This window comes from Eschrichtius robustus, chromosome 2, assembly GCF_028021215.1.
Source record: "Eschrichtius robustus isolate mEscRob2 chromosome 2, mEscRob2.pri, whole genome shotgun sequence".
Classification (NCBI taxonomy): Eukaryota; Metazoa; Chordata; class Mammalia; order Artiodactyla; family Eschrichtiidae; genus Eschrichtius; species Eschrichtius robustus.
This window is the reverse complement of record NC_090825.1, coordinates 110,086,483-110,158,052: the sequence shown is the minus strand read 5'-3', so window position 1 is coordinate 110,158,052 and position 71,570 is coordinate 110,086,483. Positions and strand designations below refer to the sequence as shown.

At 45.4% G+C, this 71,570-nt stretch overlaps 2 protein-coding genes across 3 annotated transcripts in view; both read right to left on the bottom strand.

Annotated features, from left to right (window-relative positions):
• LOC137759522 (organic cation/carnitine transporter 2) overlaps positions 1 to 12,278 on the bottom strand; it is a 25,681-nt gene extending 13,403 nt beyond the window's left edge. The window contains exons 1-2 of the mRNA XM_068535847.1: positions 11,846 to 12,278; positions 4,910 to 5,013 (exon numbers count right to left, since the gene is read on the bottom strand). Coding sequence (XP_068391948.1) covers positions 4,910 to 5,013; positions 11,846 to 12,238 — 497 coding nt within the window. The 5' untranslated portion in view covers positions 12,239 to 12,278. The remainder of the gene's footprint in view (positions 1 to 4,909; positions 5,014 to 11,845) is intronic.
• Positions 12,279 to 27,568: 15,290 nt separating this feature from the next.
• On the bottom strand, positions 27,569 to 70,304 carry SLC22A4 (solute carrier family 22 member 4). Of its 2 annotated transcripts, none has more exons than XM_068535845.1 (10): positions 69,681 to 70,304; positions 54,664 to 54,767; positions 53,136 to 53,290; positions 45,740 to 45,911; positions 41,747 to 41,873; positions 38,093 to 38,187; positions 35,517 to 35,731; positions 34,428 to 34,610; positions 32,163 to 32,298; positions 27,569 to 29,506 (listed from the first exon to the last, which is right to left on the bottom strand). In XM_068535845.1, exons 1-10 carry the CDS (start codon positions 70,071 to 70,073, stop codon positions 29,431 to 29,433), a joined length of 1,656 nt encoding a protein of 551 aa, XP_068391946.1. In that variant the 5' UTR covers positions 70,074 to 70,304; the 3' UTR covers positions 27,569 to 29,430. The 2 variants fall into 2 exon arrangements, with proteins under 2 accessions (XP_068391946.1, XP_068391947.1); XM_068535846.1 differs by having other exon boundaries at positions 45,740 to 45,842.
• Between the last annotated feature and the right edge of the window lie 1,266 nt (positions 70,305 to 71,570).

Genomic DNA, 71,570 nt, shown 5'->3' with positions numbered 1-71,570 from the left:
TAGTACAGTGGGGGAGGCCAATATTAATCAGATGATGTCATCTTTTATTTACCAATTTCTGATAGGAACAAGGAACCAGGGTAATGTAAACCGGGGACCCTGAGGAGGCCGCCTGCGTGGTCAAGAAAGGCCACAGCACGGGGGTGGGGCCGGGAATTCTTCACTGTGACTGTGAGGAGAGCACGCGCAACTGTGGCTAGAGGGGCATGGTGAACACGACGGGCAGCTGTTCAGTAGAGGGTGGCAGGAGCCAGACTGCACAAGACCTTCAGCCACGGTAAAGAGTTTGGTGCTTCTTCCCATTACAACAGGGTTTTGTTGTTTTTGATGATATTGGCATCTAGTAGATAGAGGCCAGAGATGTTCTAAACATCCGAAAATGCCCAGGATAGTCCCCCGTAACAAAGCAGTCTCTGGCTCAAAATGTCAACAGTGCTGAGGTTGAGCAACCCTGACCTAAAAGGAGGCTCCCCTGCGTTGTTCTGTAACGACAGTGCCCTGCACGTCAACCAAGGGGAGGGCCCTTCCTACCCTGCTTTCCCTTCCCAAGGGCTCCCTGGATAGTAGGGAAACAGAAGACTCAGGGAGCCCTTACACTGCAATAGTCCTTGGCAATCCAGGGTTGGAGCCAGAAACACTCACTTTTTTTTTAAGAAATATTTGTCTATTTTTATTCTTTGACATTTATGCATAAATTGTACATTTGTAAAATACAGAAAAGCACAGAGAAGAAAACAAAAATCAGCTGCATTCTCTGATAGCCACTAACATTTTTTTCTCTATTTTTTTAAATTGAAGTATAGTTGATTTACAATGTTGTGCTAATTTCTGCTGTATAGCAAAGTGAGTCAGTTATACACATACAGACATTCTTTTTTTATATTCTTTTCCATTATGGTTTATCCCAGGAGATTGGATATAGTTCCCTGTGCTATATAGTAGGACCTTGTTGTTTATCCATTCTGTATGTAATAGTTTGCATCTACTAACCCCAAACTCCCAGTCCATCTCTCTCCCTCCCCTCCTCCCCCTTGGCAACCACAAGTCTGTTCTCTATGTCTGTGAGTCTGTTTCTTAGATAGGTTCATTTGTGCCATATTTTAGATTCCACATATAAGTGATATCATACGGTTTTTGTCTTTCTCTTTCTGACTTAATTCACTTAGTATGATAATCTCTAGTTATACCCATGTTGCTGCAAATGGCATTATTTCGTTCTTTTTTATGGCTGAGTAGTATTCCATTGTATATATGTGCCACATCTTCTTTATCCATTCATCTGTCAATGGATATTTAGGCTGTTATGTCTTGGCTACTGTGAATAGTACTGCTATGAACATAGGGGTGCATGTATCTTTTTGAATTATAGTTTTGTCCAAGTATATACCCAGGAGTGGGATTGCTGGATCATATAGTAACTCTATTTTTAGTTTTCTCAGGAACATCCATACTGTTTTCCATAGTGGCTGCACCAACTTACATTCCCACCAACAGCGTAGGAGGGTCCCCTTTTCTCCACACCCTCTCCAGCACTTGTTATTTGTAGACTTTTTAAGATGGCCATTCTGACCAGTGTGAGGTGGTACCTCGTTGTAGTTTTAATTTGCAAGAAATGCTCACTTTTAAAGTCTGTCAACAAAAGGTAAAACACACACATGCCTACAAAAATAGGAAATATCAGCTACTTCTTCCCAGAGTTGTGCCTCCCTTCTATTTCTGCACATAGAGGTAACTCAGTGACGTCAGATAAAATGCTTTGACAGCCCAGGATTATTTTAATTGCTTTTGACTTTTTGGCTTATTCATATTCCAGCAAGGAGTCCTATATAAAAAGTTGATATTCTAGACAACACTGGAGGGCATGAATCCACTGCCATTAGGTAATCTGTTTGGCTTAGGTTTTTGAATTGGCTCACTTAGGAGTAAACTGTCCATCCCACAGAGCCCTGGGCCTTCCAAGGGGGTGCAGACAAGCTTGAGGGGTGGTGTAGGGAGCTGAAGGCAGATGCTGCAGCCAGAACAGCCACATTTTTAGCTATTTCATTTACTGAACTTAAACGATCCTACTTAAAAGATGAAGTCTGCTGGCAAAAAAATTTTTAAAGGTTTAAGAAACCCTGTACTAGCCCTTCTGAAGACTAAGGTGGTCCTCAACACACACACCAACTTTGTTTCTACTGCTTCCTCAGGAGCAGATCTTTGGGAACTTAAACACTTTCCTCAGGTAATCGCGGTGTTACATGGCTCTGAGGCTGGCCCACAAAGATCCACCTACCCCATGACACAGCTGACCAGAAAAATGCACTGAGTTTCAACTCTGTAACTGGGGTACCTCCTCCTAGTCTTTCACATCAAGGTAATTCCTCTGAGTCTCAGCTGCCACCCAACCCTGTGAGAGGGGAATTCCCACTACCCCTCTGGGAGGGCCTCTAAGCTCCGTCCAGGGCACGCCCTCCTCTCACTCTATACTGTTCCCAGGCCATCTCATCCACTTGCGGGGCTTTGATGAGGGTTCTATCAACTGACAATTCCCGAACGTGTTTCTCCAGCCCAAACCTCTCATGCAGCACCCTATCCATACATCCAACTCCCTACTCCATTCCTCCTATGAGACCCCTAAGTCTCATAGTTAGCCCAAATTCAGTATGTTCAAATTGAACTCAACATCTTCTCCTACAAACATGGTCCCCTTCCAGAGTGCTTTGTCTTAGAGAAGGGTATCATCATTTATGCAGCTGTGCGGGCCAGAAGTCTCCCTCCCCTCACTTCCCGTGTCCAACTCATAGCCAAGTCCTGTTGGTTTTACCTCCTACCACTCCTCCCCATGTCTACCGCCCTCAGCCTAGTCCAAGCCACCTTCATTTCCTGCATAAATGATTGTGATAACCTCTTAATTGGTCTTTCCACAATCCTCCTTGCTTCCTTTCAATCCTTTCTCCACAAAGCTATTGAACAATTTTGTAAAAATGCAAATCTGATGATGTCACACTCTCAAAAGCTCCCCGCTGCTCTGTGACGAAAGCCCAGACTCCTAACTGTCATCTGCTAAGCCCGGCCTGCTCTTCTGCTTGGGCCGCAGCCTGCCTCGCTGCTTTGTCTCTATACCACTCTCCACCCCCCCCACCCTCCGCCAACACTTTCTTCCAGTTCCTAAAGTGTGCTATGCCTCTTCTTGAGTCTAGGCTTAAGTACTCTTGGCTCTCTTGCCCAGAACACTCTTTCCTCTCTTCACCCCTTTAGCTAGCTAATTTCTACTCATCTTTCAACCCCCAGCACATGCTTCAATGCTTCACCGTCTCGGGTCTCCTCTGTCAGACCCCCTCTGAGCACCCTGTACTTCTCTCTCCTCTGTATCACTTACCACCACAAAGGATAACAAGTACTTCCCTCAATTCTTTGTTTAATACATTCTGCCTTGCTAGAAGGCAAGTTCTAGAAGAGCAGGCACCTAGAACAGTAGTCCACACGAGACAGAGGATCAGGACTCTGGGCCCAAATCCTAGCTCTGCCACTTGCCAGCTGTGTGACTCTGGGCAAGTCATTTAATTCCTCTGGGCTTCATTTTTCCCATCTATAAACTGAGAATAATAATGTTTCCTACATCATAGGGTTATGAAGATTAAATTATTTGTTGTTGTTTTTTACTTTTTTTACTTGTACAGTGCTCATAAGAGTGAACGGCACATATTAGATGCTCTGTGTTTATTAAATAAATGTAAGTAATCAGCTGATGCTTGCTGCTAAGTTAAGGGTCTGGGGAAGCAAAGGCCTTTCCTCTAAAGGGGTAAGTGTCTTGGGCTCATCTACAATCATCAGTCAGTGGTCACAGCCTACTTAACTCTTTAATGCTCATTGGTGACTGTAGGAATTTGTCCCTTTTAAAAATCCCTAGATGACACTCTGGAAAAGACAAATCTAGTGAGAAATGCACATATTTCTTATGAGGAAACACTTCTCAGGTAACGACATTAATCCATAGATGCAAACATGCCAAAACATCACTCTGCATGTGTGCCGCAGGATAAAATGGCTGTATTCTTAAGGCAGGATGATATTCTCACCCTGAACTTCTCTATTAGAGACTCCCCCTGCTGGGAGGATGCTGGGACTCCTCTCCACTGGGTGACCCAGTGTGGCCAAGGACCTTGCTGAAGGTTGCTCTTCTTGCCATGGGCTTCACTCACAGACCCTGAAGCTCTGGGGTAACAAGACACAATATAATAAACCCCTCTGAGAACACCATGGAAACTATGGAACTGTTTTCCCCAGAAAAATGCTCACATACAATCTCTAAAATTTTGTATGTGATTTCCAGAGGAGATGAACTCCCTAAGCCATGGACTTTGAGTTAAGAGCCTTGGAATTATACAAATAACTTGCTTATGGGTCAAAACAGCACACTTCCTGATTGCTGAGAAATGACATAACCACAAGCCTGTTAGATAAAGGGAACCAGCCCTGTGGACATAAGAGTTCTGCCCATCACACTGCCATTGGCTAGTGAGACCTCTCACCTTGAGTAAAGAGCAATGGTTTTGGGAACACAGAGGCAGCCATCTATGGAATGCCCTAAGATCTACAACACAGCTGACATGCATGTGTGTGGTGTCTCCCTCTCCTAAGCTTGAAGATGCCAAAGAGTTACGCTCACTTAGGGAAGGCCAGCCAGGCAGTGCAGAAGTAAACTGTGGCATATTTCCTGGTCAACTGGATCATGTATACACTCGGCTGAGGTTGTTTCGCTCAGCAAGCATTAGTGAGAGGAGGATGCTGGCTCTCTTTACTTGTATGGAGTCTATACTATAGATGTGCCTTCACCTTTTTAAAACACACAGCCCTGGGCTGAGAGAACACTACCTTGCTCTGTGCTGAGGTGCCCTGCAGCTGCAGGAGTAGACACCCACCTTACCTGTCTGAGAGCTGCCCCGAAATGAAGGAGCCCACCAGCACACCCCCGAAAAACAAGGAGACCGTGAGCGGGGCCTTCCAGTCGTCCTCACACACCAGGTTCCACTGAAAGAGGAGCAAAGGGATGTATCACTCACTTCCTTTTAAAAATGTTTTAAATGTAAGGCTTCTTGGAAAATGAAATCAGAACACCCTGCATCCCTGCATGCTCTGTTTACATTACTGCAAGGGTGTGTGAGCTCACTGAGGCAGGCGATGGCTCATCGGGCAGCAAGGCAAAGAGCAGGTTTCCCCTCACAGGGAGACTGACCATCCTGTTTTTCACAGCTCTTAGCCTCATTGTTTTGCTACCAATTTGAGATGGGGAGACAGGCTGGGAGCAAGTACTCTGCCCATGTGCCAACCCAGGAGGAGGCGAGGCCTTTCACAGTCGCTTCTAAGGATCTGGGCTGAGACTGGGGCTGTGGGTGGGGCAGGGCACCCTTTCAGTGGGGTCAGGTCATTGGCAGGGGTGGCATAGCAGTGGTTCTGGAGCAGGGCTCTGTAGCTGTAAAGGTCAAGGCTTCCAGTGAGGGACTGAGGCCAGAGGGCCTGGTATGCACCATTTGGATCTGTTCCTTCAGCTCTGCTCAGGCCCCAACTCCGGGCCAGTGACCCCTGGGTCCTTCTGCTGACATTTAGAGCTGGGATCTCTGATGCTGTGCCAACACTAGGCCCAATTACAGCCAAGAGCTCTGAGCTGGGAGTCAAGAAGCTGGGTTTTAGCTTCTACTCTACTGTTAACTAGTTACCCAACCTCAGACAAGATTTTTCTCCTCATTGTGCCTTAATTTCCCCATGTGAGAAACAGTGAATGGCGGGGGGGAACAGGCTACAGTGCTTGAGGTTCCCAGTACCCAGTGTAGAGTTCCATCTCTAGTTAGCACGGAAAGAAGTCTGTGGGCATGGGGAAGCACGTGAACACTCAGACATTAGGTTGCTCCAGCCTAACAAGGGCCAAAAGAAGGAAGAAAAACCAAAATAGGAAGCTTGGTGGTTCCCAGAAAAATGTTTCCCAGAACAGAGAGATGGTGCTCAGTAGTAACCAAGAAGGCTACCTTCTAGGGAATTTAGACCCTTGCTTGCCTGGTGCCAGGCTGCAGGCCTGCCCTCCATGGAGCCTGCTGGCTCCCAGGATGTGTGCGGCTTCCAAGAATAAAGCATCTCTTCTAGGCCAGGGTCAGAGGGAAAAGCAAGTCTGCTTTTTGGCCCTGCTGGGCAGTGTGTGCACAGTGCCTCCAGGCACCTCAGAGGGGGCCGGAGGGCAGCCCTTAGGGTGGACACAAAGAACCCCTGCAGCTGATGATAAGAGCCTCATAGCTGGCTCTCCACTCTGGAACAAGCCTGCACGTTGGATGGACTGAGAATGGGGTGGTGATCCCCACTCCAGGGAAGAGTTGGGGGTTACCAACTCCTAAATCTAGAAGAAGCCCAGACTAGCAGAAGACAAGCAAGGAGCACCAAGGCCCAATCACTCAGGCTATGGCAGCCTTCCCACTTCTGCAGCCTCAGCCATGTCAGCACCCAGATACCATCTCCCTTCTAGGAGGGTGAGTGCTCCTAGGGCAGCCCCCATCCAGACAGGGCTGCTGAAGTCAGGATGGGAGTAGCAGGGGAGTCAGAGCTGAGGGACTTGGTGATGGGGTGCTAGCCTCTGGGGGTGTTAGGCAGAGCTTCAGGACCAGACTATGCCTATTGCTGCTCTTGAATATGATGTGATCTATTCCCACCTAGCATGCGCTACTTTTGTAGCGACGAGATAAAAAAAATGAATAGAGTCAGTAGCTGCTTCTCAATAGGTCTCTCGTGAGGGTTGGGGACTGATATGGCTGAGCTAGACTAGAAACCCACAGGGGCTCCTGCAACAAATTCTGGGGTGGAACCCCACCCCCTCCCCATGTCAGGTCTCCCAATATAGGCTTCTAGGGACTTCTGGACTGGCAAGGCCAGGTGCTACCTGGAACCAGGTCAGACTATGCTCTGCAGGAGACAAGGTGACTGTAGTGTTCATCTTGGAATAGGTCCCCAGAGCATCTCTCCGGCTCCTGCAGCCTCACCGCCACCACTTGGTCCAGCCTGTCCCTACTCTGGGCAAGCGTGCAACTACTTGAGGTAACTGGGCTCTCTATCCACTACTGACATTTCTCAGCAATTCTCACAGCCTGGTTTTGGGCCCTTCAAAAGCATGCATGGGTTAACACTTCTTTCCTCCTGGCCACAAGGGGCCTGCGAGTAGGGTCAGGAAAGGTAATAGGTCTCAAAATATGAACAGAAGGGCAGGCACGGGCTAGGTCCCACCCAGCCAACCCATCCACTTACCTGTCAACCACCAGATGGACTGCAGTGGGCTCTTGGACTTGGCCTGACTCCTCCTTAAGCGGGCGGGCGGGTGATGAGAAGCCCATAGAGTCCAGGCTATGTACCCCGGGCTTGTTGTGTTTATAGAGGAATGTAGTATTTCTATACTGAGCTCCTGGCTTGGCAGCTGCGACTAATGCAGCTACAGACTAGCTCACTGATGATGCCACTTGGTACGAAGGATGGGCTGTACTGGCTGATGATAACAGGTATCAACCTTAGAACTAAATGTGTAGGTTTAAGATTTAGGTCATGAGTCTAGTATCATTACCCCTCAGCTGGGTTAGCTATGAAACCAGGCGCAAACTGAAAACATCTGGGAGTAACCCTTGCAAGGAGCCTAGACTTGCCACCCTTCCTGGTCAGAAATGTGCCTTTCTAGTGTTGTTGTCTTCATGGATATATATGTGTATGTGTGTATATCTATAACTATATCTATATCTCAGAGCTTTTCCAACTATATACTTTAGTTATGTACAGTTTGTTTTATGTCATTTATACCTCAACAAAGCGGTTAAAATTTTTAAGAAGAAAGAGAAATTGTGTCTCTTGTACGCAGTATGTAATTGGTGCTACTTCTCAGTTATGGCAAGTAGAGAGATGATGTAGTTCCCTGGGACTATATGTCCTTACCTGTGAGTTGGCTGGAAGAAAAAAGAGATAGGGCCTGTGCCCACAGGGCAGAAGCTCTTCCCAGAGATGTACCTAGGCTGACCGCATCAACGGTCAAACACACTGGTAAGCGCTACCTGTTACTGAATGCCATGTATTCCACACACATTTCATCCTGCCTCCTGCTGCAATTAACGGTGAATCCTTGCCCCAAGGCTGTCAGGGCAAGGAGAAGAAGAAGAAAAAGAATTTGCTACCATATCCTCTACAAAGCCTGGCAGTGCCCTGCAGAGGAGAGGCTCAGTAGCTGTTTGGTACCTAGGTGAGTGAGTGAATAGATGAATAAAAGGACAGTTAACCTTCCGAACCATATTATCCCTTGGGTTTAGTCCTTGGGCTTGGCTGCCCAAAGCCCAGATGAACCCTGAGCTTCATTCTCTAGAACAGATTATTTTCCTTTCTCCGTCACACCTTCTCTGTGACAACTGTCAGAACTTTGACCCAGGATGTCGGTTCTCAGCTAGCTAGAGAGACTATCAATCTGACCACCCATGGCCAGATGGGTCTGTTGTGACTGCACACGCACAGGGCCCTTCAGGGACCCAGCAAGTGGCTTGCCATGAGCTGCAAAGGCAGGGAAAAGGGTCTGCGCTTTCCTAGAGTGAGGGAAGTCAGCAAAGGCATAGCAGTGAGGCACAGTCTCCAGGTCTTTTTGGTCTCCCCACCCCAGAGTCAGCCCGGGGCCTGCCTCCCAGGTCGATGTGGCTTTTTCTTCAGGTGGACGTGGAGATAACAGTGGGGGCTCTCCTATTTTCCAAGACTACACGCGCATAAGGCTGATGGAAAAGCTGGTCCAGAAAAAGAGGTTCTCCAGGACAACAGGGAGTGAGTAAGAGTGTTGCGAAGGGCCAGGGCGGGGGGCTTCTGGGAAGCAGAGATTGGCCAGGAGCAAGGGGACGCAGAGGACTGCTGGGTTTTGGCTGAAGAGACCCCACCTCATGGGTGCCAGAAGAGTTAGAAGTTTCTAAAGAAAGCTTTCTGGCCATAGGCTGTGCTATGGAGACACCAAAAAGCAGGTGTCTCAGACCCAGGCAGCCTGAGAAATCACCCAGGTTCCCCGAGAAGGAGGCAGTCCTGGGCCAAGAAACACTCAGGTATTGGAGCAGCACTGCACAGTGGGGTGGCTGATTCCCCAGCACTCCAGGGGTGACTGAAGGGCTAGAGAAGGGGCTAGCCTAGAAGCACATGGACCACCAAACTATTCCTGAAACATGGAAGAACCACCTTTCTCACCTCATAAATAGTGTCCCCTTCTTTCTGCCAGTCCCAACGCCTTGTTGCAGATCCACGCAGGGGCAAGCCCCAGTTTGTGGAGTGGGGGATTACATTTACTTTAAAATACTCCATTCAATGCCTTTCAACCACCCCTAAGTTTCCCTTCTATAAGTTAAACTTGTCCTTTTCTTCTTCAGTTCTCACACTTTAGAGAAGATTTCAAAATTATTCATTAATCCATTCAATAAAAATTTTCCTGAGTACCCAATCTGTATCCAGCATCAATGTTAGGACTTGCAGGAGATACAGAGATGTAAGTCTACCACAAAGTTTAGTACTACATGTGCACACGTTAACCCCAACAAAGAAAAAAAATCAAACAGGAGACCTGAGGTTTTCATTTTCTGCTGAAAAACATGAATAGGAATTCAATACCAGTGTACTTACAAACACCTCTATGATTTGGGGCAGAGGACGGTCTTGGAGACATTTAGCAGGCACAGGACTAGCTGCAACGGTCAGCAGGCCAGGTCCAGGTTGAAAGAAAATGGGCCTTAGAAAAATGGAGCTCTCAGAATGTTAATGCAACAGCTTTCAACAGTGACTGTTCACCAGAAGAGAACAAGCGGCCTTGAACTTAAAGTCTGGCATTCCAACATCCTCAAACAAAGGGCTAAGTAATGTATTAATCTTGCCTCCCTGCAAAGACTGACAACCTGAAAGTAGGTGAAAGGGCACATAGCTCTTACAAAACTGTTAAGACAGCTAAAGAAATAGGCTAAATATATAAAAGGAAAGGCTGACATTGGCAGCAACATAGCTCAAGGACCCTTCTGGAACAGTCGGCCTTTGGGAGCTCATCAGTGCCATCACCACTCTCAGCGAAGGCAAGATGGGGGCAGCAAAGAAAGAGCAAATGACTAGAGTAAGTTGGGGACCACAGGGGTTAGGGAAAAATCCTAAGAAATGGCATGAGCTACTTCTGACTTCACTGCCTTTTCCTTCCACAGGCACCCAGAAGCAGAATTTGCAGGGACTTCTGAGTCATGGAGTGTGGCTTCCCCTCCGTGTTCTCTGCCTGCAGTCTGAGGGACAGACTCTACTTTCACAATGCTCACTGGCTTCCAGGAGGGTGACAGGCTCACTTGCGAGGCTAGGACCAAGGATTTGTGATGACTGGAAGTTTTAATACTCCATGCACTCTTCAGCCACAAATCACAGTCAGCTACCTCCATTCAGTACTTCTTTTCTCAAGTAACAATGCCTGAGGACACTGCTCAGAGATCCCAGTGGGGCTCTTCTCTTACTCCTACTACATACATGTGGAGTAAGGAGGCACAGATGTTGGGGACATCAAATGTCCAAACATACAAAAAACAACACACACACACACGTCTGTTGGGGCAGCACTCAAGACTCCCTTGAAGGGTGACAACCCCCAGAAGCAACACACAGGGTCTCCAGAACCCTTGTAAGCCCCTTTGAGGCTCAAGAGGGGTTTGATGCCATACCAGGACCTGTGCACCCTTCCCTTCAGCCTCTTCTCTGTGAACTCTGCCCTCCTGCCAGGTTGTTTCTTGCTGTTCCAGACTTTGCATCTGCTGAGCTATATACCCCAGACTCACTGAGAAGACTCCTCCTCCAAGAAGCCTTCCCTAATCCTTGAACCCCTGATCCTGACACTCAGTGAACCTGGGCACCCTGGAGCCTATCAAGGAGTGCTCTTTTCAATGTCCTGCTTGCTCAGTTCTGCTGAGACTACAGGGAGTTAGAGTGCCAGTGTCGGAGTATGATGCAAAGCACATCCACATGCATCAATAAACATCACATCATACATCCAGCTTTAATGACTGCAAGGTCACCAGGGGACAGGCAAGGCCACCCAAAAGGAAAATCCAAGGGGCTGGGGCATGAGAAAGGTTTTCTCCCTGCTTCCTATGAACTAAGATTGTATGGTTTAACTAAATCTGGCTAATGACATTTCCTTAGAATACCCTAAAACATTCCAGGTCAACAAGTCACCCTGAATGGATCTTCAGACGCATGAATCCTAAAAGGCTAATAACTAACTCTGAGCAAAAGGTAAGCAATTCTTTATGGGGAACGACCAGACAGTCATTTGGGGGTGAAGGTGGGTGGGGAAGGAGTAACTGGAAAAAGGAGCAAGAGACAGTTTTATAGCCATGCTTCCTTTAACTTAAAAAGTTTGAGAAAGTAGAGGGGCATTTCCCCTCTCTCTGAATAGATGACAAAAGGCTGGAGGAAAAATGGTGACAGCTCCTTGGCCCAAGTTCTAGCTCTGGTCCTCAGCACTCCCACCCCCATCTAAAGTCTATGACTACTCAGAATCTTAGAGTATCTACAAGGAGTTGCCAGGGCCTTCTTGGCTTCCTCTCCAAGATAGCTAACAGGATGGGCAGCCAGCCTGACACCCGTGCTGCGATGTCCATGATCTCTCTGTAAGTCACCACGAGAAGTTCTCCGGAGCCACCTGGCTGGACGATGACCATCGCCAGTGTGTAGTGAGTGAGTCGTGGAGAGGGAGTGACAGCATCCAGCGCGCACCTTGGCGGGTGGAGTGCACGACCTTAAAGACTGTTAAGGTCCTGCCTACTCTCCGGTCCCAGGCCCCGAACGCGGATCTGGTACCCACCTCGGTCACGATGGTGGACAGGTAGATGTCCTGGTTGAACTCCCAGCCATCCAGGCAGCCCTCTTGCTCCAGCTGCTCCAGGTCCACGTCGCGCCCCGGCTCCAGCCCGAGCGCCGAGAAGTTGACGATCGTCGCGAGCCGGTAGCGGCGGCAGCTGTGAGGCACCTCGCGGCCGTCCTGCAGCTGCAGCGGGAGGCTGTGGTTGCGCCACACGCTGCTCAGGTTCGCGGTGTCCGGCACCCGACAGTGGTGCTCCGGGGTCGCCGTCAGAAACACGGACGACAGGCCGTTGAAGCCGTTGGGGATGATGCTAGCGCTGAGTAGGAAGAAGATGAGGCGCTGGAAAGGGCCCCACTCGCCCAGGAAGGCGGTCACCTCGTCGTAGTCCCGCATGCCGCCCTCAGTTGCCCGCGCGGCGCGCGGCCGGGAGTCGGAGGACGCGGCGGCGGCGCGCGGGGGCGGGGCGCGGCGTGCGCGTGCGCGGCGGGTCCCCACTGCGCGACCGAGCGAGAGTCGGACCAGGGAATGGCCTGCCGACTGAACGGGCTCGCAAGCTCCTGCCGCCGCCGCTGCAGCCCCGCCGAAGCGACCAGCCTTACATAGTGCGCAAGGCCGGGGCGGGCTCTGGGCCTGAGCCTCCCAGCCCGCCCAGGCCGCTGGTGGTGCGGCGCGGACGGGGGCGGAGCTGGGCCGCGCGTGACGGCGGTGGGCGGGCCCGGGCCGCCGCTGGCACCTGGGGCTGGGGCCCGGTCTCTGCTCCCGGGTGGAGTTGGCCTTGGCGGGCCTCGGTGGGTCCGTCCTTGAGTTTACATCCGAAGGAGCCCTGGCTGGGCTGAGGAAGGCCGGGAGACTCGTGACCTCGGCGGCGTCTGAGGCCAAGCTCGCTGGCCCAGCGCGGAGCCCGGGCGAGCCGGAAGCTAGGCTCAGGTATTAAAAATACTGCACCTCGGGCTTCCCTGGTGGTGCAGTGGTTGAGAATCCGCCTGCCAATGCAGGGGACACGGGTTTGAGCCCTGGTCTGGGAAGATCCCACATGCCGCGGAGCGACTACGCCCGTGAGCCACAACTACTGAGCCTGCGTGTCTGGAGCCTGTGCTCCGCAACAAGAGAAGCCACGACAGTGAGAGGCCCGCCCACCGCGATGAAGAGTGGCCCCCGCTTGCCGCAACTGGAGAAAGCCCTCGCACAGAAACGAAGACCCAACACAGCCAAAAATAAATAAATTAATTAATTAAAAAAAAAATACTGCACCGCTCCCCCCGCCCCCCCTTACCGAGGCCAAAAGGGGCACTGTGACTGGCCCAAGGTCTCGTTGCTAGTTTACTGCCCTTGACACCGCCCATTTTTGTAAGAGTGACCAGGATTATCTTGAAACCGGAACCGTTAACTACCCCAATGGAGAGCCTGGGAGCAAGGACTTCATTATATTCCAAATGCCCTTTTCATATTTTGGTCTGTAACAAGCCCTTTTGTTGTCCTTTAACTTCAAACAAATGTAGAATTTTAACTTCGAGATTATTGACGATCCCAGCCTAGGATTAAATGTTCCCCTCAGGTTAGTTATTTCTGCACAGAGTTAAGAGTTGAAGGGTAATTCAAAAAAGCAACTAGGTGATTCTAAAGCTTCACTGTCCAACAGCATAAGTAGCTACATTTGTAATTTAAAATTTTCTAGTAGTCATATTAATAAAGTTACCAGATTTAGCAGATAAAAGTATAGGACACCCATTTAAAATTTGAATTTCTGATAAACAACGAATTTTTTTTTTTTTTTTTTGGCCTTGCCATGTGGCTTCCGGGGGTCTCAGTTCTCCCACCAGGGATTGAACCCCGCCCACGCCAGTGAAAGCCGGGAATCCTAACCATCAGGCCACCCAGAACTCCCAAACAACAAATAATTTTATACTAATAAAATATGCGCAGGGACATATGAAATTCAGATGTATTGTGCAGGGCAACCTTACATAATAAAGTCAAAAGAAATGGGTGAAATTAATTTTAATATATTTAATCCAATATATCCATAACATTATTTCATAATGTAATCAATATAGAATTTATTGAAATATTTTACATTCTTATATAAATAAGATCTTACATTTTTAAAATTTTCATACTAAATCTTAAGAATCCAGTGTGCATTTTATAACACATTTGTCTTTGGGTTAGCCGCACTTTAAGAGCTCAGTAGCCACATGTAGCTTGTGGGCTATCTTACTGCACAACACTGTTCTAAGGCCTTTAAGAACTAGGATTGCTAAATTTAACATTGGAGCATTTTCCTTTTTATAATAATAGTGGCTTAGTGATCGAAAGAGAACTAAGTGTACACTTTTAAATGTAATCTGTTGGATAAACTATTTAATGGTGATTGTATTCTACACTGAAAATAAAAATAGAGAGGGGGAAGCTAACCTTGCCAGCATGTTTTACACAAAGAAGTAAACATTTCCATAAAGCACAGTAGATTTCTTTTTTTATAAATTTATTTATTTTATTTTATTTTTATTTTTGGCTGTGTTGGGTCTTCATTGCTGCCCGCGGGCTTTCTCTAGTTGCGGCGAGCGGGGGCTAGTCTTTGTTGCGGTGCGCGGGCTTCTCATTGCAGTGGCTTCTCTTGTTGTGGAGCCTGGGCTCTAGGCACGCGGGCTACAGTAGTTGTGACGCACAGGCTTAGTTGCTCCGCGGCATGTGGGATCTTCCTGGACCAGGGTTCGAACCCGTGTCTCCTGTACTGGCAGGCGGATTCTTAACCATTGCGCCACCCGGGAAGTCCCACAGTAGATGTTTTTTCAAAATTAGGCTAAATTCTTAACACAGGTCTTAGTCATTTCCCTTATACTTACTATCCAATATTCTTGCCTCCTGAAGACGACGCCTGGCTAGGATTAAATGTACTTAATCCTTTCTAACATCTTATCTCAAGTAACAGTCCTTTACTAGAACTAACAGAAAAGGAAAACCGAGCTTCTTGAACATAAACTTTTTTTTCTTGTATCAACTCTCAAAATTGTTTTAATATTTCAAAATAAACGAAAGCTTCTATGAGAAAAATGCTGACCTGTGTCCAGGCCAAACAAAGTGAAAAAGTCTTATTTTAAGAAATATCAGTTGGGCATCAGAAAACAGTCCTGAAAGAGTTTGGAAACAATTCACCAGGCTACCAAAGAAGCTGCAGATCCTGAAAAGAAAACAAACCATTTCTCATAAATGGCTTGTCCACATGCACAAAGCCAGGACCAACTCAGGGCCTTCCAATTCTTGGTGGGGCAGGGATTACTCTCTGAATGTCATTATTATTTGAATTGCATCTTTTATTTATTTATTTTTTAAAAATTATTTATTTATTTTCGGCTGTGTTGGGTGTTCGTTGCTGCGTGTGGGCTTTCTCTAGTTGTGGCGAGTGGGGGCTACTCTTACTTGCGGTGTGCGAGCTTCTCATTGAGGTGGCTTCTCTTGTTGTGGAGCATGGGCTCTCGGCACGCAGGCTTCAGTAGTTGCAGCACTTGGGCTCAGTAGTTGTGGCTCGCAGGCTCTAGAGCGCAGGCTCAGTAGTTGTGGCACATGGGCTTAGTTGCTCCGCGGCATGTGGGATCTTCCCGGACCAGGGATCGAACCCGTGTCCCCTGCATTGGCAGGTGGATTCTTAACCACTGCGCCACCAGGAAAGCCCTGAATTGCATCTTTTAAAAGAGAGATTGAACTCAGAATCTGAGAGAATCAGTTACCTGAGGCCCTTTAACCCTCAAAATTCTGAATTGGGATGTTCCTATTTTATAAATAAGAGAAAATAAGACTGATTTATATGGTAGATAGCAGATTCAGGGTTAGAACCCTAGATTAAAGGAATTAAAATGTTAGCAGATGTGGTAGTTGGTCTCCAAGCTAGCACCCAATGATCCTTGAGTCCTGGTATTATGTAACAAAAATCAAAATGGAGTCAGTATTGCTAAGAAAGCTTTATAAAATGGAGGCAGAGGCCATTAAAGAAGTGTGATTTATGGACATCTCAGTTTGGATGGAATCTGACGTTTTGACCTGATGCAGTCATCCAGAACACCTACCAGAAACTCAAGCTAATTACTGTGACCCTTACCCTAAATTAACTTGTGGTAGTCTATCTACTTATTAGACTCCTACCCGAAAACAACTCATGATTCCTTAAGGACAATTATTTTCTGACTTGCATCAGAGTCAATTATAATTCTTGCCAGGCAACTTTTAACAACCTCCATGGCTTTTTGTCTGTATAAGCCCCTGACTCTTTCTCTTCCATGGAACACTCCTTCAGGGTTACCCTAATCTGTGTCTCCCGAACTGCAATTCTTTTTTTTTTAATTTATTTTTATTTTTTAAATATATTTTTTTATGTGGACCATTTTTAAAAAGTCTTTATTGAATTTGTTACAATATTGCTTCTGTTTTCTGTTTTGGTTTTTTGGATGTGGGATCTTAGCTCCCTGACCAGGGGTTGAACCTGCACCCCCTGCATTGGAAGGTGAAGTCTTAACCACTGGACCACCAGGGAATTCCCCAAATTGCAATTCTTAAGACCCCAAGTAAACTCTTATTTACAGCCTCCTGCATTTTTTTTTTTTTTGGTTGACAGTATTCATATCCTTGTGTAGGCTCCTCCCACTTCGTACCAGGATTGGTCTGTGTGACCAACAGCATATAGCACAAGTGATGTTTCTTCACTTCAGTGATTACATTTTAAAGTGACTTCCCTCTTAGATGTTTTCCCTCCCTCTCTCTCTCTCTATCTCTTTCTTTGGGAGAAGCAATCTGCCTGCCATGTTGTAAGCAGCCCTTTGAGTGTCCCAGGTGATGGCAAAGAATGAAGACTCCTGCCAACAGCCAAGGAGGAACTGAGGCGCTTTGACCTGATGTGAGTGAGCTTGTGAGCGACAACTTCAGCATTAGTTGAGTCTTTAGGTGACTGCAGCCCTAGCCAATAGCTTGACTGCAAACTCATGAGAAACCATGAGCCAGAACTACCCAGCAAGGTAGCTCCCAGATCCCTGAACTTTATCAATTGTGAGAGATAAATGTTCGTTGTCTTAAGCTGCTAAATTTTGGGGTACTTTGTTATGCAGCAATATATAATGCACAGATTATTGAACAATTTGTTGAATTAAAATACAGAAGAATAAACATCTATAACTCCTTGATTTGTTTTACCTTCTATTCAACAGAATTTTAAATTTATTTCCCTGACACGAGACAGCATAGTGTATGAGACAGCATAGTGTAGCATAACCTCTGTATAAAGATCAGTATTCAATTGCTGACTCCTTCAAGTCCTAGCTTGGCAAGTTTTTATTTATTTATTTATTTATTTATTTATTTATTTATTTATTTATTTATTTAATATATTTTTTGGCCGTGTCGGGTCTTAGTTGCGGCACGCGGGATCTTCATTGAGGCAGGTGGGATCTTTCGTTGCGGTGCGCGTGCTCTTCCTTGCAGCGCACGGGCTTCTCTCTAGTTGTGGCGTGTGGGTTTTCTCTCTCTAGTTGTGGCACACGGGCTCCAGGGTGCGTGGGCTCTGTAGTTGTGGCACGCGGGCTCCAGAGTGCGTGGGCTCTGTAATTTGCGGCATGTGGGCTCTCTCATTGAGGCACGCGAGTTCAGCAGTTGTGGTGCGTGGGCTTAGTGGCCCCACGGCATATGGGATCTTAGTTCCCTGACCAGGGATTGAACCCGCGTACCCTGCATTGTAAGGCGGATTCTTTACCACTGGACCACCAGGGAAGTCCCTTGGCAAGTTTTTAAAGCTTTCCAAGCCTCAGATTCCCAGATGATAGTGCTTAGCTCAGTGCCTAGGACACATTAAGTGTGAAATAAATATTAGCCATAATTAATAGTTTTATTTTGATTACTGACTCTAAAGAAGCACCTTTGGATGTGTCTGTAGGTTGTGTGGGATGAAGTAGTCAGCACTTACTTGCCTGAGGAAGAGGACGACTCCAAAGAAAGAACTCCTTTGAGAAAAAAAAGAGTAGAGGGTCCAGGCTTAGTCCAGTACTAGAGCTTCTGCATCAGAATGGAGGAGGATTCAGAGGGTCTGTCCAGCCTCTGCTGTTGACCCCACAGGTCGTGTATGGATTTTATAGAAAGGGGACCTTGAGTAAAATCTGAAATAGCTATTTTTGCCAAGATCTCTATGAGACATTGCTTGCGTTGGCCTCATAACATCAGAGTGTGACCCAAGAGTGAAGGAACAGGAATCTATCCACCTCATCAGACAACATCCCAAGTAGCATGTCATTACCTATGCATATCAGCATTTTGGTTACAGTAGAGCAGCTGCAGCTGAGCTTGGCATAGCAGGACTTCAGGTGTCAGTGGGTATGCAGCACTTTTGTGCTGTTCTCCAGGGGTCCACTACAGATACATCTCAGAAAAAAAAAAAAAAAAAGATAAAAGTCTTTGTTCATGAGCCCACCTGTGGTTGGAGGTTTGACTTTGAAGGGGATTGGAGTTGCACAAACAGAAGGGCCAGAGAAATCACATTTGTACTGTTAATTATGATTTTACATTTTAATGCTAGTCTATTTTGGCTTGGACAGATAGGTAACTAATCATGAAGAGAATGGGCCTTGAAATATTCTGCAGACTAGAAAATTATATAATCAAATACTTTGAACAATTTTTTAAGGACTTAGATGTCCAGACTTTTCCTTTGAATGAGTATAATTTCCAATGTGAAAACCCACAATTTGGCTTCAAGAGACACATGCGAGTTTTAAAATCCCATATAAATAATTACTCATTGCCACAAACTTGAGTGGAGGTAGGAATGTAAACTTGTTCCCTTCAGGTATACCTACGTAAAGTGAGATGTGAAATAGGCTGCTTCCATTTTAAAGGCTGGTTATCACATTCTAGAATAGATGGAAAAGACATTGGTGACAGTTAATGTTAGAAATACAAGTTTTCCCCAAAGGCTTTTATGTATGTATGTGACATAGAAGGAAAATGGGTTCATTAATGTTATTTACTTCTTCGTTCATTCAGCAAATATTTGAATAGGTTGTTATGTGCCCAACCCTGTTCTGGGAATTGAGAAAAGAAACAAGATTTCTGTTCTCATGGAGTTCACATTTTAGTTGTGGGATGGTGCTACTGACAATAAACTTGTGAAAATAAATAAGAATTTCAAATAGTGGTTAAGTGACGAGTATAGATAAAAGAGCATGATGGTGTAAAGCGTGACAGTCAGTGGGTGGCTACTTTAGACTGATTGGTGAGTGAATATTTTTCTGAGAAGGTGATATCTGAGTTGAGACACAAGGGTGAGAAGGAAACTATCATGTGAGGAATTGGGAAGACAGTGTTCCAAGCAGAGGAGCAGCAAGTGCAAAGACTGTGAAGTGAGGGCATGCGCTTGGGGTGTTGGAGCAACAGAGGGAAGACCAGCGTGACTGGAACACAGTGATCAAAGTGAGTAGTGGTGGGACTTAAGGTCAGACATGCTGGCAAGAGGCCAGATCATCTAGTGCCTTGTAGACAGTGGCAAGGAGTTTGAATTTCATACTTGGTGCAATGAGAAACCATCAGAGTATTTTTAAGCAGAGAAAGGATAAGGTGTGATTTCTATCATAAAAAGAGTACTCTGCCTGCTATATAGAGAGTTGACTGTAGAGGACAAGCATGAAAACAGGTCAACTGGTTAGGAAGCTATTGCAGCATCCCAGGCAAGAGCATTGGATGGCCTGAAGTAGGGTGGTATCTGTGGAAGAGATACATGGATGAATTCAGAATACATTTTGCAAGCAAAAGGTAACATGACTTATTACTGGATATGGGCATGAGAGAAGAAATTAAGGATGACTCCTGGATTTTTGGTGCCAGTTGGTGCCAGTTTTTGCAACTTGGTGCCAGTTTTTGGAATGAGGAAATTGGGTGGGATAGGGGGTTTAGGAAATTAACAGTTTTGCTTTATTTTTTATCGTGGTAAAATACACATAACATAAAATTTATCATCCTAACTCTTTTTAAGTGTATGGTTCAGTGGCATTAAGTACATTCACATTGTTTTACAAACATCACCATTATCCATTTCTAGAACTCTTTTCATCTTGCAAAACTGAAACTCTGTGTTCATTAAACAATAACTGCCCACTCCCCACTCCCCCCAGCCCCTATCAACCACCCTTGTACTTTCTGTCTCTATGAATTTGACCATTCTATGTACCTCATATAAATGGAATCATACAGTATTTGTTCTTTTGTGACTGCTTATTTCAGTAAGCATAATGTCCTCAAGGTTCATCTGTGCTGTGGCATATGAAAGAATTTTCTTCCTTTAAGGCTGAATAATATTCCACTGTATGTATGAGTAATATTCCCAGTTTGTTTTTCCATTCATCTGTCAATGGACACTTGGGTTGCTTCCATCTTTTGGCTATTGTGAATAATGTGAACATAGGTGTATAAATATCTCTTCAAGTCCATGCTTTCAAGTCTTTGAGTATATACACAGAAATGGAATTTCTGAATTATATGGTAATTCTATTTTTAATTTTGGGGGGAACTGCCATGCTGTTTTCCATAGGGACTGCACCATTTTACATTTCCACCAACAGTGCACAAAGGTCCCAATTTTTCCACATCCTCCCTGACACTTGTTATTTTCTCTTTTTTTTATAGTAGCTATCCTAATAAGGTGTGAGGCGATATCTCATTGTGATTTTGATTTGTATTTCCCTGATGATTAGTGCTGTTGAGCACCATTTCATGTGCTTATCAGTCATTTGTATATTTTCTTTGAAGAAATGTCTGTTCAAGTCCTTTGCCCATTTTAATTGGGTTTTTCATTTTTTTGTTGTTGTGTTGTAGGAGTTCTTTTTATGTTCTGGATATTAACCCCTTATAAGATATATGGTTTCCCTTAAACAAGACAAAAAGACAACCCTCAGAATGGGAGAAAATATTTGCAAATGAAGCTACTGACCAAGGGTTAATCTCCAAAGTATACAAACAGCTCATGCAGCTCAATATCAAAAAAACAAACAACCCAATCCAAAAATGGGCAGAAGACCTAAATAGACATTTATCCAAAGAAGATATGCAGATTGCCAACAAACATATGAAAAGATGCTCAACATCACTAACCATTAGAGAAATGCAAATCAAAACTACAATGAGGTATCACCTTACACTGGTCAGAATAGCCATCATCAAAAAATTTACAAACAATAAATGCTGGATAGGGTGTGGAGAAAAAGGAACCCTGTTGCACTGTTGGTGGGAATGTAAATTGTTACAGCCACTATGGAGAACGGTATGGAGGTTCCTTAAAAAACTAAAAATAGAACTACCACATGACCCAGAAATCCCACTACTGGGCATATACCCCAAGAAAACCATAATTCAAAAAGAGGGACTTCCCTGGTGGCGCAGTGGTTGGGAGTCCGCCTGCCAGTGCAGGGGACGCGGGTTCAGGCCCTGGTCCGGGAGGATCCCACATGCCGCGGAAGAACTAGGCCCATGTGCCACAACTACTGAGCCTACGCTCTAGAGCCCGTGAGCCACAACTACTGAGCCTGAGTGCCGCAACTGCTGAGGCCCGTGCGCCTGGAGCCCGTGCTGTGCAACAAGAGAAGCCACCCAATGAGAAGCCCGGGAACTGCAGCGAAGAGTAGCCCCCGCTCGCCGCAACTAGAGAGAGGCCCGCACGCAGCAACGAAGACCCAAGGCAGCCAAAACTAAAAATAAATTAATTAATTAAAAAAACAAAAAAAAGAGTCATGTACCACAATGTTCATTGCAGCACTATTTACAACAGGCAGGACATGGAAGCAACCTAAGTGTCCATCGACAGATGAATGGATAAAGAAGATGTGGCACATATATACAACGGAATATTACTCAGCCATAAAAAGAAACGAAATTGAGTTTTTGTAGTGAGGTGGATGGACCTAGAGTCTGTCATACAGAGTGAATTAAGTCAGAAAGAGAAAAACAAATACCATATGCTAACACATATATGGAATCTGAAAAAAAAAGGTTCTGACGAACCTAGGGGCAGGACAGGAATAAAGACGCAGATGTAGAGAATGGACTTGAGGACTCAGCGTAAGCTGAGACGAAGTGAGAGAGTGGCATTGACAAATATACAATACCAAATGTAAAATAGATAGCTAGTGGGAAGCAGCCGCATAGCACAGGGAGATCAGCCAGGTGCTTTGTGACAACCTAGAGGGGTGGGATAGGGAGGGTGAGAGGGAGATGCAAGAGCGAGGGGATATGGGTATATATGTATATGTATAGCTGATAACACTTTGTTATACAGCAGCAACTAACACAAGAATGTAAAGCAATTATACTCCAATAAAGATATTAAAAAATATAAATATATATGGTTTCCAAATATTTTCTCCCATTCCACGGGTTGCCTTTTTTTTACTCTGTTGATCAGATCCTTTTATGTACAGAAGTTTTAAGTTCTTATGTAGTTCAGTTTTATCTATTTTTTTGTTGTTGTTGCCTGTGCAAACGAGTTTTATTTTAAATATAAAAATAAACTGATATTTAAATATATTAATATTTTAAACCTAAATTTAAGTATAAGTTTGGAGACAGTTGGACATATGAGTCTGAAGATCATAGCAGAGGTCAGAATGAGATATAAATTAGAGAGTTATCCACATATAGATGGTATTTGTAGCCACTGGTCTGGATGAGATCAACCAAGAGAGAAGATGCATAGGAACACATAGGTCTCCTTATGGGATACAGTCATACTGGAGTAAGATTCCATAGGAAAATATCAGAAGGTTTTGACTGAGTTAAATTTGGATAATATAAGTTATCGAATACCTTAATCTTCTGAGCTAGATGTCAGGTTAGAAATTAGAAATTCCTGGGAAAGTATCACCCTCTCTGCTATTGTATTATTACAATAATAATACTAACAATAGCCCAAGACATCATTTAGTCCTCACAACAGCTGTATAAGATATTCTTATTGTCCTCACTTTACAGATGAGGAAACCGAAGTAAGTAATTTACCCAGTGATTATACTAAGTATGTGGCAGGGCCAAATTAAAATTCTGGTTGGTCTGCCTCAAGCCTACACTATTAATTATTAATCTCATTGTTCTGAAAAATGAAATCTAGCCCTCGGCCCTTACCAACTGACTACATTCAGTCTCCTTAGGTTTCATATCACCATGGTCACGTCTTTCTTGGCGGTGAATGGCCCAAGAAAGATGGTACTGATCCTACCACATTAGGTAGGCTGATCTGCAGTTTCTTCTTTTGAACACTCTGGATCTTAACACTGTGCCAGGTTCTCATACACCAAAAAAACGGAAAGAAGGTTGATGGACATGGCATACTAGAATCAACAGAAGTTGTCATGTTTTGGGGACTTCCCTGGTGGTGCAGTGGTTAAGAATCCGCCTACCAGTGAAGGGGACACAGGTTCGATCCCTGGTCTGGGAAGATCCCACATGCCACAGAGCAACTAAGCCCGTGCGCCACAACTACTGAGCCCGCGTGCTGCAACTACTAAAGTGCACACGCCTAGAGCCAGTGCTCTGCAACAAGAGAAGCCACCACAATGAGAAGCTCGTGCACTGCAACGAAGAGTAGCCCCCGCTCGCCACAGAGAGTGAAGAGAAAGCCCACACACAGCAACAAAGACCCAACGCAGCCAAAAAAAAAAGAAGTTGTCATGTTTTTATTCCCTTTCATCTTCAATCTAGATATTACAGTCCTTTGCTTCACTCTCAGTTCCTCCATTGTCTTGTCATTCTGCTCACCTGTACTGCAAATCCCCAAATCCAACCGTTTGTGCATTTCACTCCTGTCCTGCAACACTAGAGAAGATCACACAACCATGTGAATTGTTGTCTCTACAAATTTACCTTTTCAATCACAGCTGGACTTTCACCCCACTTGTCACTCTCCCAACCCACATGTTCCTCCAATCCATCAATGATCCTCCTTCCCTTCTATCTTAATTCAGGAGCAGATTGAGAGTGAAAAGTAAAATGGTTTGACTTATCTTGGGCTTAGATTTTGCAAGATTAGTAAACAAAAGGACTCGGGTAGTGGTGTGAGTGAATCGAGGGGATCGTGAGGTATAAACTGGAAGGGAAAGGAAAGGATGTCAAGGTCACAGCTAAAGGGTTGTGAGGAAAATAAAAGGTTCTGGAATGAAGTGGAGTTGTTGTGACTGATGATGGGGGCCCAGGGTGTGTCCTTGACAGGGAGGGATTATAGAACTGGTAAAGGTCAAGTACTATGAGGATGTGGTGTAGGATTACTCATCACCCTGAGCACAAAAGTCATCAATACCTCAGGTCAGGTTCCAGAGAACTCACAGAATGTGGATAAACAACTGGCAGATTGTTGGTAACAGCAACCAGAAGGGCACAGCATAAACCTCAAAGGAGACATTTTATATGTGGGAAAGTGAAGGAGTTATGGTGGGGAACAAAGAAAATCCTGAGACCTTACCTGGCTCTGAAGTTCATAGGAAGTGGAAAAGAAAGAGCCTCCCTTTGAGAGACAGGACCACGAGGAAGTGGAGTGCTCGGGGGAAGCTGGATCTCTGTCAAGGCGAGGACATGGAGAGAGCAACCAGGGATATTCTTGATGGAGGAAAGCTGTCGGTTCGCAATGGAGTGGGGGTTTCAGAGGACACAGTAGCAGGGAAGTAAACAGTGGGAGGGTGAGACAGTGGGCTATGCAGGGACAGGGAGCACAGAGGGGAGTCAGAATGAAAGTATTTGACAAAAGGGATTAAATTTGCAGTGTTGGAGAGATGGTTTCCAGGTTCTCAAAATCAGGTTTCAGATGTTTCTGTGCCAACACAGAGGCACTGGCTGATGACAGTTCAAATCCTCATAATTTTTTACGACCCATTCAGCAGTCTGTTAAATATAACCTCGTGGTAAGGTAATTCACCTCAGCAGAGCAAGTTTGACTTGGTCTAAATAAGGGTAGAGGTAACTGCTGTTCAAGCAGAGTGAGAGGAGAGAGAAAAATGCCCAGGTCTGGATGGGAGAAAATAACTTTGACCTGGCTTTCAGCTCCACAGAGCTCAGCTCCAGGTCGGGGCACTGAGCTAGTTGCTGAGGCCACAAAGGAAGGAGTTTATAACCTGGCTAGACTGAGCCCATGGAGAGCTCCGATTTTACATTCTTCATGTTCTTCATCTTTGCTTCCCAGGACTTTGCACTTTATAATCACATAGAAGTTTAAAAAGAAAAACTTTTATTGAGTTGACACTCAATAAAATAAAAATAAAAAATAAAAATTTTTAATATTTTAACTTCTATATGATTATAAAAATAATATATGTTATTTGTGAAACAATTATAAAGTATGGAAAACTACAGAAAAGAAACTAAAATAGAAGTCATCTATAATCCCCCATCCAAACATACCTACTATTAATACCTTGAGATATTTCCTTCTAGTTTTTTTTTTCATGCCTTTTAAACATAGTTTATTCATGCATGCATTCATTATTTGGTCAATACTATTGTATACTTTTTAAAATACTTGCATTATATCACAAGTATTGTGTTATTAAAAATAATTCTTAAACACTGTTTTTAAAGGCTGAATAATATTCTTTCATAAAAACACACCATTATTTATTTAACTATTTCCATACTAGCTTTTAAAATTGTGATAAAAAAATTAAATTTTACCATCTTACCAATTTTTTAAAAATTTATTTGGTTGCACTGGGTCTTAGTTATGGCAGGCGGGCTCCTTAGTTGCAGCTCACAGCCTCCTTAGTTGCAGGTTGCCTGTTCCTTAGTTGTGGCATACGAACTCTTAGTTGCAGCATGCATGTGGGATCTAGTTGCCTGACCAGGGGTGGAACCCAGGCCCCCTGCGTTGGGAGCTCAGAGTCTTAACCACTACACCACCAGGGAAGTCCCCATCTTACCAATTTTTAAATGTACAGTCCCATAGTATTAAATATATTTACATTGTTGTGTACAGATCTCTAGAACTTTTTCATCTTGCAAAACCAAAATGCACTAAGCACTAACTCCTCCTCCCTCTTCCCCTCTCCCCCCACCCTTGGTAACCATCTTTCTAATTTCTGTTTCTATGATTTTGACTGTTTTAGATACTTCCTATTAGTGGAATCATAAAAATTTGTCCTTTTGTGACTGGCTTATTTCACTTAGCATAATGTCCTTGAGGTTCCTCCTTTTTTAAGGCTTCATAACATTCCATTGTATGTATAAACCACACTTTATTTGTCCACTCATCTGTAGATGGACATTTGGGCTACTTCCAGCTCTTTGCTATTGTGAATAATGCTGTAATGAACGTGGGTGTGCAAATAGCTCTTTGAAATCCTGCTTTGAATTATTTTGGATATATACCCAGAAGTGGGATTGATGGACCATATGATAATTCTATTTTTTAATTTTTTGAGGAACCTCTGTACTGTTTTCCATAATGGCTGTACCATCTTACATTTTCACGAAAGGTGCACAAGGATTCCAATTTCTCCACATCCTTACCAATATGTGTTTTCTGTTCTTTTGATAGCAGCCACCCTAATGGGCATGAGATGGTACCTCATTGTGGTTTTGATTTGCATTTCTTTAATGATTAGTGATGATGAGCCTCACATATGCATGCTGGCCATTTTTATATCTTCTTTGGAGAATTGTCTATTCAATTCCTTTGCCCATTTTAAAATCAGGTTATTTGGTTTTTGTTGTTGAGTTGTAGAAGTTCTTTTTGTATTCTGGATATTAACCCTTTATCACATATATGATTTGCAAATATTTTCTCTCATTCCATAGGTTGCTTTTTGTTTTGGTGTTTCCTTTGACACTCAAAAGTTTTTAAGTTTGATGTAGTCCTATTTGTCTGTTTTCGCTTTTGTCACCAGTGCTTTGGTGTCGTAGCCAAGAAATTATTGCCAAATTCAATGTCCGGAAGCTTTTCTTCTCAGAGTTTTATAGTTTTAGGTCTTACGCTTAGGTCTGTTTTGAGTTAATTTTTGTATATGGTATAAGGTATGGGCCCAATTTCATTCTTTTGCACGTGAATATCCAGTTTTTAAAAAAAATTTGTTGAAGAGACTGTCCTTTCTCCATTGTGTAGTCTTGGAATGCTTGTTGAAAATCACTTGGCCATATATGCAAGGGTTTATTTCTGGGCTCTCTATTCTGCTCCATTAGTTCATATATCTGACTTTATGCCAGTACCACACTGTCTTGATTACTGTTGGTTTGTAGTATTACTTTAAAAAAAAAATTATTTATTTATTTTTAAATTTTTGGCTGCGTTGGGTCTTCGTTGTTGCATGCAGGCTTTTCTCTAGTTGTGGCAAGCTGGGGCTACTCTTCGTTGCGGTGTGCAGGCTTCTCATTGTGGTGGCTTCTCTTGTTGCAGAGCACAGGCTCTAGGCACGCGGGCTTCAGTAGCTGTGGCACGTGGGCTTCAGTAGTTGTGGCTCACGGCCTCTAGAGCGCAGGCTCCGTCCGTAGTTGTGGCACATGGGCTTAGTTGCTCCGTGGCATGTGGTATCTTCCTGGACCAGGGATCGAACCCGTGTCCCCTGCTTTGGCAGGTGGATTCTTAACCACTGCGCCACCAGGGAAGTCCACATCCTTACTTTTTATATTTAGAAAAAGCTTTAAGAGCATTTTATACTTCGGTGTTTAAAAATTCAAGTGTCTATGTTTCAAACATAACATTTTCACCACGCTAGTGTTACAAAATGTTTTAATTAAAATGAATATCCTCAAATGCCTGTTACATGCAAGAAAGCACTACAGTAAGCAGCACTGCAAGGAATAAAAAGATAAGCAAAGTGAGGTCCCTGGCCTCCCGGAGGCTTACAGACATGTTGTGTGTCAGTGGGGACAACTAGACAAGAGCCCAACTGAGTGAAGGTAACAAGTACCAGAAGGGCACAGAGGAGTGAACAGTCACTGCTGGTGGGAAGGAAGTTCAAGGAGCGCTTCCTGAAAGGCAGCAGGGCCTGCTCTTTGCAGGACAGGCAGCTACTGTCTGGCAGGGTAGATGGAACGGTGATCTAGAGGCTGCATCAATGGGGAAGATAAAGGTGCTGGGTGGATGAAGCTGTGCACCTGAGTCCCCAATGACAAAGCATAAACTATTCTAAGATATTCTGCTGGATTTTAAAGTAACAATCAAAAGGTGGGATCAATGTGTCAGTAGGATATAAAATATATGTTAGAAATATGGCAATATAAAGAACAATTCTGAGTTAATCAGAAAAGTTCCAGATAAAGATCTTAAAGAAATAAGGATTGTTTACCAAGATGTTACATCAAAGGTTCCTCTGAAAAATATTTAGATAGTGAATATTTACATTTGGGGATAATTAATTTTAGGAGATGATGCCACCAAGCAGCATATTAAAAACTAGTGGCTGCCTATTCTACAGGTGCACCATTGCACTGATATGTTAAAGGGTCAGTAGCTTGTCACGTGCTGCTCCAAGAGGAGCCGCCCTTGGCGAAAGCATGCTGCCCAGGTCTCCACGACGAACTTCTTGCTATGTTATCATGTCAGCATGCCTAAAATGTGGTGAGACACAGAGCTGACACTCATCTTCTGAGTTTATGCTAATACATTATCCCATTAGTGGCTTTTACCTTTTACCTTGCTCATTCCTGGAACCAGATGCACCCCTGGTTGAAGAGGATACAACTGCATACCAGATTTAGGAAGGGATGTATTAAGGGAAAGAACTGTTTTAAAATGCTCTCCAGATTCTTGGCTTGGACAGCCTTCTTCCTGGGTGCTGACCCCTCTTGGCTATGGGGCACACAAACCACCTCTACCAATCTAACTAGTTTGCAGTTTTCCTGATTCTCTATTTACCAAAAAAAGGTCTCTTAAGCCAGTCTTAGTGAACAGAAAGCTTAGTCAAGTGTTCACAGAGAGCACAACAAATGTGGACCATTCAGTAGGCTGTGAGCCATAGCTGCTGAAATTGTAGCTAGGATCTGCCTTGGTTCCCTTCTTAAAGGCTGACAGGCCATCTGAGCCAGGCTACTTGATCTCTTGCTGCATTTCACTTGTAAAATGCTATTAATATCTGCCATCAATTCCTCTCAAAGGAGTATATAAAATTTCCTGGACAGGAATACTCCTTATAATCATTTGGCTACAGCAGTGTATGAGTTCACTTCAAAAACTACTGTAATTTTGAACATGCTGGTTTACTCACTCACACACACACACCCAAGCCTGATAGTTGTGTTAATTCAATGACTTTTTTAAAAATTTGGGTAGTATTTGTATTTGGAAATGCATGTTAATCTTTATATGGATTTACCAGTCCTTGACCAACACGTTTTGTAAAAATCCTACAAACCCATTTCATCGAATTAATTAGTACGGAGGACTTTCTGGAAATGGTTTGTTTTTTAAAATAAGGAGCTTATCTGTAAGCACGGTCCAGAGTTTGCCATATGACAAGCATTTCTTAATAGCAAGGTCCATTTTAGTGTTAATCTTCATAGTCAGTCCATTTCATCAGGAAAGGCTTTAGTGTCTTCATAGTCTTACGGATCTGTTTTTCAGTTCACCAAATAGGGTGGGAATTTTATCAGAATGAAGTTATTAGAACTTTGGGATTTTCTTCTTTCTCCATTGAATCTTTTGTTTTTTTCCTATATCTGAACCTGAAAATAAGGTAAGTGCTAAAGAAAATTAAATATTTAAGACTCCCCTCCTCAAAATGCCAAACTGACACTGAAAAACATTTCTCCAGTCAATGAACAGGTAATTATTTTAACTCTAATAAGAACCTCATGAGTCTAGAGCTAGTATTCTCTGATTTTATAGTTTTCTTGAGGAAAGAATAGAGTGGTAAGCATGAAGTTCTTGGTAAGTTAAAGTTGATATTGAAGTAGTTTTATCATTAGAAGAAACAACTTATAAAAAATGGGCATCTTTCGCTATACATGTTCAGTTTGGGATCAGAATCCATTCACATATAGACTTTTATCATGGCTACACACTAAAAACACTTTATCTTATATAACATCACAAAAGCCATATGAACTATTTCCATATAACAGATGGGAATACTAAGGTTTAGTGAAAAGTAAGCAAATTTCCCAAGTTTATGCAGTAGATTTTGGGATTTGAGGCCAGGCAGTTTCACTCTAGAATCTAAACTTCTCCTACCATACCAATAGTCTTTTAAATATTTGCCAATCTATGATGTCATAGAAGGATGTTTGATTTTTGTCCCTGGTTCCTGACATAGAGCTTCTAAATCCCTTGTAATTTTCTGAGTGACAAGGGTAATAGTGTCTTGCCTCTTACTCTAATGAGGTGACTCGGTGGGTCCCTAGATAGCTTCACGATGGAGGCTGGTTGCTAGAAGGACCAAGCCTTGACTAGAAGCCCATCCTCCAGCCTCCAGGGAGGGGAGAGGGGCTGAGGTCAAATCAATATTGATCATGCCTATGTGATGAAACTTCCATAAAATCCCCTAAACACCGGGGTTCAGAGAGCTTCTGAATTGGCCAACACATCCACGGGCCGGGATGGCAATGCTCCCCAACTCCACAGGAACGGAGACTCCTGTGCTCTGGACCCTTCTGGACCTCACCCTGTGTACATCTTCCCCTGGCTGTTCATTTGTGTTGTTTGTAACAAACCAGTAATCGTAAGTAAAATGTTTTCCTGAGTTCTGTGAGTCATTCTAGCAAATTCCTGAATGTGAAGAGGAGGGTTGTGGAAATACCTGACTTTGTAGCCAAGCTGGACATGTTGGAGCTCAGGGCAGGCTGCCCCAAAATTTGCCACAATGGCATATTGATTATTTTGAATTGAAGTTGCTTGTGAAGCAGCTGATGCAAAAGGAAACTCTGGCCTCCTCTGTGTCCCTGAAAGCAGGGAATAAATCCCTCATGTGAAAGGTGCAATCCCTGCATATGGAGGTAGAAGGACACCCTTATTACCAAAGACAGGGAATTCCAAGGCTGGGCCAAGAAATCTCTATAAACAAACCTTGTTACTTCTTTACTAATTTACTACACAAGCCCAAACTTTGCTTAAATTCCTTACTAATTAAGCACTCAAACCTAAGTTTCTTTGTCCTGTCAATTCCTCTCAAATTTATTGTTTCTTTGTCTAAAAAGTGTAAAAGCTGCCTGCTTTGACCATTTCTTAGGTCCTATTTCTGAGAGATCTCTGTGTAATGAATTAAAATTTGTTTATTTTTCTCCTGTTGACTGGTGTCAATTTTATGATTAGTTTAGCCACAAGACCTTAAAGGGGTAAAAGGGTAAATTTCCCCTTCCCCAATAGCCAGAAATGTGGATAACCTTGGGGAACCATTACTTGTGGCTGGCATCTGAAGAGAAGGCTGTCTTGTGGGAGTGAGCCTTTAACCTGTAGAGTCTGATGCTAGCCCTGGGTAATTAGAGTCATAACTGGATGAAATTATAGGACACCTGTTTGGTGTCAGAATTGGTTGATATCAGGAGGAAAACCCTTGCACAATCTCATAGGCCAAAAAATGACACTGACATTTTTTATGCTTTAATTAATGTGGACAAGTATTTCTTTTTTATGTATATATTTTCCACTGAAATTTCCTTTTCTATAAACTGTTTGTTCATGACCTTTGCCAGTTTTCTTTCTGAGTTGTTTGTCTTTTTCCCATTGATCTCTAAGAGTTTCTTGCATCTTAAATTTATTAACTCTATGTCTATATTGTGTGTTGCAAATATTTTCCCCCTGGTTTCTTGACCTTTGTTCTAATTTATGGTTTCGTTTTTGCTGTACCAACAATTTCTAAAATTACATAATCAGATATATCAATCTTCTCCTTTATGGCTCTTTGCTTTTCATAATATGCTCAGAAAGGCCTTCTCTAAGGTTATAAAAATATTTATGTTTTCTTCTGGTACATTTATCACTTTATATTTTTAGGTCTCAATTTTTAGTCTTTCTGGAATTTATCCTCATGCATTTTGAAGTAGGATTTAAGCTTTTTATTTAGCCAAAATGGCTAGTTGAATGTTCTAACACCTTTTACTGAATAATCTAAATTTTCCCCACTGATTTTGAATTGCTACTTGTTATCACACACTGAATTCTCATATTTTCTTCAGTTTAATTCTGAACTCTATTCCATTCCAGTGATTTCTTTTCTTCTACCACCATCATACTGTTTTAATTACCATTGCTTAATAATATGCTTTATTATCTGATAGAGCTACTTTCCACTTATTATACTTTCTTTTCAGAATTTTCCTATTTATTCTTTCATGTTTATTCTTTCTGAGGAATTTTGATATCATTTTTTAAAGTTCCACTTACCCTTTCACTTTCTGCATCTGCTCTAAGGTCTCTGGTAGAGTCATTCCAAAACTTTCAGGGAAGAAAAGAGTGATGATTCCAATCAGGACGGTCAGGCTGCCCATGAGGATGTAGGGCAGAACTCTGTTGTAAGCACCTGTAAGGCACAGGACATAAGAACATCAGTTAGATACAGGGTTTCTCCAGATGCTCTTGAGAATCATTTTGTAAAGGTGGCAAACAGTATTTGAGAGCAGTTTTAAACCTGAATATTTACAGAAGAAAAAAAGTGTGCAAAATACCACAGTATCTGTTTGGCAGATGTCATTGCCTCCGAATTTCCATAATCATTCACCTACTCAATTTTGCATTATCATAAGGTCTTTCATGTCAACTGGCATTCTCTAAGCTACTACTTAATCATGTGTGATAAATGTTCCTTTGATAGAAATTTTTGCCTACCAAAGTTCTCCTCTTAAGGTAGAGGTCATTGGAGATGGGGGGTGGGAGGACACCAAGGGGAAAGAGGCTGACCAGGATGTTGCAGGAACAGCTACTGGCTGTTATGACTGATATGACCTTTGCTTTTGCCCAAACCAGTAGGCTGCTGCGGAAAGCTTGGTCCACAGAGCTGTGAGACTCTTAAAAGAACCTAAGTAATATATTCAATCCAATTTAAATCAATAAATGTCAGGCACTGTGGTTTCTTTTTGCAGCATTTATATGTTTTGGTTTTACACGTAATTGGAAGAACCACTCCACCTCTTCTTTATGTGGTGTTACTCAGACAGGGGAATAATAGATCCTCATCTTGCTTCCCTTCTGCATACAGAGATTACAGAGGAATAACACACCCAAGAATTTTATTTGACAAAAAAAATATCAATCTTGAAGCTTCTCTGAGGCCTCTGTGTCACCAACAGGAGCCACTCTGCGGAATACAAAGTTCTTTCTCAGACTCCTCCATTTCTTATGTACCAATGGTCCACCGTTAGACCATATGAGCATGGTTTGAAAGTATAGGGAAGAACAAAGGGGAAACGACACCATTCTATATAATAATGTACTTTCTCAGGTGTTCAGGGCAGCTGTGTGGAAAATATCTCTCTTTCTCTGTAAGGATTTAGAGTATACCTTTTCTGAGAATTCACATATGTCTTTGGGGATGTGTATGTGTGTGTGTTTGAACCAGTAGGTAACCAATAGATGACTAGGAAGAATAAGGAGCTGTGTCTACATCTCTCGCCAGTAGAGTTCTTGATGAGGTTTAGGCTTGGAGTGCCAGATCCTAGATCCACTGAACATCCCACTAAAGCCCCTCTGTGGTGTTTTTCCAGATTGATAAATTCGATCATATAAAAGCTAAAATTGCCGGCAATGCAAATAAAGTCATTAAGTCAAAATGGAAATAATAAACTAGGAAGAATATTTATAAAATATATACAAAGGGCTAATTTTTCAATTACAAAGAGCTCCCAAAATCAAATATCTAAAGTTGATACGAACCATTAGAAAGATGGGTAAAGACATGAACAGTCAGATCTCTTAAAAATAAATAGAATTTCAATAAATATATGAAAAAATGCTCAACCTCATTCATAATTGAAGAAAAGGAAATGAAAGCAACAATGATATCCGTTTTTCACATAACAGACTATCAGTGATTAAAAAATTGGATGATCCCCATTGTTGGTAAGGATATGGAGAAACAGGCACTCTCATATACTGATAGTTGGGTTGTAAACTGGTATAGTATTTAGAGGTCAATTTGGTGATATCTATGAAATTTTTAAATTGCTCCAGCAATCCATTGATCCAAATATACAAAGGCTGTGGGGGGCGTAGAGGAATGTTCACTGCAGTGTTACGTATAGTAACAAAAACTTGGAAATGGCCTAAATGCTCATCCATGAACCTGGTTAAATAAATTACGTGTATACACACATTGGAAGTCTATGTACTAACTAAAAGAGCTATATATACGGATATGGCAAAATATTCTGATACAATGTTAAGTTTAAAAAAAGTTGTGAAACAATATTTATGATATCATTTTGTGTGTTTAAAAAAAATATATATATATATGTTGTGCAAAATGAAATGTCTGAAGGGCTACTCACCAAACTGTTAATAGTAGTTCCTCTGAGGGCTGTGATTTGGGGAACTAAGAGAGTAGAGGTGAACTTGTACTTTTTCCAGTACTTTCTATGCCGTTTGCATTTTTCATAATGAAAACCTATTACTTTTATATTTAAAAAGTGAATAGACTGATAAGAAGCATCTCACCAAGGTAAACAAAGTAGGGAGCAATGATGCTACCCACTCTGGAGGCCATGGATGTGACCCCCACAGCCATGTTCCTGACCAGGGTTGGGTAGAGCTCTGCAGTGAAGACGTACAGCATGGAGAAGGCAGAGGTGATCCCGAATTTTCCTAACATGGCCAGACCAATGGACAAGAAGTTGTAATCTGGAAAAGAGACCCAGTGTAAACAGAGGTGTTTTAGAAGTGATACTTTCTTAAACAGTTGCTTGTATTGTCCTTTTTGCTTGTATAGGAATGTTTTATAATATAAAGATATTCCCCAAATTATACAGTCTCTTCAAAGCCTTACTAATTGGACATGGACAAAGATGGAGCGTGAAGGGTTGCTTTGAGCTTCGCTCTTCTGTTATTCTAGATCATTTATGCATTCTGTGACCTTGTCCACCTTTATTTATTACAACAGTTTCATAGTCAGTTGTTAGCATGTTAATACAGTTAAGTTTAATCTTTGAAGAGAAGGACCAATCGTTTTTATCCTGTTTATTATTATAAAGATATATATATTTCTATGCATAGTACTATATATCAAAAATCTGTTGACTTAATATGTTAACAACATGAGAAAGTTAGACATAAGGGGAAAAGAGAAGCATATCTTTTCATGTGCTCTCTAACTACCTAAAGATTACAGACCATAAAAATCACTGAATTTATACTGGAACTGGCATGTACTACCAACTCTAACACTTGAATATACACATCAGAGAGAAGGTTTGAAAATACCAAGAAAGTACCAAGAAATTGGGAATCGGGATTATGACTCAGAGAAAGAGGTTTGAGGGTTTAGGTGAATGTTTCTGTGAAGGGGATGACTGGGAGCATTACTCTTCCTTTTCAGGTGGTGATTTCTGATTCTCTAAGGTTAACTCTTCTATTTGAAGGGAGTAATTTTGAACATGGGAAATCACAGAGTTAGTTATCACTTGTATAACTGACTTAAGAATGACTTATGATGTAAAGGCTACATAAATAGGGAACAGGGACTAATAATTAGCCCGGTCAAGGTGTGGATCTTTTCTGGTAAGCTGTTAATATTGGATAACTTCTTACCTGCAGGTACCAACTGAATTAAGAGAAGCACACCTCCTCCCAAGAACAGTACTCCAGCTATGACATAACGCCTGGGTAGGGTTCGAAGTAGCAGCCAGGCTGTAATGTAAGCTGGAACTTCAATCAAGGCAGAGAAGAAACAGTTCAGGTAGGCATCTCCATGTAAATTAGGAGTGTTGAGAGACAGAGCAAAGTAACCTACTGAGGTTAGCATCCTGAAAGACAAAAGAAAAAAGACAAAAATGACAAAAGGATGGCTTGAGTCTCTTTACAATTTCATGATGGTCAGGAAATTGTCTAGATGTTGCTGTCTTACAAATAGCCACATATGGCTATTTAAAAGTAAATAAATTAGGGACTTCCCTGGTGGCCCAGTGGTTAAGACCGTGTGCTCTCAATGCAGGGGGCCCAAGTTCGATCCCTGGTCAGGGAACTAGATCCCGAATGCTGCAACTAAGAGCCCTCATGCCGCAACTAAGAGCCCACATGCCGCAACTAAAGATCCCGCACACGGCAACAAAAGATCCCACAAAGATCCCAACAAAGATCCCACGTGCTGCAACTAAGACCCAGCGTGGCCAAAAAAAAAGTAAATAAATTAAAATTAAATAAAATTTAAAATTTCGTCCCTCAGTTTGTCACTAGCCACACTTCAATTGTTTAGTGGCCACATGCAGCTAGTGGCTACCATAAGGGACAAAAAAGATATAAAACATTTTCATCATTGCAGAAAGTTCTATTGGACAGCACTAGTCTAGATATACCAATATTCAAGAATACCTATCCTAATCTAGTTAATTTCAAGTTTCAATAGGAGAGTTTGTATATTCTCATTCCTTCAGAGCTATTATTTGAAGAAAGAATGTCAGTCACATCAGTGAACATAAAATCCATATTTCATTCTTCCCTCCAAAGAATAAGAAGGAGGAGAGGAAGGCGAAGGGGAGGGGGAGGAAGAGGAGGAGAAGAAGAAATATAGGTAATACTGTGGGATCCACTTATAGTAAATGCCAATTGATTTAGTAAAACTCACTTTAGTAGGGAAAAAAGTGAAAAAAAAAGTTCTCTGTTTGTCCAGTGGTTCGGACTTGGAGCTCCCACCACAGGAGCTTCGGCCCGACCCCTGAGTCGTGAACCAAGATCCCACAAGCTGCGTGGGGTGGCCAAAAAAAAAAAAAAAAAAGGAGAACAATAACAAAGTAGAAAATAAAATTAGACTAGGAAACTGACAGATATGTTAGAAAAAATATAAAAATAAAAATATAGATGAAACAACAACCGGAAGGTAAAACAGAACCATGATATTAAAAAAGAGATGGAGAAAAAAAAAAAGGTGGAAAAGGCCTTGGCTGTGGAGGGCGGGGCCTAAGCAGGGGCAAGGTTTGGGCAGTGGGCAGGGCCTATGCTTAGGACCCACAGGGCTGGAAAAGGCCCTGGGGGGCAGTGGGGGTGGGGCTTAGGCTCAACAGAGCAGAAGGGGCTCAGGCGTGCCCATCGCCTCTGGTCTCAGAGGGTGGGGGAACCCACCAGCAGGCTTCCTGGGCTTGAGTGGGTGGGGCAAATACCCTCTGCTCCTCTCTTGCTCCTCCCATCCTGGAGGGCCCCTCCCACCTGCCTCTCCTGTTCTCTTCCAGCCTCCCTCCTACACCCCCAGGACCAACCCGGCCTGCAGGGGACCTCTGAGAGTGTAGGACCTGGCCCGAGAGCCGGGCAGACTTCCCCGGCCGATTCGGCAGGGGAAACGCTGGGTGTGCTCCCCCCTGATCCAAGCCCCCGAGGGTCCCTCCAGGCGTGGGAACCCCTCCCCAACTCTGAAAGCCACCCCTCAGGGGCGCCAGTCCTGTCCGGCCTCCACTTCTCCCCACCCCCACCTCAGTCCTCCCATGTCCTACCGGTTCGCTTGGGGGTTCTTCCCAGCTCCTTGGGCATTGGGGTCCCCCACCAGCATCCGGAAGACGCCCTAGTTGTGAGGAGACGCGAACTCCGCGTCTTTCCACACCACCATCTTCTACCTGTTCTGATTACCATCATTTTTTTGTGCTGCCATCATGGGGTAGGCATGTTCTTTTTGTCTTCTTCCTAATTTCTTGGCAGATACATTATTAAATCTTGCCTACAAAGTCAGTTCATTATTTCTAGACCTTAAAATCACTCGGTAGATTGCTATGAGCAAGTATAAAAAGCTTGTCAAAACTCCAGTGCAGGCAGTGAGGATTCAGGGTATTCTAACTTCACTGATTAATTGTCCGTATAGCTTCTGGAAGCAGGAGCTGAATTAGCGTCTCAGCTTCAGGCATCAGGGACATCATTAGTTTTAATCCCAGTAACTCTAGGAGGAGCAGGGAACCATTTCCCTGTGGGTCACAGTATTGCAGACCTAAATATTGTTCCCTGTGACATTTTTTTTCAGTATCCAGTTCCATGAATTAAATTGAAGCCTTCCAAATAACTTAGAATTCTTAAATTTTAATTTTGCCTCAGGAAGACCCAGGCCTTGACCTTGTCCCTTGAATTAAAGAAAATCAGTTGTATATTTACATTCTGTATGTCGCATTTCCAGATCTCTTATTACTTACCATAGCAGCAAGGACATAATTGTTATTATGCCAATATTCCGAGTCTTGAACAGGTCCAGAATGAAAACTTTCTGCTGCTTCAGGGGGGTTAGCTCCTGTTGTTAAAGTAATGCACACAACCATGAGATTAAGAGGTGGTGAGGAAGTATCTTTGGCTGTGACAGTATATTCTTATGCATGTAAGTCTCACGTCACTTTGAACATGCTCAGAAGTCTGGAATTTGCAGGGAATAAGGGCATCTAAATATATGATGCTTATTATAACATTTAAAAATGTTTGTGGCCCATTTTAGACAAAAGCCTTTAAAATATATAACATTAGGGGCTTCCCTGGTGGCGCAGTGGTTGAGAGTCTGCCTGCCAATGCAGGGGACGTGGGTTCGAGCCCTGGTCTGGGAAGATCCCACATGCTGCGGAGCAACTAGGCCCGTGAGCCACAGCTACTAAGCCTGCACATCTGGAGCTTGTGCTCTGCCACAAGAGAGGCCACGACAGTGAGAGGCCCGCGCACTGCGACGAAGAGTGGCCTCCGCTCGCCGCAACTAGAGGAAGCCCTCGCATAGAAAACGAAGACCCGACACAGCCATAAAATAAAATAAATAAATAAATTTAAAATATATAACATTGGCTTCACTGTCTATTTATATAAAGCCTGACTGCTAACATAGCCTTGCCTTGACTCGTGGGCATCATTATGGGTGACCTTAATCACACTGAGCCTTAGGGCCTGTTGAGTGGGTAGCGCCATATAGCCCCAAACTGCCTTGAGGTCCATATCTGCTTTTAATACTTTTCCTGTTGTTGTCTCAGTGTCAGAACACACATGAGTTAACTAGGGGACCTTGGGCAAGTTACTATTTATCCTCTATGAGCCTCAGTTTAACTCTCTGTAAAATGGGTATAATAATCAAGAGTTGAGAAGATTAAATGAGATCATATATATAAATCTTAGCATAGCACTTGAAGCATGGTAGATGCCCCATACATTTTAACTATTACTATAATTACTGCACCATTGAGGAAAAGGTGTGAGCTGTCAGTGGTTGGTGACAATTTCATACCACTGTTGATGGGCTTCCTTCCTCTACTTTTAATTTACTGAAGTTAACTTGCCATGTGTTAGGAATCTAGATAATCAAGCTTATTAGAACTGAAACTATCAATGCACTATTTACAACAGCCAAGACACGGAAACAACTCAAGTGCCCATCAACAGACGACTGGCTCAAGATGATATGGTATATATGTACAATGGAATATTAGTCATAAGAAAGAATGAAATATTGCCATATGCAGCAACATGGATGGATCTAGAGAATATTACACTTAGTGAAATAAGTCAAACAGAGAAAGACAAATATTATATGATATAACTTATATGTGGAATCAAAAAAATAATACAAATGAATCTACATACAAAACAGAAACAGACTCACAGACATAGAAAGCAAACTTATGATTACCAACGGCAAAAGGAAGGAGGGTGGGAGGGATAAATTAGGAGTATGGGATTAACAGATACAAACTACTATACATAAAATAGGTAAGCAACAAGGATTTACTATATAGCATAGGGAACTATAGTCAATAACTTTTAATAACCTATAGTGGAAAATAATCTGAAAAAAATATATATGTATATATATATAACTGAATCACTTTCCTGTACACCTGAAACTAACACAATATTGTAAATCAACTATGCTTCAGTTTTAAAAAAAGAATTGAAACTAAAAAGTTACAAGGCTCTGAGGTGGAGCCTTTTATCTCCTCAGGATAAAGTACAATGACTCTGTGGCCCTATGATGTGTGTTCAGTAAGAGGCTGAGGAAGGAGTTTTTACTACAAAGGAAGGAAGAGTGCCAGACCTGCCCTTGTAGCAGGTGCTTCCCAAATATTAGCATCCTTCTTTCCGAAAACAGACACCTCCTCATTCAGCTCACAGCCATGTTACCTTTTTGCTTCTGCACTACGTGGAGTGTACGACTCTAGAACATGCCCCTGGCAGTATAACCCTGTTATCCCAACAAAGAAAGCCCCTGCATAAACTACTGGGAACTAGCAGTCCTCCTGGAAGGTTCTGGGAGTGGTACCAGGCACAGACAGGACCTGTGGATCAGGCATCCAGTTATATTGACCAAGGCTGGGAATGGAATTCTTGATCTGAAGAGCAAAGGATTAAGACATATTTGTCCTGGCAGCCCTCTGAGAGCTTGGGCTCATGGCCACTGTAATTAATCCTCCAGCCATCACCAGGGTATCTGTTTCTGTCGGAGGTCGCAAAGGTCAGGAATGGAGGAAGACCTCAGGGTGGAGCACCGGCGTGCTCGCCACCCTCCAAAGTCCTGGGGTGGCCAGGAGCGCAGATGTGAGCGTGGAGCAAGCATAAAGACTAAGAAGCATATAGTCTTCTTGAGGTGTCCTGAGCAGTTCCTGACTCTCTGGCCAGGAGTGCCATTGTCCCATCCTCTCCATCCATCTAAGTGTCCTCCCTGGTTTGGACCTGCCTCTTCAGCCCTGAGTCACTCTACTCTCTTTCTCTGCTGGCTCACAGTGTCCACTCCTTGGGGACTTCCTCCTTCACGTCATCACTTACCTTCCATCTAATCCTCTTAACACTCTTGGTTACATTCTATGCTCCTTATGTGTCTAATTTTTCTTGTTTTCTCTAGGAGCTGGCACGAGGCATGGCCAAGGACACTGTGAGTCCTCACTGTCAGGAAGCGAATCTGCTTCCTCTGAATATCTGCTTTTCCTCGTGGCCTCCTGCCTGCAGGGGTGAATCCTCCAGCCGGTGCTCTCAGGCCTTAAGGTTCTAGACAAAACATAGCAAGACTAAAGACATGTACAGCTTCCCCAGCAGACTTTGGTAAGATTCAGAGTACAGTGGGGAGCCCATGGGTGGAATACCCCTCAAACACATTTTTCCCTCTTAATCTGGACATTCAAAAATCACCAGTATGTAGCTGCATCAATGGTGTGGAGCAAGACCAATAAAAAGTTGGAGATGAACTTGCAAAAGGGAAGGGAACTAATATTTAATCAACACTTGCTATATGCTAAGCAGTTTACATATATTATTGCACTTAATTGGTCCACAGCACTTTGAGGAGGGCTCAGAACTTCATCATCATTGTGTCTCTAAGGCCTTGAACAGTGCCTGGTACATAATAGGCACTCAAAACCTATTGAATCAAATTAAATTCCGTAATCAAGAATGCATAACTGGGGCTTCCCTGGTGGTGCAGTGGTTAAGAATCGCCTGCCAATGCAGGGGACATGGGTTCAAGCCCTGGTCCAGGAAGATCCCACATGCCACGGAGCAACTAAGCCCATGCACCACAACTACTGAGCCTGCGCTCTAGAGCCCACGAGCCACAACTACTGAGCCCACGTGCCACAACTACTGAAGCCCACGCGCCTAGAGCCCGTGCTCTGCAACAAGAGAAGCCACCGCAATGAGAAGCCCACGCACTACAACGAAGAGTAGCCCCCGCTCGCTGCAACTAGAGAAAGCCCATGCGCAGCAACGAAGACCCAACGCAGCCATAAATAAATAAATAAATAAATTTAAAAAAATAAAAAAATAAAAAAGACTCTGAAAAAAAAAGAATGCATAACTGATCTCAGGAGGAAACATTTGCAAATCCTTACCTCCACAGGATCAAAAACCACCACTGGGGCAGCTACATTGTTCATTTTTGCAGCTTTTTGGATGATAACTTCAGCTTCTCTAAATCTTCTCTGGGATATCAGCCACCGGGGAGATTCAGGAATAAACCTAAAATTCATTTGAATGTTTTATAATTTTTCACAGCAGCAAGGTTGATGCTATCAACTGTAAGTTGCCCCCGAGTAATTTTTATTTTGTAAAATTCTAGTTTGTCTTTTTAAAGAACATCAAGAGGGAGGCCTTATAAGATTTCCATTATTTGTAGGAATAAATAAAAGCACCTTCAAGTTTCAAAGTTATGATCAAATCATAAGACAGATCATTAGTTGTACTTGAAGCCAGAGCCACACTATAAGGGGTAACATTAACTGGGTATGTTTAAGCCAGGGCACCTGGAGAACACCATCCATAACTTCATAGGCGGTGTGGCTCATAAAAGAAACACAGTCTAGTATCTTTTCAGTGTGTCTATCCCTAGGAGAATCCCTGGTGCCCCAGCTGGTGATGCTCACAAGTTTATTGGGTAAAAGAGGGCATCTGTGTTTCTCGGGCTTTTCCTGCAGTCAGAGGAGGAGGTGAGTGCACTGACACCCTCCTGTGGGCTGCCGCATGGCTTTCAACAGATTCTAAGCTCAGTGAGTACCCAAACCAGACCACAGCCAATGTGGTCTTATTTTTTTAATGCCTAGAAACATAAAAAAATTTTTTTTATATTGGAGTATAGTTGATTAACAATGTTGTGTTAGTTAGAAACATATTTTTTATTACACAATCTATCCACATTTTTTAACTGATGCTCAAACATGGTTGACTTTTATTCTTTCCTAATTTTTCTATTTTTTCTATTTCTATTTATTTTTATTATACTTTATTTAATTTTTCTATTCTTTCCTAATCTTTATTTCTCGGAATTGCTTAGCCATTCTTCTGCCAGCTCTTGTTTTCCTTACTTATTTGTCAGTATTAAGTTATCCTAGAAAATAAATTATATGTAGCAGATATAGTCCTCCTATAATTAATAGGCCGCTCCAAAGCCTCAGTAGGAATTATCTCAGAGCAAAACACAACATATCGAATAGCCAACCCCCAGCTTCCGTCCCTAGCCTACTACAAGCACATGGGTTGAAAAATGAACCCAGTCTGCATTTTTGGGAATATATCCCTTGGTTGGTCCCTGTAGCAACTGTGATGACGTTAGGCCACTCAGTTTCAGTAATTAGAGCTGTGCTGTCCAAGAGAACTTTCCCTGGTGTTCTGTATCTGCGCTGTCCAATACAGCAACCGCTAACCACACGTGGTTATTGAGCTGGCGTGACTAGTGTGACTGAAGAAACTAATTTTATATTTTATTTACTTTTAATTAATTTTAATTTAAATCGTTGCGTGTGGCTACTGGCAACTGTATTAGTGAAGAATTAGAGGTCTTACCCCACAGCCACTATATACAGCATGGGTACTTCTACTTCTGAGAGGTATCTTTCCCTAACCAGGTTGTTCTTAGAAATATCCTACCTTTCTTACTACAAGCTCTGAGTGCCATCACCAGCCTCAGGTTCCTAACGTTTAGTCAGCTAGATATTGCAAAGCTTTCCCCATGCTGCACCTATGGGCTCCTTCCCCACCCACTACACACATAGTCCATTTGTACCTGTGATCACTTACTGCCACGCCTTTTAAAGGACATTTGGGACATAAAAAATCCCCAAACCACCTGCAGTGGCTCCCATTTTCAGCCCACTGCACTCAGGGTTGCTGCGATCTCTACTTTTGAATTGCCATGGTTTCTTGGTGCATAAAGAATTAAGTCTAGCTGATCATTTCAATTTAGTGGAGGACCAAATAAGGTTGTACACTAGAGCCTCTCAGTAGATTTAATTCAAATTGAACAGGGGAAGGGTGTTGCTGGAGAGTCTATATTACATATTAAGTAGGCGGCAAAGGTCACAGTAGCTCAAAGCAATCCCCACATCTTCCCAGCCCACCCGGATGGATGGGCATTGCTTCAGGAAGTCCCACCTTCAAGGACAAGATGTTCAAAAGAAAGCTATTTTATTTTTATAGGAAAATGGTAAAACTGTTGTTAAACTTTCAGGACAAGCACTCAGCATGTTTGTCCTGGCCCCGGGCTGCCCTCTGTCTGGGGCAGTCCTGTCCCTGGTACAGTGTGCCCACAGCTAGGAACACTTACCAACCAGCCCATGGGCAATAGAGGAACAACTCTTCTCAGGGCGAGAGTAAGGCAGCTCCTTGTGGGATGGACCTTCTGTGCTAGAAACTCAAGAGGCTGACCTATCAGAGCTGTTCCTTGCTGTGATATTTGGTTCTGAGGCAAAGATCCAAGCCCCACAAACTAAAATCCCTACTAATCCCTTACAGTCAGTCAGGGCCCTTCTATTTTTGTTCTTTCTCTCTCTCTCTCTGGTAGAATCATACAGTAATAAAGTTGACTATAACATATTTTAAAAGTACTGGTCTCTTATGCCAAAGTGACAACTAGAGCCAAAGAACACAGATTACTAAAATCATTCATTTGAAGAGGCAGAAAATAACCTTTGAATAATCTTGTCTTGTGTCTTGAGAGACTCAAGACAAGACATCTTTTAAGATAAATTCAGTTAGCAGGGGGGTTGTGGAGAGAGGGACAGAGGGTATGACGATGATAATGATCACGATGCTGCAGCTGCTGATGATTCTCATTCCAGAAAACTGCCCTGCTCTCAGACTGGGTCAGGAAATCAGAAGAGTATCTAACCTCTAACACACTGTCTCTCAAATTCTAGGGAAGTAAGAAAAAAAAGTGTTCTCTCTCCCCCATACACACCCATGCCAAGAATTTGCACTGGTAAATCATAGCAGTCTTAGAGGTCATAAAAGGACAGTAGTTTGGAGAGGTCTAACAAGAGCCATCTGGTCCAACAAGGTCAAGATGTACTACCTGTCAGCCTCTACAGCTGCCTAACAGTTGCAGCAAGATGAAGGCCCTTCTAGGAAACTTCCTTAGGCAGTGTGTCCACAGGACAGGACAACCATGAGGGTTGGTCTAACCTCTGAGCTCTAAAAAATGATCAGAGAAACTTTCATTGTGTGTGAGCCAGTAGAGATAAAGCAGTTCAGTAAAACCAGTCACTGCTGGGAGATTTGATTTTGACATCATGAAACCAAACCAGGACTAATTAATGAGAGAGAGAGAGAGAGAGAGAGAGAGAGGGAGAGAGAGAGAGAGAGAGGGAGAGAGAGAGAGAGAGCCAGACCCAGTAATGGGAAAAATCCCCTTTCCTTTTGCTTAAATATGGAAAGATCAAAGAAATGGGGACTCCCTCCCCAAAAAGGGTATGGCTGCGACCTTATTCCACCATTCTTAATCTGTTCTCTCACCTAAAATCTTCCCCATAGCCATACTGGGTGAAACTGGGGCCAGTGTCTCAACACTTTGTTATTGCCACAGTGACGTGCCAAAATTTGGTTGAAGGGTAGTGGGAGGAAAAAAGAGAACACTTTCTCTAACAACTCATTAAACAGAAGGAGTTCTCTCGCCCTTCAAGACAAAGCAGATAAACAGTGACATCTCAGACGCTAATCATCACGCGACAGGGAAGTTTGAGGAAGTTACATCAGTTGTAGCCATGAGGAGAACAAGATTTCCTAGCGAGAGAAAAGTGTCAGAAGAGCAGGGGGGCAGAGTTAAAAATAACAAAACCCAACAGACCATCTCCACAAACAACCACCACCAGTAACAGATAAGCGTGGGGAGAGCCTCAGGGGGACTGGGTTTCCTGAGAATGGTGATTTGTGGGTTGGTGGGGAATCAAACCCCAGCACATAGGCCCACCCCAAAGAGCCGAACGGTCTCTGGGCTTCGAGGCCCCAGCCCTTTCCAGTGAGATCAGCAAGCCCACACCACGGTCAGCCTCAGGCTCTGGGCTCCAGGCTGCTGGCCCGCAGAAGGGGGCTGTCTGGGACGGAGCCACACTCACCACCACAGCGGGAAACACAGCACCCCCGGCAACGTCAGCGCCAGCAGAAGCATCCGCCAGTCTCTGATGAAGTAAGCAAACAGCGGCAGCAGCATGTAGCCAACTGCAAAAAATGTGCACACGCCTAACGTAGAGAATATAATACGAACTGACTTGCCAAGAATTTCTGTTCCTGTTCAAAACAAGGGAGGAGTATTAGCATTTTAACTCACTTTAATATTTGCTTTTTACATCATTACCTGGCAGTTAGAGTTTAAAACATAACCACTTAGAAAATGGAAAAGGTGTTTGCCTCATGGCCCAGGGCAGGAGCGGTCAGGGTGGAGGAAGGTGGGACGTGACCCAAGACTTACCACCTCATAGAAGGATGAGTTTTCATGAGATTTTAAAGGAGCCACAGATTTTTATTTTTTAAAGGCTTCCTCATGTCATAGGAACATCATGCCCAGCCCTAAGAGGTAACCTCTTCTGAGGATGCCACATTTCCAAAATAAGAGCCCCGGGGTAAGGAACAGAAAGGGTGTCCCAGGAGACCGGGGCGGTGGGGGGGGGGGCTTTTCTGAGGGCGAGTGGATTATGGGGCATTCAGCCTTTCCCACAATTCTCCACTGTAAAAAAGCAGACACGGGTCTCTCGGAAACAGTGGAGAGTTCAGTTACTGAGTTGTGTTAGGACACCCTTAGCCACACTTGAGCGCTGAGAAATGATAAAGAGGATCCAGCTGGCTCTGGAGGTGCACAGAGCAGGGCCCCAGCACCCAGGACTGAATTCCGCTGCAGCTACACTGTGCCCAGGGCTCAGCCCCAGGCAGCCACAGTCCACACAGCCCAATGAAAGACAAGAAGAAGCTGCTCTTCCGCCTGGCAGGCGGCAGCCCTGGAGCTGTCCACACACAGAAGGAGCTCACAGAGCTTTCCCAGAACACCACAAAGGTCCAAGACTGCTTGGCATCCGGCCCTGTTCTGGGAAAGGCTCCTGCTCTGCTCAGCACCACACTGGATCGCTCAGCCCCACTTCTTCCAGAGCTGTTGCCTGCTCCTTGGGGTGCTTGATTTGAGACAGGGAGTCCAAGAACAAGCTCCTGCTGTTGTCACAAAACTCCAGGCCCTTTACCCAGAGTTCACTCTCGGTCTTCTGCCCCAGGGTGGAGATCTGGCCAATGGCAACAGCTCCGTCTTTTGTTTGAGATCTGCCCACCACTACCGAGAAGTAGCCCAGAAATTACAAAAGAGATCATTCGAAGGTCATTCAGGCTTGGCTTTCAAGAGAGAGTTTTTCAATCGTGTTTAGATGCCCTGAACACAGGCTAAGGAATTTAGAGCTAATTCCAGAGAAGCAGTAAAATTACTACTTCTGTTGGTTTTCCTTTCTCACCTCCTACCTGTTCCTGTCCTCACCTCTCTTCTTCTTCTTCACTCAGCATAACTGAAGATGTGCCTCAGTGGTTCCCTCTTGAACAGCCATTTCTAAAAGCTAGACTGATAGAAATGGCCAGGATTGTGTACCCCTCACAACCTGGACTGCAGACAACAGCCCTAACCACCCAGGGCATTTCTCAGCCACTAAGCTCATTTCCAGGAATAGGGCCAGACTTCTTTCAGGATCGTGAGTGTTGTGTCCAGATCTTTTCTTACCTCATTAATGACCTTCCTACCACTCCATAAGAAGACTCACCATGCCATGGTTTCTAAACACTTCAGCTGTGATTATTATGACATGAGAATGAATAGGGGGTGATTTATTCCTAAGCAGAGATTCAGAGGTGAAGCAGCAGAGGATGTGACTGTGGAAAAGAGAAAGTGCCCAGGACCAAGTGAGAATCTTGTAGACTCATGAGGCCAAGGGAGCTCCCTCACACTTCCATGACCCTGATGAGAGAAGAGAGAGAAGTTACACCACTGGATTCTTCGATAGTCTCCCTCTCTAAGCTTGGATCTCAGGCCAGAACAGAGTTGTTCTAACTTTGCAGAGTACCCATGGGGGACAGAAGCTTCATAAATCTACCCCTCTGCCTTTCTGTGGAGCAACACAGATGGCACAAACCTGAATAGTTCCTTGTTAGCATGACTTCCTGCTCACTGACTTTTAGACAATCACCCTGCCTTGAACACCATCATCATCATCTTCATCATCTTCTTCATAGCTAGCAGTGTTTTGAGTAGGCACTTTGAGCCAGGTTCCAGACTGAGTGTTTACATATATTATCTCTTTGAATCTTCACAACAATTATATAAGAACTAATATTACTTCTATTTTACACATTATCAACTGAGACTTAAAGAGTTGAAGCACATTGTCTAAATTCACACATATGTACTAAGTGGGACAGCCAGGTTTTAAGCCTGATCAGTTTGACCTGTGGATACTGTCCAGGAAAAAAAATTACCTGGGAGCAAAGCCTTGGCCCTGTCAAGCAGTCCTTCAACCGAGGTCCTAGTGGAGACATGTGGGAGATGGGTGAGGCCACACCTGCCTTTTAGAAGTTAGGATTTGTGTTTTTCCCACCTGGGCTGGTTTTTGAACTCACTAGAGGCCAACCAGCCCCCTCTGAGGGACACTGGGAGAGGAGTCCTGTTTCCTGCAGACGTTTCACGGCCTGCAGGTGCCAGAAACTCCATGTGTTCAGCTGGCAGTGAGATAGGTGACTGGTGACTTCTGGCTCTGCTGACTGGGGATCCTTGTCCTGGCCTCCTTTACCCCCTAGGTTTTTACTCCTAGGACAAAGCCCACTTGGTCTTGGTCTGGTTGGGCCTCTGAATATCACTTGGGAGTGAGACTCTGACATCTAAGCCAAAGAGGTATGTCTTGGCCAGGAGTGTTTGCCCACTGCCTGTCACCACCACCAGAATCTGAGCACTTTCTCCAAGAGGGAGTGACTCAGAGAGTGCCAGGCTTACTACCATGTTGATCAGGGCCCTTCTGTGGTAGTCAGCCCAGGAACCACTGGATCCATTTCACTTGGAGGCAGGACCCGCCCCTCCATGAATGACCAACAGAGGTCTGCAGACCCCAGCTCAAGAAACAAGACTGTGGTGCAGTTGCCAGGATATGGGGTAGGACCCAAGGGCCCTAGGATAGGAGTGGCCTCCATTAGTCATGTGCAGAGCCTGGGCTCCTTGATGCTCATTTGTTACTAGAGTGACTTTGATAAGTCCTATTTCATGGAGCTATTATTATGAGGACTGAGATAATGTAGATAAAGGGCCTAGTCAGGTGTCTGGCATGTGGTAGGTACTCAGGAATAATTAATTCTTTCATCCTGGTCAAACAGTTGACATGTGCCAGATGTCAGGGGAATGTTGGAAAGTACAGTGCCTTTGACCAAGAGACCTGGTGAAAGACAGCAGAACCTCTCTTTGCTCCCCAGAAAATACTCAGAATTCTCATCAAAATAGCAGATATTCCCTTGCTTCCTCTCTCTCCCCTACAAACTTTCACAGATCATTCTAGTTAAAAGTAACCTTTCCTATTTCTGCATATACCCAGAAAAGTTATATGAGCTCCTCCCAACACTCCTAGGCCATGACCCACGTTCTCTATGACAACTGCAATGGCTGCCTCTGCCGACCAGATGTGAGCCCCTTGAGGACAGACAGGAGTGAGTCCTTCCTCCTCCCTGGGTCCCCCCGGTTCTTCCCTCACACAGTTCAGTGCAAACAAGGGCTGCCAGCAAATTTCAGCATCTTTTTAATGTATTTATATCCCATCTCATCCCTTGAAGGTTTTGAGGTAGCTTATAATTTGAATAAAATAAAATAATGGTAACATTAAAGTAAAATACAAAGAAAGGTGAAAAGCTATGCCTTGGAGAAAAGAACAAAAATATGTAATGGGTCACTTTGGAAAATGGTCTGGCAGTTCCTTAAATGGTAAAACATAAAATTCCCACCTGACCCAGCAAGTCCACTCCTAGGTACGTACCCAAGAGAACTGAAAACAGATCCACAAAAAACTTGTACTCAAATGTTGATAGCAACATTCTTCAAATTGGTCAAAGAGTGGAAACAACCCAGTTGTCCATCAGCTGATGAAGAGATGAACAAAATATGGCATCTCCATACAATGGAATACTGAGTCATGCTACAACATGGACCAACCTTGAAAACATTAAGTGAAGGAAGTCAGTCACAAAGGCCACATATTGTATGATTCCATTTATCAGAAATATCCAGAATAGACAAATCCATAGAGACAGAAAGTAGATTAGTGGTTGCCAGGGGCTGGGGAGAGAGGAGTGTGGGGGAGTGATGCTGATGGGTTTCTTTTGCAGGTGATGACAGTGTTCTGGCGTTAGGTAGAGTTGAAGATTGTACAACTTTGCAAATACACTGATAACCACTGAATTATACACCTTTAAAGAGTTAACATTATGGTATGCAAATGATATCTCCATTAAATAACTGTGTGGCTGATAAAGGCTGCGTAGTTGACACAGCCTGAGCTTCCTGGTAGCCAAAGTTTAAAGGAAGATGCCATCAGTTATGCACTTATCAAAAGGAAGAATTCACTTAGACCTCAGAGGAAGCAGAACTTTAAATAGTTCAGCATGCTGGAACAAATATTGCAGAGAAGGTTGATGTTAGGAGCACCAGGAAAATACTGAATTAATGGATCAGTCAAGACAGGAGACAAAATAAATTCAAGCAGCTGGTTGTGAGAGATAAAGGAGGATGCCGCTGGCATTTCACCCAGAGGCTGTGGACAGGTCAAAGGCATTATTTCTGGGAAACAGTAGGAGATTGTGAGTGGGAGCTAGACTGTGGGTAGGGCCAGTGTCCTTGGTCCTGAGTGGTCACTTCCTCCTGAACCAGCATCATTCTGGCAGCTCCCTCACTTCCAGGTGTATCCATGTTCTGTTCCTTTAAGTAGCACCATTCCTTCCTTTCTTTTTCTTGTCTCCTGTGACTCTGGCAGGCTTTATAATTGTTAAAAAGCAGAGCGAGGAGAGGATCCATTTTTGCATTGCTTTGAGAGTGGGAGTAATTCAGCTTCCTGAATTAATGTGAAGACTCCTAAAACGGGAGATTATCATCACAGACTCTTGCCAACCCTTCCCTAGAGCCAGAGGGCAAAAGGGAAGGCCCAGACAGAACGCAGACCGGATCCAAAGCTTAGGTTTCTTTTAGTTGAATTTGACTATGCTAGTCCTGGAACACCAGAGAGCGCTGCTGCACTGCCAGAAGTCAGCCTCCGCCGAGTCTTCCCCACCCCACCCTACCCCAGGCGCTGACGAGCGAGTCTGGCTGCTCCAGGGGGCAGGTTGGTTCTCAGCGACACTGAAACGTTCAGGCCTGAGAACCCAGTATAAGGAGGCTCATACCAGTGCACAAAAGTCAGCAGTTTCCTGCAGATCACAGTAGAGTAACACTATAGCCAGGGAGGCTCCGAGAGCACCCTACCACAGCCCTGGACCAGGCTGATGCGGAGCCTGCTACACCCAGCGTCCCACCCACTGATTTCTGGCTTGTACATCTAGGCTCTGACTGATCTTACAGATCTTACTTTCCCTTTGGCCTTCTCACTCGTCTCATCATGGGGAGCAGGGAGGGAAGTTGGTTGTAGTGTCAAGGTCAGCTGGGCAGGGACTTTCTTGCAGGAGGCCTGGGTGGGCTCTCCTGGCCGCATCCACTCACACAGGGGAGGCTCCATGGCTCCAGAAGCACCATTTGCCCCTGGAAAGGCAGGTCTCAATGCTGCCATTCGCAGGACCTGGGGGATGCCGTGCATGGCACAGACGCCATCTGGCTCCTGATCCCAATGACAGGGCTTCTCTGGCTTCACCATGACCTTGTGCCCTTCCACTTCAGGTGATTCTTTAGGTCCTCCTAAAGGGCTCTGCTGGCGTCAGGCAGATTCCTCTGTTTAGTCTCTGGTATGTTCTGGCCCAAGCAAAGCTACCCATTGGGCTTTCCAGGTATAGGGAGGGCGGTCATCAAAAGGAACATGGAATCTGCAGGGTTTAAACCATGAGAACAACAGGCTCTGCTGTGTCCAAGAGCCCTGTGTCCTTGGGGCCATCACACATCAGGAGGTGTAACTTCTGTCCTGAATTCCTCCAATCTCCAGCTTCCAGTACCACTAGCTGGAAGCTTTCTGGGTCCTCTCCTCAAACGACCCTCTTTAAGAAAATCTTGCTCCCCTCCTTCCCTCCGCAGGGAGGAGAGAGGCCCCATCCTGCTGGGGCCTGCTGAAGAGGGTGCTTCTGCTGGGGCCGTGTGGCTTCAGCATACCCTCCCCTCCTCCCTCTTCAGACACTGAGGCTGGGCCTGTGGAGAGGGGCTCTTCACAAATGATTAAAGGAGTGGAATTTGAACAGTTCCATCTTGGCAACGTGACAGGGTATACACATCCTCAACTAAGAGAACACAGGATCTCAAAAGCCAATGAGTCATCCAGAATCTCAAAAGTGACCAGAATCATCTTACTAGATTCAGACTTTTGAGACAAGAAGAATCATTAGACTTACATTAAAGGGGCACTATTGGTAATTACGCTGTGACAATAGGGAGAAACTGGGACAGCCAACAAGGGAATATGATCACGCTGGAGATTACGGGAATTGGTGTCTACTAACCCAGATGTGCCCCCTGCTGGGGACTCTCACTCCTGCGGATGACCCTTATCAACCTGCCCGGAGCTCACCCTGCTGCCTCCCAGGAAAAGCTGGTAAAGGCCCTGGGGGTCTCCTCACAACCTTTAGCTTGTGAGTCCCCCTCATGCAGCCTGATATTCCAGAAGCAAGGGTGCTGCTAGGAGATAGGACTGCTCTCAGCAGTAAGGCTTGTCCTGCATGCAGCTGATATGCTCTGGGGGTGGGCTCTGACTTAGGGGTGAGGCCAGATCTGCCCAACGATGGCTGGCTGGCACTGGACTCCTGTCTGCACGTGCCTCCTCCACCTGTGTACTGGGCACACCAACTACCCTAAGTACCTCCATGGGCCATGCCCAGCTGCCAGGAATACCCTTTAGCCCCAGCCCAGGCAGAAACCTCAAGCTTTCATAGCTCAGATCAAAGACACCCCTAGGCTGTCTCTCCCTCAAGATCCCCTCCTCTGTCCCTCTCCCGAGCCCTGTGCTCCTGAAATGTGTCTCAGTTATTACCTGGCTGGTTCTTACCAGCTGCAGCTCTTCTTCATTGTCACATTTCAGGGCCCAGCACGGAGCTGGCTCCCTGTGCGTGCCTGCCTTGCCTGCGACCCATCAAAGCACCTGTGGCTAGAGCCTCCACCACCAGCACATATATCCCCGAGGCTGATCACATTTTGGAAGCACAGCCCATGAGATGAGGTGCTTCCTTCTGTGCTAAGAGCACTCCCTGTGCCCTCTCCAGTGGCCCCCTCTTCCTAGGCCTCTCAGAGGGTTGTAAGGAGCCCTGTAGGTCAGAAGCCATTCCTACCTAGTATGAAGGCCACCACATAGTTGGAGATTTGGCCCATGCCCACGATGACAAATAATATGGTGAACATCTCCCAGTTGATGGAAAAAAACTGCAGGAAGCTGAAGCCAGTCTGCACAGCCATGGTTGAGAAGAGGATGGTCTTTCTGCCAAACCTGTAGAGTACAGCACAGCACAAGACATGGCCCGTGAAGTTCACAGCAGCACTCTCATCAGGGCATGTGGAAACCCTGAGTCAGGCACTGCTGCAGACTTTGTTTTTCTCAGGGCTGCGACAGGCTTTCTTCCTGTCACATCCTCCCAGGTTCTTCCTTGGTGAGGCCTCAGGCATCCATCTGCCCAGGAGGTAACTTTTGAGATTCTGAGCCTCCTGTAAGAGGCACCATATCTCGAAAGCACAGAGCAGCTTATGCAAGGACCATGTGGAAATCTACTCTTTAGAATGAGTCATAGGTAGAAGCTGCCACCACATTTCTGGAATGTGAGTACAGTACAGATTGTAGATACATCTAATATCAGCAACATGAGAATTCTGTCAATCCAGAACCAAGAGTCCCTCTATGTCAATGGTTTCCAGCCTTGGCTGCTCCTGGAATCAAGAGAGCTTTAAAAAATACCGGTGCCAGCACCTGCCTTCCAACATGCTTATCGTCCGGATGTAGACAATTGGATGCAGTTTGGGTATTGGGACTTAAAAATATTTCCCAGGTGGCTCTACTGTGCATCCCAAATTGGGAACCACTGCTCTATGGAAAGTGTAGCTTGCAGCAACATCCATTAATGACACTATAGTTGGCTTAAGTCTTTTTTTTTTTTATAAGAATCTTAATTTGACTTTCTGATAGTGTCCAATGGCTAGAAGGGAACACAGGTATGAGCAGAACAGTCTCCCACCCCATCTTCCAAACTCAGTTCTCAGTCTGTTGGGTCTGGGGTCCCATTGGGCTTCATGACTGGGGGAGGGACAGCCACTCCTCTGGGAAGCCTTCCCCAACACTGCCGTTGAGCACTCCCACCTCCCTGCTCTGGTACCCAAGAACATTCAAGGGCCAGTGAGGGCACATCTCCCAGAGCTGCGATGTTGTCTCCTCCTGACTGTGTGCCCCAGGAGGCCCAGAACCAGCCTGGGTCAGCTCTGTGGCCCCAGTGTCCAGCCAGGGGCCTGACCCACAGCAGAGGTGGGTGCACTGTTAGGGAAGGGTACTCCCCAGAGTCTGGCCCTGACTGGCTGATGGCTGGTTGTGGATAGATCACAAGGCATCCAAGAGCTAGGGGTGGGGTGGGGAGGCAGTGGGGAGGCAGCAGTGTATATTTTCGAGGGGTTTGGTGATATAAGGGCTCCACTTTTCAATGGGTCCCTGCAAGGGGCTGAGGGCAGAGGACAGAGGAGACATCGTGGTTCCTCCTATCACTCACTTGGTGGCCTAAGGGGCCTCCCTTTCTCTGGGTGAAAATACCCTAAATTCAGTCCAACCCCAAGACAGGCAGTGAACTGACAATCACCTTTCCTCCCTCCCAGTACCCTTACCTGTCTGACAGCTGCCCAGACACAAAGGAGCCGAGGAGCACGCCTACGAAGAACAGGGAGGTAGTCAGGGGCGTCTTCCAATCATCCTCACACACCAGACGCCACTGCCAGGGAAAACGTGAAGTGTGAGCCCAATCCTCTAGCCCAGCTCCAAGGGCACAGCATGACACCCAGGCAGGCTCTCCTCCCCTGTGCCAGGCTGTCACTTTTATGCAAAGGGCATAGGCCACGCAGCCCTGGGGTTGACTCCTGACGCTACCATTTACTGGGGCAAGTCACTGTCCTGCCTGAGGCTCACCCTCCTCTTCCGAAAGGGAGGGTGATACCTCTGGCCCTGCTTACATCGTGTATTGAGAAGTGAGCTGAGGCATGGCTTTGACTGGCGACCCCTCAGCTGTGAAGCAGTATGAAGCAAAGATGCCATTTCTGCTTCAGAAGGCATCCCAGCATGGAGGGTAGGTGTTTGAAATGCCTGCAGGGCAGGGTAGAGGGCATGGTCACATGATCCAGTTGTAAAAGATTCCTCTACTTTGTTGAAAAGTGCACGCGGTCCCCAGGGTCCTGTGATTATATTTTCTGAACAGAATCCCCCAGAGAACCCTGTGCTCCCTGGCCCACTTATACCGTAGGCCACACTGAGGGCCTGATCCGGGGCTCCACTGTGCTAGGGGTGGGGTTCCCACCCCTCTCCAGTGCTCCTTATCTCCCCTCTGCACTCCTCCACCCTCCTTCCCATGCAGCCCTCACAGAAGTGCGGTCCCTCCCATTCCCCAGGGCCCATGGGCTCTGGTAGCCCTAGCAAGTCCCTGCTTGTGGACCCATAGAATGAGAGTCTGAGGCAGAGTTTCAGTTTCCAGCTCTTAACTCAATTCAGCAAAATCTCAAGGGGAGGCTGCAGAAATTTCAGTGTGTTCAGTGAGCTTTCATTAATTATAAAACAAGCAGGTGGTGCCAATAAGTATTTCGGGGCTGTGGTCAGGGCGTTGCCGTGTATGGCAAGATGATCCAGACTATAGGAAAAATCCCCTGCCTCCCATCCAATCCCAGCCCCACTCAGCAGTGGTGCTGCTCCCATGACATTCCCAAAGCAACTTAGATCTTAATCCTCACAACTTCCCTGAAATAGATTTATAAATGAATTCACATATTTATATCATGCCCCATCTGCAGCAGACAGAGGCGTTTATAAGGATACATACAAGGGAAATGTGTACCACAAAAAGCTAAGGGAATCCGGGCAAATGAAAATCTCAGGGGAGGAGGGGTTACAAAATAACCAAGCCAGGGGTAAGACTGACCTCTGGCTGTCCTGCCCAAAGGCCTGTCTGCTTGCCAGGGAATCCCTGAAATCTGGCTTTGAATATCCTAGCAGCTCAGCTCTCAGGATCACGGTGTGCAAAGTGATAAACTCATTCTGCAAAAGCTCAGTTTCTGAGTACTGAGACCTGAGAGAAGCCTCTCCTATATACTTCCTTCCACAAAGGGGCCACTCTGTGATGTTGAGGATAATGTCTTTGAGAACACCCCCATCCTGGAGACAATAACAAGATTCATAAATCTGCCTCTCCTTGCTCTCACAATGCTGGTTACAGGCGGGACGCCCAAGCACAGCTCTGCAGAAGAAAAACAACGTGGACCAGAAACTCTGCTCTCTACCCCTCAGGCACAACTGAGGATAAGTCTGAAACCATACCCAGAGTAGTGTTGCTTCAACTGGGGTACCTGAATAGGCTTCAGGGGAAAGGGCACAAACCCTCCAAAACTGTATGGCTAGATTCATGTGCCCTGCCAGGCCACGGGTCAGAAGGGGTAGGCAAGACAGGTACCTGAATTAATGGCCACCCACTTCTAAAACATCACTCGCCAAAGTGTTAGAAAAGATCTTGGGATCTGCCCCAACACACAGAGAGGTTAGTGATTGCGGCCCCAAAGCCTCATGATGTGGAGTATAACCCATTTTCCAGAAGAGTAAACTTAGGCTCTGAGACTGGTGTTTGCCTGAAGTCATAGCAAGTAAATACCAACTTGGGCCTCAGAACTTAACCTTGTACCCATGTACTGCTTTGGACAAGAACTCCAAAGGCCAGACAAAACCAGTTTATTACGCCCTACACTTCTTCAAGGAATGTGACACCAGGACTAGGGGCAGAAGATCTCCCCCACACCACAGCCTTTAGCCTTGGACAGAGCCAAGAAAATCCCAAGTTTGGTAGGGGTGTTAACCCGTCCATTATCAACCATCAACATTCCATCTGCAGTCAAGCAGAAAAGCTCTTCCAAAGATAATGTACTCTCCTTTGTGTTTTTTAAAATATTTTTCTGTCAGGACATTGCCTTTGGGCAGGATAGATAGCACTTAGAGAAAGAAAGGAAAGAGGAAGGCTGTTAGATGTGGAGCCAGGCATTGCATGAGCAAAGGTAGTAAACAGGACTGGCTACCTAATTTGCAGGCCCAGTGCAAACTGAAAATGCAGGACCCCTTGTTGAAAAATGATTAAGAATTTCAAGACGTCGGGACTTCCCTGGTGGTGCAGTGGTTAAGAATCCGTCTCCCAATGCAGGGCACACGGGTTCGAGCCCTGGTCCGGGAAGATCCCACATGCCGCGGAGCAACTAAGTCCGTGTGCCACAGCTACTGAGCCTGCGCTCTAGAGCCCACGTGCTGCAACTACTGAAGCCCATGTGCCTAGAGCCCGTGCTCCGAAACGAGAGAAGCCACCGCAATGAGAAGCCCGCGCACTGCAACAAAGAGTAGCCCCCGCTCGCTGCAACCAGAGAAAGCCCGTGCACAGCAACGAAGACCCAACACAGCCAAAAATAAATAAATAAATTTATAAAAAAAAAAAAAAGAATTTCAAGACGTCAATAGCAGAGCATTAAAACCAAGTGTGGGGTCCTGTGTGACTGCATGGGTTGAGGCCCATGAAGCTGGCCCTGGTAGTGGGTCAAGCCTAGTCTCTTTGGGGAATGGAGCAAGGAAAGGAGTTCTGAATTGGGTGCTGAGAAAGGTGAGGTGAGGGCCAGCTCCCCATTGCTCTCCTACTGGAGGCCATGAGGCCATGGTTCTAGGTCCCCCTTCCTTCCCTGAAGAGGGGCCCAAGAAGCCCTGTCAACACCATGCAGCACAGAAGGTGGCCATGTGCACACAGCAGCCATCTGCCCCAGGCCCTTGGAGGGTGCTATCTGTCTTTGGAGATCCTGTTCACACCTGGTAGGGGAAGGCAGCTGGACCTCATGGCTACTTATGGTTGGTTCCAAGGCTGGGTTCCCTCTTGGGGAATTACTGTACCCAAAGAGTCTTTTCGAAAGCTGCAAGAGACCTGGTAATAGGATAAGATGGGCAGATAAAGTTTTGGCTGTGGCTTTCGGAACTGGGGCCCAATAAATCAGCTGCCAGCCTGTAGGGGGTGCTGTTTTCTCCACGGGGCTATTCTTAAGGAGGCCAGGCCCTGCCTGCCCCAGTCCCTTGGGGTTTCTAATGACATGGCAGGACCAGTGGGAGACAGTCTTTTCCTTGATGAGACAGAACTGTCCCGTGGGTCTCTGCACATGTGTGTACACACATGCACACACAAACATACATACATACACACAGTCAGCTCAGAGGCTAATGGCTGATGGCCTGGTGAGGAGTTGCCTGGCATCGCTCTGGAGCTGTGCTTTAAGGTCAAATACTACCATTTCTGAAACATAACCCACATTCCCACACACACCATAGGCAAAGAGTAGAATGTCCCAAACTGTGCCGGGTTGAGGCACTGGATGTGCTCTCACAGGTTTACTGTGTCTATCTCATCCTCAAGGTCTTAGACCAATGTTCCCTAACAGAGCAGAGTAAGCTCCATTTGGCTGGGCCATCTAGCCTTCAGCTCTGCTTTAAAAAACAAAAAACCACGTTACAAGGTAATAGGTGACATGAGGTCACTCTTGGCCTAGAAGAATATGCATCTCATGCCCTCAACAGTAATAATAATAGGAAGGACAAGTACAGTGTATTGCATGCTCACTGTGTGCCTTGTATTACTCATGGGATCTCAAAGTTGCCATGTGAAATGGGTATTCTCTTTATCCCCATTTTACAAATGAGGAAATGAAGGTATAGGGCAATGAAGTGACTAGCCTGAGTTCTAGTGGATTGGTAAAAGGAATTGCTTAACCATTTATTCAACCATCACTGAGCACATGCTCTGGGCCAGACTGTGTATGGGGCACAAAGCAGACATGGTCACTGCCTCCACAAAGCTCAAGGTCAAGCATACTTTACAGGACAGATCAGGTGTGCACATGTGCATGCATGAGCCCAGCCGTCCTGGGTGGGGTGGGCTTTGTTCTGGGCCACTGTGCTCTCTGGCTAGAGAGGAAAAGTGGCACCCCCTGCTCAACCTTCTCCAGATGGACAGAGTTCTAAAACCTGAACACATTCATATAATCATTCTAGATAACTAATGCATGTACAAGGCTAGGCACATGGTAGATGCTTAACAAATTGTCGATGAATGAATGTTGAACAATTAGGAGTAATGGAAAATTAGTTTGGAAATGTATGGTATCACACACTGTCTTTTTTTTTTAAATTTACATTTAGTTATTTATTTTTGGCTGCATTGGGTCTTCGTTGCTGCGCACGGGCTTTCTCTAGTTGCAGGGAACAGGGCCTACTCTTTGTCATGGTGTGCGGGCTTCTCATTGCTGTGGCTTCTCTTGTTGCAGAGCACGGGCTCTAGGAGGGTGGGCTTCAGTAGTTGTGGCACTCGGGCTCAGTAGTTGTGGTTCGCGGGCTCTAGAGCACAGGCTCAGTAGTTGTGGCACACGGGCTTAGTTGCTCTGCAGCATGTGGGATCTTCCCAGACCAGGGCTTGAACCCGTGTCCTCTGTATTGGCAGGCAGATTTTTTAACCACTGCGCCACCAGGGAAGTCCCTCACACACTGTCCTTTGAAAATCACCCTCAACCTTGAACTCTCCAAGTAACCAAAGTCTAGCAATTTTAGCCTTTACCAAAGCCATAAAGGACCATAAAGATAAGTGTATCCCTGTGACCTGCATAGAACTGAGAACTCTGGAAGGCAGCCTGATGTTGAGCAAAGAGCACGGGCTCTCTTGGGTTCTACCGCTTCCAGCTGTGTGACTTTGGGCCACTCATTCACCTCCATTAGCCTGTTTTCTCATCTTCAAAGAGGTGACAATAATACTCCCTCCTGAGGTTGTTATGAGCATTGGACAGGAAATGTAAGTAGAGTGTCTGACAGTGACACATTACAGGCCTCATTAAATGGTAGTTCCCTTTCTATTGATCTCATGCCTTAGTCCTAACCAAAACCATGACTTATAACAAACAGCATTAATGAATAAGCAAAGCGGGTTATACTTAAACCTGATGAGGCAGTAGGGATTGTTAGAAAAGAGAACTTTCTATTCAATGACTAAAAACCAGAAAAGCTTTTACCACAAGGTGTAAAATCCCTTTATAAATGGACTTCAATCTCAGAGACAGCTGTGAATGAAAAACTAGCAATAGTTCATTTAAGAATGGATTTCTATGTGTTCTCTTATAGTTATATTTTTCATTCGGGGGGAAGAAGAGGAAGTAGTTGTTAGTTAATAATAGTATATATATCCACCCACAATTTCTTCTTTATAACTTAGTTGCAGACTTAAAACTGGAAATTTCCTGACCATTGGGGGGAAAAAGTTGGCTATTTAATTCTTTTTGTTTATAAGGGCTTTAGTGAGGTATAATTTACACACCATAAAATTCATTCTTCTTATGTTTACAATTCAGTGGTTTTTACTATATTCACAGAATTGTGCAATCATCAGCACTATCTAATTTTAGAATGGTTTCATCACCCCTGAAAGAAACCCCATGCCCATTAGTAGTCACTTCCCATTCTCTTTCCCCAGCCTGTGGCAATCACTAATATACTTATGAATTTGCCTATTCTGGACATTTGATACAAGTGGAATCATACAATATATAGACTTTTGTGACTGGCTTCTTTCACTTAGCATAATGTTTTCAAGGTTCATCCATGTTGTTGTACCAAATATCAGTACTTCATTCCTTTCTATGGTTGAATAATATACCATTGTATGGATATACCACCTTTTATTTAGCCATTTATCAGTTGATAGACATTTGGATTGTTTCCACTTTTTGGCTATTATGAATAAAGCTGCTATAAACTTTTGTGTACAAGATTTTGCAAGCACATATGTTCTCATTTCTCTTGGGTATATATGAGGAGTAGAATTGCTGAGTCATATGATAAATCTATGTTTAACCTTTTGAGAAACTTGAAAAATGTTTTCTAAAGTGGCTGCACCATTGTACAATCCCAACAGCAATGAACGAGGGTTTTAATTTTTCCATATTCCTATTAACACTTGTTATTGTGTGTCTTTTTTTTTTTTAATTAATTTATTTTTGGCTGGGTTGGGTGTTTGTTGCTGCATGTGGGCTTTCTCTAGTTGCAGTGAGGGGGAGCTACTCTTTGTTGCAGTGTGCGGGCTTCTCATTGCGGTGGCTTCGCTTGTTGCGGAGCACCTGCTCTAGGTGCGTGGGCTTCAGTAGTTGTGGCTCGCGGGCTCAGTCATTGTGGCTCACAGGCTCTAGAGCGCAGGCTCAGTAGTTGTGGCGCACAGGCTTAGTTGCTCCGCGACATGTGGGATCTTCCTGGACCAGGGATCGAATCCATGTCCCCTGCATTGGCAGGCAGATTCTTAACCACTGCGCCACCAGGGAAGTCCCTATTGTGTGTCTTTTTAATTTTAACCATCCCAGGGGTGTTAAGATGTATCTCCTTGTGGTTTTGATTTGCATTTCCCTAATGACTAATGATATTGAACACCTTTTGTATTGAATCTGTAGATCAATTTGGGGAGTTTTGCCATCTTAACAATATTGTCTTCTGCTTCATGAACAGAACGTGAGATGTCTTTCCATTTACAGTAAGTCCCCTACATACAAACGAGTTCTGTTCTGAGAGCACATTTGTAAGTCCAATTTGTTCGTAAGTCCAACAAAGTTAGCCTATGTACCCAACTAACACAATCGGCTATATAGTACTGTACTGTAATAGGTTTATAATACTTTTCACACAAATAATACATAAAAAACAAACACAAAAAATAAAGAAAACATTTTTAATCTTACAGTACAGTACCTTGAAAAGTACAGTGGTACAGTACAACAGCTGGCATACAGGAGCTGGCATGGAGTGAACAGGCAAGAAGAGTTACTGACTGGAGGAGGGAGAGGAGGTGGGAGATGGTAGAGCTGAAGGATCATCAGCAATGAGAGACGGAGGGCAAGCTGCAGTTTCACTCACGCCTTATGTGATTGGACACGCGAACGCACATTCGCATCTTTGAAAGTTCACAACTTGAACGTTCGTATGTAGGGGACTTACTGTATTTACATCTTCTTTAATTTCTTTCAAAGATGCCTTGTAGTTTTCAGAGAATAAGTTGTGCATTAAAAAAAAAAATATTCCTGAAGAACTTCCTTTAGTATTTCTTGTAAGGCAGCACTGGTAGCAAGAAATTCTCTCAGGTTTGTGTGTGCACGCGTGCGTGTGTCTGTGTGTGCGAATGTCTTTATTTCATTTTTAAGAGATAGTTTTGCTAGATACAACATTTTTGGTTGATGTGTTTTTTTCTTTCAGCACTTTGAATATGTTATCCCACTGCCTTTTGGCCTCTCTTGTTTCTTATGAGAAGCCAAATATAAATCTTATTGGGGTTTCCTTGTATGTGTCCTATTTTTCTTGCTGTTTTAAAATTTTCCCTTGGTGTTTAACTGTAAATAACTTTACCATGATGTGTCTGTGTGTAAAACTCTTTTTGTTTCTTTTATTTGGAGTTGAGCTGCTGAGCTGTGTAGATTAATGTTTTTCATCAAATTTGGGAAGTTTTCAGCCATTATTTCTTTCACTATTTTTTTTTCTGCTCCTTCTTCTCTTTTCCTTCTAGTGTTCCCATTATGCACATGTTGGTCTGGTTAATAGTGTTCCACATTTCTCTAAGACCCTGTTCATTTTTCTTCATTCCTTTTTTCTGTTTTTTGGGTTACATAATTTATATTGCTCTGTCTTCAAATTTGCTGATTCTTTCTTCTGTCTGTTCAAATCTACTATTAAGGCTCTCTAGTGAATTTTTAACTTTCTGTTACTGTATATTTCAACTCTGGAACTTCTATTTGATTCTTTTTTTTATAGCTTTTATTTTTATATCTTAATTGGTATTCTGTATTTGATGGGACGTTGTCATCATACCTTCTTTTACTTTTTTTTATTGCTTTTTAAAAAATAAATGTATATATTTATTTTTGGCTGTATTGAGTCTTTGTTGCCGTGTGCCTGCTTTCTCTAGTTGCGGTGCGTGGGCTTCTCATTGCAGGGGCTTCTCTTTTTGCAGAGCACGGTCTCTAGGCATGTGGGCTTCAGTAGGTGTGGCTCACGGGCTCTAGAGCGCAGACTCAGTAGTTGTGGCGCATGGGCTTAGTTGCTCCGCGGCATGTGGGATCTACCCGGACCAGGGCTTGAACCCATGTCCCCTGCATTGGCAGGTGGATTCTTAACCACTGCACCACCACGGAAGCCCCTCTTTTACTTTTTAAAGCATGAATTCCTTTAGTTCTTTGAACATATTTATAATGACTGCTTTGAAGTTTTTGTTAGATCTGACATCTAAGCCCTTTCAGGCAATTTCTATTTCCTGCTTTTTTCCCCTGAGTTTGGGTCATATTTTCCTGTTTCTTTGCATGTATTGTAATTTTTGGTTAAAAACTGGACATTTCAGGAAATATATTGTGGAAACTCTGAGCATTGAACAGCCCCCCCAACCCTGGGGGTGCTTGTCTTTGTTTGTTTATTTGTTTAATGACTTGGCTGGACGCTTAGTGAAGACTATTTCCCCTACAGTGTGAAGCCTCTGTTGTTGCTCCTCAGAGGGCACAGCCTTGGGCATGTACACAGTCACCCTAGGATGACAATGGTTTTAGCAGGGCTCCTTTTGACTGTCTCTTTCCCCAGTTTTTCTATTAAGCTGTTTGCCTCTGCTGATATCACACTTAGCTGTTAGGCTCCACCAATAACTGGCTCATTCCTTTATTGTTTTCAACAATGCCCTGGGGCACAAATCATTCCATAGTCTAGTTCAATTAAATTCAAGCCCCTTTGAAGGAGTAGTTTTGAGGCAAGTCTTTGAGGTTTGTCCTGACTGCTCTGAGCTGTCTCTTTTTCTGGTTCTCTCTGGTAATCTAGTTGCCCTGTGGGTTAGCTTGTTGCTCAAATGGAGCTACCAGTCTCCCCTTAATTGTTTACTACCACAGTCTCCATTGTTTTAAAGAGCACTCTTAGGCTTCAACTTCTGCACATCTTGTTTCAATTGAAGTTATTTCCTGTGGGGACAGCTTCAGAGCTCTCTGTTGTTATGGACTACTTTTCCCCTGGGGAAAATCTCTGAGCCCCTGCTCCAGGACTGGGGGGAAGGGAAAGTGCCCTCAGAATGACACCCCCTGCCTTATGAGCTAGAGGCTGGTTGGAGGTGGTAGCATCCCTCTTTTTGGCTTGCCTCTCCTGGCATGGAATCTCCACTCTACAATAAGCTGGGACAAGGGCAACCAGGGCCTCAATATTCTCAGCCTGTGAAACCTGGAGTAGAGGCGCCACTATATGAATATGGTCTGAGTGGAGGATGGGATCCCCCAGTCTCCTGGCTGCAGTCACCAGGAATTAGCCTCTGCAACTTGGAGCTCAGGAGATGGAGGGAGGCTAAATCCTAAAATGTTCTCAGTATCTTTTTTTCTTTATATTAGAGGTAAAGAAAAAGCACCCATAGGTGGAGAGGCCTCAGTTCTGTGGTCATCAGAGGTGGAGCCAAAGCAGAAGACCCAGGTAGTTTAAATGGGATGGTGGGGATGGGAATGGAGGGGCTTGAGGGAAGAAGGGGCACTCAGGGACCTGGCTCTCCCACTTGCATCCTGACATTAGATCCAACACAGCTCTAACAGGCTCCACTCTGGGAATGAGAGCAAATAGGATGGGGTCTGTGCCAGCCATGTAGCACCAAGGGGCAACTCTGGAAGGTGACACTATGAACCTGACTTCCAGTCCTACAAACACAGAGCAGGAGCCACCAGCCTTGGACTGTCTGTGCCAGTTGCTAGGGCATGTGAGTCAGCCAAGCCTTTCCCCAGAGCCTCCATTCTCTCTGCTTCAAATGGGGATCCCTGCCTTTTTTTTTTTTTTTTTGGACTCTACAGACATGCTTAAAACTATACCAAGGCTTCAGATGACAAGGCAGGCCTGCGTTAGCCTTGAATATAAATCGAATATAGCCTGTCACAAAGAAGAAATAACAGTCCCTTCAGAAGCCCGAGGCACCTGCAGCTCTTCTGACCAGCTCTGCCAAGCCTTGTTTTTGTCAATGCACCACCCTACCTCTTGGACAAAGTGTGAGGGCTCTGCTGCCCACCAGGAGAGATGGACAAAGTCTGTTTGTCCAGAAACTTGGCAGGAGGTTCGGGTGAAGCAGCCTCGAAACAAAGGCACATTCTGAGATCCTGGTGGCATTTGTCAGAGGAATAGCGCTTAGAGGCAACAGGCAAACTGTTTGGCGTGAGGCAGCTGATAAACAAACAGATAAGCAAATTCAGGCCATAGCTAGGGAAAACCCCTCAGTCTCCTTTATTTGTTCTCTTTCTGAAGCACTGACTGGGAATAAGTGTCTGTTGGTGCTGGCTGGAGGCAGAGGTCCCCACTTTATCCCCTTTGGAATCTGCCAGAGGGCAGGTCTGGGCTGTGAACTTGGTTAATATTCAGGCTGTCCCAACAGCCAAGTTGCCAGTCTCACTCTAGCCAGCAGTATTCCAGGGCAGCCTGCAGGCCTGATGGAAAGATAACAGCCTAAACTCTTCACCTTTGGCAGAGCCCACCCAGGCCCCAAAAGAGGTACATCCCTATGAGCTGCCACATGGAGTCCTATGTAGTTGTCAGTCAGATGCCAGGCTCGGTCTGTCTCATTGTTCCCGCCTTCGCTGCTCCTAGTGCCCCCTATAAGCACCCTGTTAGCAGAGGATAAGGCTCTCTTGTTCCTATATCATACCTTTGGGCTGTGGGTGGAGAATCAGTGTGTCCTATTCTGTCCAAGCCCTGACCCCAGGTCCCAAGAAAGACATCACAAGGCTAGTGCCTCCAGAGGCCCAGGCCCTTTGTTGGACGTTCTATCATGGGGAAGGGCATAGCTGCCCGCAGCTCCACCCATGAGTTCCTAGAGGAAGGAAACTACTTATATACCTATACACACAGGCAGACACACCCACACAGTTCCCAACTCAGACACCAGGTTCCCACCTCCTGGCATTCTCTAAAAGGCATTTCCACAGCAGAACATGCCATCCTTGGGCCCCTGGCTGACCCGTCTTCCCTGTGAAAGGGTCAGGGGGTTGGCTCAGGTGGGCTTCTCTGTCCCAGAGGGTATGCCCATCAGGAGATCCCTTCAGAGGTATAAAGCAGAGACAATCTGAGGGTGGTCCCTCTACCTGTATGGTGCCAGAGAGATGCAGAGAACTTACTCAGGGCCCCCGGGCTTGATCTTGTTGGGGAGCTGAGGCCATTTCTCCCCCTGGCACAGCAGATTCAGACCTGTGTCCTATTCTCTGGGCCCTAGAATTCCACCCTGGGAAAGGGGCTCTGCCTCCAGCAAGTCTCATCACCCATTATACTGGCTGCAACCTGGACCTTAGAACAGCTCCCACAATGCCCATCGTGCCCAGCCAGAGGTGATGAGGTCTTGCCCTTTCCACTCCTCATCCACCCACCTATGATGCCCATTTTGCTGGTGCTACGGGATATAGCATGGCACATGATCTCATCAATCCTCCCAACAACTCGGATAAGCTGGACATTCTTATGATTCTCATTTTTAACAACTGTAATAAAATTCACACAACATTAAATATACCATCTTAACGATTTTTAAGTGTACAGTTCAGTAGAGTTAAATATATTCACATTATCGTGCAACCAATCTCCAGAACTCTTCATCTTGCAAAATGAAATTCTATATCTATTAAATAACTCCCCGTTTCCCTCTGCTCCCAGCCCTTGGCAACTACCATTCTACTTTCTGTTTCTTTGAGTTTGACTACTCTTCATATCTCATATAAGTGAAATCATACAGTTTGTCTTTTTGTGTCTGGCTTATTTCACCTGGCATAATGTTCTCAAGTTTCATTCATGTTGTAGCATTGTGTCAGCATTTCCTTCCTTTTTAAGGCTGAATACTATTCCACTGTATGTATATACCACATTTTATTTATCCATTCATCTGTTGCTGGACATTTGATTTGCTTTTACCTCTTTGGCTATTGTGAATAATACTGCCATGAACATGGGTATACAAATATTTCAAGATCCTGCTTTCAATTCTTTTGAATATACACCCAGAAGTGATATTGCTGGATCATACAATAATTCTATTTTCAATTTATTGAGTCTGCCACACTGTTTTCTATAGTGGCTGCACCATTTTACACTTTGTGCATGAGGGTTCCAACTTCTCCACATCCTGTTTGTTATTTTTCTGTTTTGTTTTGTTTTGTTTTTTGTTTTTGTTTTTAATAGCAGCCAACTTAATGGATGTGAGGTGACATCTCATTGTGGTTTTGATTTACATTTCCTTAATGATTAATGATGTTGAGCATCTTTTCATTTGCTTGTGTCCCCTTTTATAGATAAGGAAACTGAGGCATTGATTGAGCAGTGATGCAACCTGTTGAAGTCAGCCCAGTGCTTGGGGGTGGGGTCAGAACGGACCCACCTGTCTGACTCCAGAGCTCCTCCTTGTGCCACCACCTTTCTAGGAAGAACCACCCACCCTACTCACTTTCATGCTTCTCCCCTCCTTCCTCCCAACCACTAGTGCTCCTTTGCCTTTTATTTTACTCCCAGCACCCAAAAAGGAAGCAAGGAAGGGAAAGCCTGCTGAAAAAAGCAAATCGTGGTGCATGTGTGTGAGTGTGTGATGATGTGCATCCCCAGAGGTGTCCACAGGCCCTTGTGAGCAGGGTACAACAGGGATAGCTACGGACTTGTAAGCCAGCAGCCACCTACCCCTCACACCCTGAGGTGAACAAAACCAGTAAGGAAGGGGAAAGAGACAGGTCAACCCAGCTGTCAAGGAGGGCTGCAGCCAGTAGGGCCAGCTCCAGCTCAGGTGCTGACCACACTTCCAGGAACTGAGGTGGGGTGAGCTGGCCCCTACTTTTGGATCCCTCAGGATCAGGCTGTGGGCAGAGGGTGGGTAAGCACGAGGAGCCCCTGCTAGGGGATCAAAGCCAGAGAAGCACGGCCACCTCAGGGCCCAAGGTAGGCATGGAACCAATGCTGGGGGAATCCAGAGGTGCTCCATAGGCTGAGCCCACTTTCTACAGGTCTTATAGACTCAAGAGCCACCACTCCCAGCTGGCCACCAATCTCTTGCTAAAGCAACTCCCACAGCTTCCTCACTGGTCTTCTTGATTTTCATAGCAGCTTGAGACAGTTCTTTCTAAAAACACAAATCTGACCATGTTACCCCTTCCTTGGAACCGTTACTATTTCCTCACTGTCCTCAGAATATACTCAACTCTTCAACATTCCTACAAGGCCCACTGTGGACAGGCCCCTGTAGGCATTTCTAGCCTCACCTGCCATCCGTTGAACTCCAAGCCACCCTGATCTATGAAATCTCATTCCCAGAATCTTCCATGTTCTTTGCCTGGACAAGTCCTGCTCATATTTCCGGACTCAGTTCAAATTTATCATCCCTTCTTAGAGTAGTTCCTCACCCTGCTATTCCCACAGAGAGGGCCGTTTTTTTGCCCCAGGTCACACAACAAGCCAGTCAGTATTTGAATTCAGGTTCCAGAACACTGTTATTAACCAGGTTTGATGTTAGCTCTCTCTAACACAGCCAGTGTCCCCGTGGGTATCTGAGCTTCAAAAGCAGACCCCACACCCCAGATGTGTATAGCCTGGTGTTCAGCGCAAGGCCAGACATGGTGTCTAATTATTGCCACATTGTGCTGGGGAAGGGGATAAAAGACTAGCAGAGGCCATGCTCAGGTTTTCACATAGAGCAGAGGATGGGCCAGAAACTGGGAATCCTACCTGCCTGATTAATAGCAGGAAACTAGTCTGTGAGGATACCCTCCTCAGAAGGAGATGTGCCCTGACGTAGCATCACCTGGCCCTTACCAGATGCAAAGCAGGAAATGCAGAGGGCAAAGTACGTATGTATTCTGACTGCTGAAACTTAGAAATCCTGCCACCAAACCACTTAGGATGCTAAGCGGCTAATGGCATAAGCCGGAGCCTCTGTCCACCACTGGGCCCTATGCTCAGACGGTCTCTGTGAGTCTGGCCCTTCATGAGTGCCCTGGGGCCAGGGTTATGCCTCCTCTAGTTCCCTGTACTCCACCAGTATCAGGAGGCCTTCTGCTCCTTTTCAGAGAAACTGGAGGCTCAGGACAGGACCCAAGCCTTACCATAGTTGTATGGCAGAGCAGGAGATCCCGTGATGCTTCCAGAAGCCTGTGGCCAGGGAACAGACCACACCTGCCCATGCCCTGCCCAGCAGCAAGACCCTTCTTTGTGTCTACAGGTGGCTCAGCAGCATCCCCCACACCCACTCCTCATGCCTACGGCAGGAACTTGACTCAGGCTGTCCATCTGGGGAGCCTGGGATTGGCGGTATCTAGGCTCTTGGGAAACAACTTCGTCTTTTGTGAAACTGCCAGAGGAAAAGGCAGTTGACAACTGCTTCCCTTCTCCCTTCTTCATCCCCTCCCTACGAGACAAACCGATGGGGAATGAGCCTGAGTCCTGCTCTCTTGGGCTGCACACCTGTGTTGGATGTATAACCCAGGTGACTGCTGGTCAGGTTTTATGAGGAGTGGGGGACGCTGACCCAGGCACTGCCAGGGCGTCTCGAGGGGGACTGATGCAGATACTGGGTCGCTCACATACCCACCTCGGTCACGATGGTGGACAGGTAGATGTCCTGGTTGAACTCCCAGCCATCCAGGCAGCCCTCTTGCTCCAGCTGCTCCAGGTCCACGTCGCGCCCCGGCTCCAGCCCGAGCGCCGAGAAGTTGACGATCGTCGCGAGCCGGTAGCGGCGGCAGCTGTGAGGCACCTCGCGGCCGTCCTGCAGCTGCAGCGGGAGGCTGTGGTTGCGCCACACGCTGCTCAGGTTCGCGGTGTCCGGCACCCGACAGCGGTGCTCCGGGGTCCCCGCCAGGAATACGACTGACATACCGTTGAAGCCGTTGGGGATGATGCTGGCGCTGAGCAGGAAGAAGATGAGGCGCTGGAAAGGGCCCCACTCGCCCAGGAAGGCGGTCACCTCGTCGTAGTCCTGCATGCTCACCGCCGCTGCTCTGCAGCTGGCAACGAGGGATGATAAGAGCGTTCCCCGGACAGTGTCGCGCGGTGGAGGGCGTTCCCCGGGGGCGTCAGAACGTTCTCGCGGGCCAGGCCGGCTGAGGGAAAACGAGGCGCGCGGCCGGCACCGTTCCCAGGAAACGGGCTGCGGGCCTTGGAAGGTTCCTGGGAGCTGGACGCAAAGCTGGAAGCCACGGTAGAAACTCGGGACCACACCCAGATCCCGGTTGGGGCGGGGCAGGGCGAGGCAGCGGGCTGGCTGGGGTGGGGCTCCGGGGCGGCTCCGCCCGTGCTCCGCTCCCCGCCCCCGGCGACCCCGCCGGACACCCCGGGGAGGCTAGGAGGCCAGCGGTGCCGTCTCCGTACGGAAAAGGGGCCCAGTTCCCGCGCCGCATCCCCGGCCTCCGCGCCCCCTAGGTGCTGAGCGCCCAGCCCCGGGCTGCCGGGTAGGGCCTCACGGGCGAGCGGGCGAATGGGAAGAGTCGAGGCCGCAGAGCAAGGTCTTTGAGAGGTCGGCCCTCGGCCCTTTCTGTCGGCGTCGCCACAGGCCTCGTCCCGGGCAGGGGTCTCTCCTCTCACGCTTCCAGCCCGAAGGGGGCCTCGGGCGGGGCGCTGATGGGCGAGTGCGTGGGGCCGGTGCTCTGCGGGCGCAGGGGCGACAGGAGCGCGCCTTCTCCTCTGGCCCGCCGCAGCGCAAGTGGCCGGCGCCCGCCCACCCGGCGCTCACTAACGCCCAAGTTGGATTCAGTCACCTGACGGCGGCTTCGGGACAGCCCGGAGCCTCGCCTTGAAAAGGGGGAAACAGGGATGATCAAGATCGCTGTGCGTCAGAGACAAGCTCGGACTGAGGGGAGGTGGGGAGCAAGGACTACCGGGTCCTGTTGGGGCCTCTGGAGAACATACTACGCGGAGCTTGGTCCTTTGTGAGAGCACGGTAATGGAGGCCCAGCTGTCACCACTCCTGGGCTCTGATTTTGATCCCCTGGGGCTCTTTATCGAGGCTGGCTGCCAGAGTCTTCTTGGACTGGAGCCCTCAAGTTTGCAGAAGGGACAGCCCATGGTCCGGTAGCAGAGGGAAGGAGGAAGCGAGGAGGAGAAGGTCCAGTTTGCCGCCCAGTTCTGTCAGGGTAACCAGAGCAGGGACCAGTCTGCTCGTGTCCAGGCTTAAGGCCCCTCTGCTGTTGTGTGAGCTAGCCTGGGCCTGCAGTGGGAGTCCTGGGGTTCCTGAGGCAGATGTGATTGACAGGCTGAAGGGCCCATCTCTTTGGAGATTTTGTACAAGTGTGTTTGCTTCTCCAGGCCCTGGTTAAGAGGTGGGAGACGTTTCTGCCTCATTTTTTGTAGCCTCCAGTCTACAGGGAGAGGGCCTTCCTACCCCCTTGGAACCTCAGTTTCCTTATGTGTAATAAGACCATATGTCTAGATGTTCCAGGAGCGCTCTGATTTATGCCTATTAGTCCAGTAGAATTGTTAATAG

Coding starts and splice junctions, on each gene's coding strand:
- SLC22A4 (XM_068535845.1), bottom strand. CDS start 70,073: ATGCAGGACTACGACGAGGTGACCGCCTTCCTGGGCGAGTGGGGCCCT. Junction 41,874..45,739: donor CTGTGTTTCCCGCTGTGGTG/GTGAGTGTGGCT, acceptor AATGAATTTTAG/GTTTATTCCTGAATCTCCCC. Junction 38,188..41,746: donor TGGTTTTTGATCCTGTGGAG/GTAAGGATTTGC, acceptor CTTTAACAACAG/GAGCTAACCCCCCTGAAGCA.